The 69174-nt window shown below is 50.9% G+C and overlaps 3 protein-coding genes across 3 annotated transcripts; all 3 read left to right on the top strand.

Moving 5' to 3' along the window:
- Positions 1-27479: 27479 nt before the first annotated feature.
- LOC146356773 (vomeronasal type-2 receptor 26-like) lies at positions 27480-30561 on the top strand. The gene is made up of 3 exons (XM_084830289.1): positions 27480-27665; positions 28183-28309; positions 29657-30561. Exons 1-3 carry the CDS (start codon positions 27480-27482, stop codon positions 30559-30561), a joined length of 1218 nt encoding a protein of 405 aa, XP_084686415.1.
- A 6256-nt stretch (positions 30562-36817) lies between these two features.
- On the top strand, positions 36818-40200 carry LOC146356772 (uncharacterized; the record flags this gene model as incomplete). Its single annotated transcript, XM_084831990.1, has 2 exons — positions 36818-37016; positions 38466-40200. Coding segments are annotated over 2 exons (807 nt in total), but the record flags the coding sequence as incomplete, so codon positions are not given.
- Positions 40201-42611: 2411 nt separating this feature from the next.
- LOC146356771 (uncharacterized) lies at positions 42612-57337 on the top strand. The gene is made up of 6 exons (XM_084831963.1): positions 42612-43566; positions 44144-44270; positions 44520-44623; positions 44811-44937; positions 46843-46935; positions 52897-57337. The coding sequence occupies exons 1-6, from the start codon at positions 42691-42693 to the stop codon at positions 54270-54272; spliced, it is 2703 nt and encodes a 900-aa protein (XP_084688089.1). The 5' UTR covers positions 42612-42690; the 3' UTR covers positions 54273-57337.
- The last annotated feature ends 11837 nt before the right edge of the window (positions 57338-69174 follow it).

The raw sequence follows: 69174 nt of genomic DNA, 5'->3' as shown, positions 1-69174 counted from the left end.
AACTCCCTCCCTAGAGAACTCCACCATGCCCCCTCTTTAATGAGCTTCCGCCACGCATTAAAAACGTGGTTGTTCAGGCAGGCATTTGGGGTGAGTTAGGGTATTTTAAAATAAAGTTTTAAAGTATAATTGTACTGTTTTAAATTGTACCATTGCACATCACCCAGAGTGGCCTGGTGACCGGCCAGATGGGCGATTAAGATATTTAATTAAGAAATACATTATATAAATAAATTTCTTTATTTATTTACAGTATTTGTATACTGCTCCACAGCCAAAGACCTCTGAGCAGTGAATGGCAGACATGATAAAGAACAAAAACACCATGTTAAACACCAGGCAGGTTGGTAAGGAAGGAGGCGCTCCCTCAGGTCTCCTGCTCCCAAGTTGTTTAGGGCTTTGTTCACTAGTGCCAAAACCTGACACTTGGCCTGGTAGCGAATAGGCTGCCAGTGCAGTTCCCTCCGCAGTGGAGCTGCATGCTGAGAAGGGGCAGCTCCGACGACAGCCGAGCGGCTGCGTTCTGCACTGGCTCCACCTTCCGGTCCAGCCTCAAGGGCGGCCCCACATAGAGCGCGTTGCAGTGATCCAGCCTTCAGGTTACTAGCGCCTGGACCGCTGGGGCCAAGCTGTCTGTGTCCGGGAGAGACCGTAGCTGGCGAACCAGCTGAAGCTGGGAAAAGGCACTCCGAGCTGCCACGGCCACTTGGGCCTCCAGCAACTGTGATGGATCTCGGAGTACCCCCAGACGAGGAACCTGATCTTTCAGAGGGAGGGCGACCCCTTCCAGAACAGGCAAGAGGCCCATCTCCTGGACTCGGGAATCACTCACCCACAGGGCTTCCATTGTTGCACAAAATGCTAGTTTCGCCCCCTGGAGGCTAGTCCAATTTGCCCCAAAGAGGAGAGTCAACTGCAGGCTGGGTCCAGCTCCATTTTATTGTTTGCAAACAGTTCGACAGAGGAGCTCACGCTCAAAAGCAGAGTCGACCCTGGGCAACCCCCACACTACAGTTTTATCACCTCAGCTTGCATTTCTTAGCCAGCATGTCACTTTGATTGGTTGCTAGCAGTTTGCTTGGCAACCTTATCTTAGGGTTACTGTCTGCTCATTCCAGGCATGCGCAGCTCTTACAGTACTATGTGCTGCTTAAGACACATACAATGGCTTTTAGGTTACATTTTTACTACAATTCCCCCCTCAAAAGGCTTTTCTCAAATTTATACTCTCTTTGGTCCCGCGGTGGACTGCGCACTTAAAGGCGCAAACTATTATCGCTGTGGCATTGACGGTTTTCTCTAAACAGCAAGTGAGGCCTGGGACGCCTTTGTTCTAGCTACTAGAATGTTGACATCAAAAACACATTTTTTTTGAACTTTTGGAACTCAGTTTTGTTCGGTTCATCAGGAACCCTTGAAACGAGAGTGCCCTCTTTCTGCAGAGCGAAGAGTCGGACACGACTGAACGACTGAACGACAACAACCTGTGGCTTTCTAATTAAGGCGGGCAACAAAGTAAAGTTTCTGACAGGTGATGGGTGTTCATAATAGAGAGCAAAATTAGCTGTATTCTGCTTAAACATAAGCTCACCATGCCTCTTAAACTAATGTTTTTAGTTGTTGTTTTTACTTGAGTGGGGAGTGTTGAGGCAACTAAACTTAAGAAGGAGAGAATAATGTGCATGAGTAAGCGTTAGGAGAAAGCTCTCTCATGAACAGATACTTGAGTCCCTCCAGGGGTTCACTATTCCAGCGGTGACCTTCAGGTGGGTCAGCTTCTGGTGTGACCCTCTCTGGTGCAGGTGATGCCTTTATTCAGTGTGATGAATCCACTTCTTCCCTTTAGCGACTTTTATAGCAGTGGGAGTGGTAAGCAGGATCTGAAACGGACCCTTCTGCTTCTCGGTAGGTGGTTCATCTTTCTAGGACTGGATTAGCACCCAATCGCTGGGATTGAGATAATGCACTGAAGCGTCTAAAGGCCAGGATTGGTGAGGTGTCACAAATCTGTGAAAACAAAACAGACTGCAAGGCAGTAACATAACTTTGAATCTTAAAACTTTTACTTCTAAATTCACATTGAAGCTATCAGCCATAGGTAATATCCAAGGTGGGCACTTATAGAACGTTTAAAGGGTGTCAATTTAATACTTCCCTTGGGGGTGCACCGTACTCGAGTCAAGGTGACTGGCAAGGCCTGTGGCCTTTCAACTTAATTTTTAAACAAATTCTAGTGAGCATTGTTTTTAAGGCGCGGTTCATCTTCTCAACTTGACTTGTGGATTGAGGTTTCCAAGGGGGGTGTAGCTTCTAGTTAGTTTGTTATGCCTGGGCCACTACTTGCGTCACTTGTCCAACAAAATGTGGCCCCTGATTTGATTCACCGCCTTTAGGTAACAAGAGCCTAGGGATTACTTTTTAACAGGATCTTGGCTACTGTCTGTGCGGTGCAGTCAATTGGTTTTATTATTACTAGCAGGTAGCGATAGCCATGAGTCTGGGGCAACTCTGAAAAGTCAATTTGAAATCTCTGAAAAGGACAGTAAGCGCATGGGCGACTTCTCATTTGAGCTGGGGGCTCAAACATCTTTGAATCATTTTTGAGGCACAAAGGGCAGTTAGCCACTGCTCTCAGGTCTTGGTCCAACCTGGAGGAGGTGCTATCTGCCTCGGGCGCACCCAAAATCGGGGTGTTAAAGGGGGATGATCCCTTTGTTAGCTAACCATAATTTTTGAACTTCTCAATGAGCGGCTTCAAGCCTGCATGGATGGCTTTCTTCAGAGGATACTGCCTCGCGCACACAGGGCTCGCTCCCTTTTTAAAGAAGATTTTAACTGGTGTTATGCATTTGCTTGGGCAGGGGTTCTGTCTGCCCACACACATGGATCAACATTCTCTAAAATCTCAGTCCCTTTGGCCTCTGACACAATCTTGATTGCTTGAAGGGCCATTCGATAATTTGAGCCCTGCATTATTGGCAGCTGTACTACAATCTGATTATCACGGAAGAAGATTTTAGCTTGCAGTTTTGTTAACAAGTCCCGCTCCAAGAGGGCAACCAGGTGTGCAGATGAAACTACAGAGGCATGTTCCAGTATGTTGTTTCCAGTCTTCGTGAGGAGGGGCTTACACAGGGGCAATTTAGGTTTTTTTCCTTTAATTTCTTTTATAGTTACATGCTTTCCACTTTCTCTTGCCAGGGGGGCTTCACAGGGATCATAGAAAATGTGGCTCCAGTGTCTACTAGGGCCTCACAGTCCCTGCCACCAACCCTTACTTTTACTTTGGGATTCTCCAGAGCATTTGTTCGTAGGGTGGTGGCCCTTCAGCTGGACTCCCCCCCAACCCCGGAGGACCCTGCCTGCGTTTGGCAGCCTTCAGGGTGAGTCTCTTTTCTCTTCTCTTTCAACTCTGGAAAATCTTTCTTCCAGTGTCTCTTCTCTTGACAATACGCACATTTATTGAGCCCCGGTTGGCCCTTTCCTTTTCCACCCCCCCCCCCCGGTCGCTTCTGTGCTCTCAAGCTGCAGTTTATATCTTCTGCCCATGGTGGCTGCCAGCATTGCCTTTTCCTTTTTTCAGGAATGGCACTCTTTTTATGTGTTCTCATGTGCACCATAGCTCTAAAAATTTTATGATCTGGGGTCTGATAAGGCTAAAGCAGGCGGTGGTATTAAGGCTTGCTTCAATTTAAGAAAAGTCTTTTTTATTTTAATTGTCCACTTCTAGTGGGTAATATTTTTGTTAGAGCTTCATACGGGGGCTTTGCCCCTTTTTATGGCTACTATAGCCTCCCTCTTGTAACAGGCACACTTATCTTTTGGCTTGCCTGTTCTGCAGATCATGTTTCAAATTCTCTGTGCCATGCACCAGTTTTAACTCTTTGTCTTCTCTGCAAGTTAGGCTGTTTGCCATTGCTTCGACAGAGACTCACTTGCTTAGATCTTCTTACTAATCTCAACGACACACGTTTGGGATAAGCTCTCTTTCTTTTTTAAGCTTTTTTTTGGTCTGCTACTTTCTTCTGCCTTGTTTTATACCTTTTTCATATCATTAAAATCTAACACCATGACTGGAAAACATTTGTTTTGTATCGTAGGGCATGGTGGAGCAGATCTAACCATTATACTGCTCCTCTGACTGCATGGTCAGGGCCCATCAAGGTCAAGGGAAGGGCATTCTTCTACATGCAAAGAGTTCCAAGCCACCATTTTTGCATCGGCAACTCCACACTGCATGAGTTTTGGCAGAGTGTCAGGTTTGCCTCTGAGCAAATGGAACGTCAGAACAGTTCAGATTTTGAGAAAGAGCTGGAACACGTGGGGCAAGAACTTTCTCAGGCTTCAGAAACACAGCTGGGCTTAGAGGTATCACAGGAGAGTGGGGGGCTCTTTCCCTTTCACCTCTTAAGTTAAGAGAATTTGCTGCCCCCCTTTTAAAGGGAAACTAACTTTCGTAGTTTCTCTTTGAACTTTTTGAAGGGTGTTTCCTTTGTAGTCTGTGAATCTCTAGCAATTTGTATCTGTATGCTTCATTAGGGTAAATGAAATCAAAGCCTTGGAAATCAAAGCCTTGGAAATCATAGAATCATAGAATAGTAGGGTTGGAAGGGGCTTACAAGGCCATCGAGTCCAACCCCCTGCTCAGTGCAGGAATCCAAATCAGAGCATCCCTGACAGATGGCTGTCCAGCCTCATCTTGAAGGCCTCCAGCGTGGGAGAGCCCACCGCCTCCCTAGGTAATGGGTTCCATTGTCGTATTGCTCTTACAGTCAGGAAGCTTTTCCTGATGTTCAGCCGGAATCTGGCTTCCTGTCACTTGAGCCCATTATTCCGTGTCCTGCACTCTGGGATGATCAAGAAGAGATCCCGGCCTTCCTCTCTGTGACATCCTTTCAAGTCCTTGAAGAGTGCTATCAGATCTCCCCTCAGTCTTCTCTTCTCAAGGCTAAATATACCCAGTTCTTTCAGTCAAATGCAGCTTTTTATCTGAGTGTTGAAATCACAAATCAAACTGTACACTGAGCTGATCACAAACAAACACACAATCTACAACAACGGGAGTTTAAGGCTATGACAAGCCTCACAGTACTTTTTATGGCAAGTCTTTAACTGGCCAAAGTTCCAGTCCGTGTGCAGAGTGCCTCTAACAAAGAAGGCTTTGGGCCATAAAGAAGGGATGTTTTTAACAAAAGCGCTCTGTCTCTTCATCAGTTCGAATGGGGAAGGTCTAACCTTACACCTCTTCTAGATTCCTCCACAGAGCAGTGCTGCTCAGCTTCCCGGCTGTGATGCCTTTCTTGTTTTTTTGCAAATCTCACTCTTTTGTCAGGTCCTCACAGACACCTTCCAGCCTCTCTGCTTGCCAAGGCTAAACCAGCCACGGCGAAGGGGGGTTAGGCAAGTCCCCCTTGGCTCTGCTCTGAGCAGGCTGACAGAGAGAAGCTCACGCAGACCCTGATATTTTAAGAACTTGCTCTGTCTTTGTTTCTTGATTCTGCCACAGTCTTTAAGACGTCAAACAAATCTCTTTCTTCAGAAGTTGCAACTTTTTAAACTGTTTTTGCTTCTTCTCTCTGAGCAATACGACAATGGAACCAATTACCTGGGGAGGCGGTGGGCTCTCCCACACTGGAGGCCTTCAAGACGAGGCTGGACAGCCATTTGTCAGGGACGCTCTGACTTGGATTCCTGCATTGAGCAGGGGGTTGGACTCGATGGCCTTGTAGGCCCCTTCCAACCCTACTATTCTATGATTCTATGATAAAGCAAACCAAACACACAGTTGCAAGATGGGGGATACGTGGCTCAACAAAACGACAAGCAAGAAGGATCTTGGAATTGTTGTCGATCACAAGCTGAATATGAGCCAACAATGTGATGTGGCTGCAAAAAAGGCCAATGCTCTTTTGGGCTGCATGAATAGAAGCATAGCTTCCAAATGCCGGGAAGTACTAGTTCCCCTCTACTCAGCACTGGTTAGGCCTCATCTGGAGTACTGTGTCCAGTTCTGGGCACCACACTTTAAGAAGGATGCAGACAAACTGGAGAGGGTTCAGAGGAGGGGAGATATGATAGCGCTCTTCAAGTACTTGAAAGGTCATCACAGAGAGGAATGCCAGGATCTCTTCTCGATCATCCCAGAATGCAGGGCACGGAAGAATGGGCTCAAGTTACAGGAAGCCAGATTCCGGCTGAGCATCAGGAAAAACTTCCTGACTGTTAGAGCGATACGACAATGGAACCCATGACCTAGGGAGGTGGTGGGCTCTCCCACACTGGAGGCGTTCATGGCGACTCAGATTCCTGCATTGAGCAGGGGGTTGGACTCGATGGCCTTGTAGGCCCCTTCCAACCCTACTATTCTATGATTCTATGATTCTATCAGACATGAATACGGTGGCAGACAAACTGTCTCTGGAGGGCCCCCTCCCTCCCCCGACAACCTCTCCTCCCAACCTAACAGACCGAATAGGACCGGGGGGAGCTCAGGGCACCTTGGGCAGGGTCTCCCAGTCTTCAAGCTCCTTCCGTGGGGCTTGAATCGGGGGGAACAGGGGCTTTGGGCTTCACCTCGGAGCATACCATCATGACTTTACAAAATTGAACTTTATATTCAACCTTTGCTCGCCTTCAGTGGATTTTGGTCGGCACTCGTCCAAATGCTGATAACCTCACTTTCCCTGAGGCAAATCTATCTCACTACTTGATTCAAACAGCACCGGGGTCTCTTGCCCCTGCGGTCCTTTGCCAATAACATATTTACACATTTACACTTCTGTAACTAAGGGGGATTCTTTCCGCACCAATTCAACCAACAATTAATATAGGCGAATTGATCCCACTGTCCATTATTCACCACATTTTTATATACAGCATTTACAAGATTTACTTCAAAGGATCCTATGTCTGGCCAACTAATTCCAAATGCTGGCCAGTCCAGTTGGCAAAAGAAGGTCAATTTACCCTTGGCCATCTTAATTCTAAAATCTCTTTTGAACTTCCTAAAGTTCCTGAGCATGCATCCCAAGGGAGTGGCAGAGCTTTCTAAACGGGAGCTACCCAACCCCATTGTGCCTACCTCTATTTGAAACCATACACGGAGCCTGACAAACCTCCGACGCTCCGAAGGCAACTCAAAGAGAAAGACAGAAGGGAAATCAAATACTTACTCTGCCCAGCACCCTAGTGCCGTCTCTTCAGACCCGTTCAGCCTGGTTGACTCAATCAATGGAGTCCACGCCTTTAACCTCCTGGGTGTCCCGACCCCCGTTCTCTGGTGCCGTGGCAGACCTCAAAGGCGGTCCGGCGCGCCCCACAGGCACCTTCGCCGGTTCTGTCGTTTGACCCCAGGGTGGTCCAAGGGACTCCTGCCGACTCGCCAGATTGTTGCACAAAATGCTAGTGTCGCCCCCTGGAGGCTAGTCCAATTTGCCCCAAAGAGGAGAGTCAACTTCAGGCTGGGTCCAACTCGATTTTATTGTTTGCAAACAGTTCGACAGAGGAGCTCACGCTCAAAGCAGAGTCGGCCCTGGGCAACGCCCGCGCTGCAGTTTTATCACTTAGCTTGCATTCCTCAGCCAGCGTGTCACTGTGATTGGTTGCTAGCAGCAGTTTGCCTGGCTGCCTTATCTTAGGGTTACTGTCTGCTCATTCCAGGCATGCGCAGCTCTTACAGTACTACGTGCTGCTTAAGACACATACAATGGCTTTTAGGTTACATTTTTACTACACCATCTTGTCAGGATTCAGCTTCAGTTTACTGGCCCTCATCCAGCCCACCACTGAGTCTAGGCACTGATCCAGGACTTGTACAGCCACCCCTGATTCAGGTGTCACAGGGAGACAGAGCTGCGTGTCATCAGCATACTGATGGCATTTAGCTCCATATCCCCGAATGACCGCTCCCAGTGGCTTCATATAGATGTCAAACAACACTGGGGACAAGGTGGTGCCCTGCGGCGCCCCACAGCTCAATCGCCAAGGGGCCGAGGAACAGTCACCCAATGTTACTCTCTGAAATCGGCCCCATAGGTAGGACTGGAACCACTGTAGCACAGTGCCTCCGATACCCATCCCGTGGAGTCGGTCCAGGAGGATACCACGGTCGCTGGTATCAAAAGCCGATGAGACATGGAGCAGCATTAACGGGGGTGGGGGTGGGGCTTCACAACATGGAGTGAGAAGCGCTTTGGAGTATTACCTGGATTTTCATGGCGTCGGCTTTGCTCCATCAGGGACACACAAAGCAAGATAAGCGAGTGCAGCGTACCTTCCAAATCTGGTATCCAGGGGTCCCACAGCACTTCAAAGGGACATACTTCCGGGCGGGGTTGTAGCAGCCATATCGAGGGTCAGACTAAGTAGCCTCATGCAGTCTCATGCTTCATGTTCTTGCTGAGCTCTTTCTCCCTTGAATATATTGTTGTAAGCTGATGAGACGCAGGAATTTCTTATCTTGTCAACAAAGGCTAAGGTCAGCATAGAGTTGTATATCTTGTTCTCTGCTGTTCTCTGCTTATCATGGCTACCCTATAACCCAGTTCTTGTATTATAAACAATGGTGCTAGGAGAAGAAATGTTGAGGACTGCAACCCCACACGGGAGGGAGAGGAGGAGCTGTTTCCTATGTGTCACAGTATCTATAAAAACAATGTGCTGATGTAAATTGGGGCTTCTGGCTCTTTGGAAATGATTCCAGCCTTAAGGCCGCGCGTTAAATAAAGAAACTCTTTTTCCTTCACTCCATGGTCTCTCTGACTCTGAGTTCTGCAACAGGGGGTAGAACTGAACATCGTCGGACTGGCAGAGGCCGTGATGGCAAGTCCTGGAAATGTGTTTTGGAAGGGCCAAGCTGGGGGCCAAGCTGGGCATCGGCCGGTGCCAAGGACTGCGGGTTTCGGCACGTGCTGGTGACCTTCCACCTTGCCCAAGCCATCCCAGTGTGACTTAGGCTGATCGAGTGTGCTGCTGGTTCCGCTTTTAGATGCGGATGTGCTCAAACTGGCAGCTTATCCACCGGATCCGAAATCGCGGTGCCCTTACTCGGGCACAGACCCAGAACAGGGAAGCATAGAATCATCCAGCCCCCTGTGCTCGACACCCTGGACAGGGAGAAAATGGCATGAGCCTCGGCTCCAGGGCAGTCGCCTGCCCTCCTGCTGGAAACAATGGCTGAGGAAACACGTTTAAGAAGAAAAAACTTGCGAGGAGAAAAGACAGAGGTAAAAAGCGCCTCCCCCCCACCGCTCCTCTGACCTGGTCAACGTCAGCCCGGCAGGGCCGAGGAAGTGCCGGTCCCCCCCCCCCGATGGACTCTCCCCTGTTCGTGACCACCTTCAGTTGCTCTGCCCACTGAATATTTGGACAGACCCACAGCCTGCCCCATCCACAGAGCTCGGGGAGGCTGACAGTCTGTCGTTAATTCTGCCTTGCGCAGATGGCAGTCCTAGTAAGCAGAGCTCCCCAGGGGGGGGGGGCAAAAAGCAGCGGTTCTTGTTGGACCCCTTTTGCAGACACCCTACAGAGCAGCCCCGGCCTGCCAGAGGAGGCAACGCTGGGCTGCATTTAGCAACCGTCTGATGCTGCAGGAGGCGCCTTCAAGGCTAACTTGCCCAAGACCGACTAATTCGGGTTCCTTGATCCCGGCCCTTTCGAAGGAGATTCGTGGGTGAAGGTCCGGCCAAGCTCGCCTCCCCCACCCCATCCCGACTGGCCCATGTCAAGAGGGTGGAGCCACATCAGCCAGTCCTCGCAAACATGCTTTCTTCCAGCCGTGCACCTGCGCATGGAACTGAGCAGAGTTCAGGACTTGGCAGAGGGGGTGCCGCTTCTTCCCCTGTATAATTACCCAGATCATAGTGATTTATTCGTCTTCTTACCAGAGCCCAAGGGAGTTCCACTCTCAGAAAAAGAGGTCACCCTTGAGTCCACTGCCATAAACATCAGACTCAAGAGCAACGTGAGGAGACGTCTGGCAGCCAGGCGCAAAAGGACAGATGCATAAAACCTCCTGTGCCACTGAGAGCGTGGGAGGAGGCTCGGGGCAGGCGAGGAGGCCTGTGTGGGCATGAGGCTGCCTTCCTGCCATCCCCTTCAGGTGGGAAGCCGTGGCTGGCGGGGCTCCCATCTGTGTTAGGAAATATACGGAAGCCTCAGTCTGGAAAGGAGGCTTTGCTTCTTTTAAATATTATTTTAATTTGCTGAGAGGAGCCAGGTGGAGGCTGTGCCAGGCAAACCCAGAATGATTTTTCTCCTGCTGCAGCTGCTGCCCCAGGCAACCTGTGGGGCGCTCATGACCAAATGCCCCTTGACTTTGGAAAGGGCTGGAATAGACCCACGGAACCATTACAGGCCAGGAGACCTCCTCCTTGGCGGGGTCATCTCCGCAACAGATGCTTTCTTGGAGCCCGACAGTTTCAGCAAGACTCCTGCTATCAGAGGTCTCTCGTAAGTCATTGTGTGTGCGATGGACTTCCTGCTGCTCCACTCAGTGCTGATTTCATGAGCTCCAGTTATCCCGAATTCCCGCGGGCTGTACCTGGTCCCTGGGAAATGGCTGCCCTCTCTTGCCTTCGGGGAGGGGTCAGCGCTAAGGCCCCATTCCGAACACGATCTGCTGGTTCATTTTTCAAGGTGCAGGCACACACCACGGACACGTTAGCCTTTCCGCCCTCTTTTCAGTGTGCAGAAGAAACACCCACTTTCCTTTTAGAGCATGCAAGCAGACTCAGGCTGTGGCCCAGGCACTGAGGGGGGTTTTGATGGCCTTGTAGGCCCCTTCCAACCCTACTATACTATTCTATGATTCCCCCCTCTCTCTCCCCCCCCCCGACTGCCTAACAAGATTGCAATTGCCCGTCTGGAAACCACGTCCTCTGAGGAACGGTTGAAAGAGCGGGAGATGTTTAGCCAGGCGCAGAGAGGATCAAGGGGAGACGTGAGAGTGGGCTCCAAATATCTGAAGGGCGGTCATGCAGGCGCTGGAGCAGAGCTGGTTTCTGTTGCTCCCGGGGGCGGGACTGGAACCAACCGGTGGAAATGGCAGGGAAAGGGATTGCAGCTAAACATGAGGAGAACCTTGCTAAAGGCGAGGGCAGTTGAGCAGTGGAACCATCTCTGCCTCGGGAGGTGGTGAGTTCTCCCTAAGCAGAGGTTGGACGCCCACTTGTCAGGGACGCTGCATTTCTGTCCTGCACTGCAGGTCCTGCATTGAGCAGGGGGCTGAACGAGACGACCCCCAGGATCCCTTCCATGTCTCAACTTCTGTTATTGTTCTTCTCATGATCCCCAACATGGAACTTGCCTTTTTCACAGCAGTGGCACACTAGATTGACATTTTCCTTGAGCGATCCAGCGCATGATCTGGTAGACATTGTTTACTTGGACTTCCAAAGGCTTTGCACAAAGCCCCTCACCAAAGACTCCTGCGCAAACCTAGCAGTCAGGGAATAAGAGGACAGGTCCTCCTATGGATCAGTCGCTGGTTGAAGAACAGAAAGAGGAGAGCGGGAATAAATGGTCAGTGGGGGAGGTGTTGCCCTATACGTCAAAGAGGGCATAGTATCGAGCGGACTAGAACACCTAAAAGGGATAGGCTTTTCCACAAAAGCGCTGTGGATGACAATACCAGGCTCGAAAACTAATTTAGTGCTAGGAACATGCTATCATCCCCCAGACCACAATGCTCAGAGTGAGCTTGAGATACAAAATGAAATCAGGGAGGCCTCCAAACAAGGAAGAGTTGTGATAATGGGCGATGTCAATTACCCCCACATTGACTGGATAAATGCAAGTTCCAGCCATGACAAAGAGGTTAAATGTCTAGATGCCCTAAACGGTTGTGCCCTACAACAGTTGGTCAGAGGGGAGGCGACCTTGGATTTAATCCTAAGTGGCGTCGCCCAGGACCTAGTATGAGAGGTAAATGTTGCTGAACCTATTGGGAACAGCGATCACAGTGCTATCAGATGTAATATATATTTAAGTGGAAAATTGCCCAGCAAGTCCAGCACAGTCACATTTGACTTCAAATGAGGAAACTTCTGTAAAATGAGGGAACTGGTGAAACGGACGCTAAAAGGGGGAGTCAAAAGTATTAAATCCCTTCAAAATGCTTGGAGATGACTCAAAATCACAGTAATAGAAGCCCAGCTAAAATGTATGCCACAGGTTAGGAGAGGCAGCACCAAGTCCGAGAGGTCAGCGGCATGGTTAACGGGCAGCATTAAGACAGCTATTAGAGAAAAGAGAGCTTCTTTCAGAAAATGGAAGTCTTGTCCAAGTGAGGAAAACAAAAAGGGAGCATAAACTCACACAAAGGTGATGCAAAGCAGACAATAAGAGATGCAAAAAAGCATTTTGAAGAGCATATTGCTAACAACATCAAAGCCAACAATAAAGAATTTTTTCAATATATCAGAAGCAGAAAACTAGCTAGGGAGGCAGTTGGACCATTGGATGACAATGGAGTTATAGGAGTACTGAAGGAGGGCAAGGAGATGGCAGAGAAGCTGAATGAATGATTTTCCTCCATCTTCACTGCAGAAGATATAGGACAGATACCAGTGCCTGAACTGATGTTTTCAGGAAGGGAGTCTGAGGAACTGAGGCAAATGGTGGTGACAAAAGATGAAGTTCTCAACCTTACTGATAAATTGAAAGCAAATAAATCACCGGGCCCAGATGGTATCCATCCTAGAGTTCTCAAAGAACTCAAATATGAAAATGCTGATCTTCTAACCAAAATTTGCAACATGTCCCTAAGATCAGCCTCTATACCAGCGGACTGGAAGATGGCCAATGTAGCACCAATTTTCAAAAAGGGATCCAGGGGGGATCCGGGAAATTATAGGGCCGTTAGCTTAACGTCTGTTCCGGGTAAATTGGTTGAAGGCAATAATTAAGGTAAAATTAGTAAACACATAGAAGGACAAGCCCTGCTGAAAAAGAATCAACACGGCCTCCGCAAAGGTAAGTCCTGTCTCACTAACCCTTTAGAGTTCTTTGAGAGTGTCAGTAAACATGTAGACAGGGGTGATCCAGCAGACATTGTTTACTTGGACTTCCAAAAGGCTTTTGACAAAGTCCCGCACCAAAGACTCCAGAGAAAACTTGGCAGCCCGGGAATCAGAGGACAGGTCCTCTTATGGATCAGTAACTGGTTAAAGAAGAGCAGAGAGTAGGAATAAATGGTAAATTCTCCCAGTGGAGGGAAGTAAATAGTGGGGTCCCAGAGGGATCTGTATTAGGACCAATGATTTTCAACCTGTTCATAAATGATCTGGAATTAGCAGTGAGCAGTGAAGTGGCCAAGTTTGCCGAGGACACCAATTTATTTAGGGTGGTTAAAACAAAAGTGGATCGTGAAGAGTTCCAAAAGGATCTCTCCAAACTGGGAGAATGGGCATCTAAGTGGCAAACGCAGTTCAATGTAAGCAAGTGTAAAGTGATGCACGTTGGGGCAAAAAATCCAAACTTCAAGTCTAGCCTGAATTGATCTGAGCTAGCAGTGGCCGACCAGGAAAGAGATCTTGGGGTTGTGGTTGGCAGCTCAATGGAGATGTCAACCCAGTGTGCAGCTGCTGTAAAAAAAAAGCCAAACTCCATGTTATACGTAATTAGAGAAGGGATTGAGAATAAAACTGCCAACATCATACTGCACCTATACAAATCTATGGTGCAGCCACACTGGGAATGCTGTGTCCAGTTCTGGTCACCACACTGAAAAAAAGATACTGTAGAGCTGGAAAAAGTGCAGAAAAGGGCCACTAAAATGATCAAGGGGCTGGAGCTTTTCCCACCCTTTTCTTGACTATGAGTGCTACTCCATTTCTTCTAAGGGATTCTTGCCCACAGTAGTAGATATGATGGTCACCTGAATTAAATTCGCCCATTCCTGTCCATTTTAGTTCGCTGATTCCCAAGATGTCGATGTTCAATCTTGCCATCTCATGTTTGATCACCTCCAGCTTACCTTGATTCGTTGATCTTACATTCCAGGTTCCTAAACAATATTGTTCTTTACAGCATCGGATTTTCTTTTCACCACCAGACACATTCACAGCTGAGTGTCCCTTCAGCTTTGGCCCAGCCGCTTCACTTTTTCTGGCGCTACTTGGAAATTCCCTCTGCTCTTCCCCAGTAGTATATTGGACACCTTCCGACCTGAGGGGCTCATCTTCCGGCGTCACCTCTTTTAGCCTTGTGATACGTTCCATGGGGTTTTCTTGGCAAGAATACTGGAGTGGGTTGCCATTCCCTTCTCCAGTGGACCACATTTTGTCAGAACTCTCCGCCATGACCTGTCCGTCTTGGGTGGCCCTGCACGGCATAGCTTATGGCTTCACTGAGTTATGCAAGCCCTTTCGCCACAACAAGGCAGTGATCCTTGAAGGGGTATATGCAGAGTACATCATGAGAAACGCCGGGCTGGATGGATCACAGGTCGGAATTAAGATTGCCGGGAGAATTATCAACAACCTCAGATACGCAGATGATACCAACCTTATGGCAGAAAGCGAAGAGGATCTCAAGAGCCTCTTGTTGAGGGTGAAAGAGGAGAGTGCAAAAGCTGGTTTGAAACTCAACATTAAAAAAACGAAGATCATGGCATCTGGCCCCATCACTTCCTGGCATATAGAGGGGGAAGAAATGGAACCAGTGACAGATTTTATTTTCTTGGGCTCCAAGGTCACCGCAGATGGTGACTGTAGCCATGAAATTAAAAGACGCTTGCTCCTTGGGAGGAAAGCTATGGCACACCTAGACAGCATAGTAAGAAGCAGAGACATCACCTTGCCGACAAACGTCCGTCTAATCAAAGCTATGGTTTTCCCAGTAGTAATGTATGGCTGTGAGAGCTGGACTATAAGGAAGGCTGAGCGCCGAAGAATTGATGCTTTCGAACTGTGGTGCTGGAGAAGACTCTCACGAGTCCCCTGGACTGCAAGGAGGTCAAATCAGTCCATCCTAAAGGAAATCAATCCTGAGTGCTCACTGGAAGGACAGATACTGAAGCTGAAGCTCAAATCTTTTGGCCATCTAATGCGAAGAGAAAACTCTCTGGAAAAGACCCTGATGCTGGGAAAGACTGAAGGCAAAAGGAGAAGGGGACGGCAAAGGATGAGATGGCTAGATAGCATCACCGATGCTATGAATATGGACTTGAGCACACTCCGGGAGAGAGCGCAGGACAGGAAGGCCTGGCGTGCTATGGTCCAGGGGGTCACGAAGAGTCGGACACGACTGAACGACTGAACAACAAAACTGGTGGCCATCACTACCTCCTGTGGTAGCAAATTCCATAGTTTAACTGTGCGCTGTGTGAAGAAGTCCGGCCTTTTATCTGTCCTGACTCTCCCACCAATCAGCTTCATAGGATGACCCGGATTCTAGTATTTTGAGAGAGGGAGAAAAATGTCTCCCTACTCACATTCTCCACACCACGCATAATTTTGCACACCTCTATCATGTCTCCCCTTACCTCCCTTTTTCCAAGCTAAACAAACCCAGCTGTTGTAACCTTCCCTCATAGGGGAGGGGCTCCAGCCCCTTAATCATGTTAGTTGCCCTTTTCTGCACTTTTTCCAGCTCTACAATATCTTTTTTTAGGTGTGGTGACCAGAACTGTAGACAGTATTCCAAGTGTGGTCGCACCATAGGTTTGTATAGGGGCAGTATGATGTTGGCAGTTTTATTCTCAATTTCTTTTCTAATTATGCCTAACATGGAGTTTGCCTTTTTTACAGCGGCTGCACACTGGGTTGACATCTTCACTGAGCTGCCCACCACAACCCCAAGATCTCTTTCCTGGTCGGTCCCCGCTAGCGCAGATCCCATCAGGCTAGACTTGAAGTTGGGATTTTTTGCCCCAACGTGCATCACTCTTATGTTATATATTAGGCCCTCTCCCTCTTAGGTCTTCCTGCTGCGGAATCCTACTGATCATTGCTCTGTGTTTATAGAAATCAGCTTTCCTGACGCTCCAGGTGCACCTTCGACTGCCCTCAGCGTTGCTGTTCCTGCGAGAGAGACAGCGAGAGCCACGTACCTCATATGCTGCAGTGGCCTCCTTGCACTTCCTTTAGGAGCCTTATCGCGGCCCACTAGAGCTGCTCTCTCCATCCCTGCGACAGGCAGGAGCCCTCACCGGCAGCCCCCCCGGGCCTTGGTCTCCACCCCCACAGCATTCAGCCGGAAGCCCCCCAGTCGAACTCCCCGGTCTTCAGGCTCTTCCCAGTCTCCGTGAGGTGCAGGCCATCTCCCGCCAGCAGCCCGTCATCCAGAGAGTGTGAACCGTGGTCCCAGAAACCAAGTCGCTCCCAGCAACACCTCCCCATGGCCAGTAGCTCACCTGCAGAATCCTCCTTCCCCTTCCCCGCCCTCTGCCTGGGCTGGAGGGGGGATGAGAAGGCCACTGGGCCCACAGCCCTCGAGCGCCCTTGAGAGTCCGGGACGATGTGGTCACGGCTGCGCGAGGCGGTGTCCGCAGTTCCCACAAGGGTGAGCGGGAGCGGATGACTGCCTGTGGACCTGAGCAGCTTGGGCAGGTGTTCATCCGCATCTCCCGCTTGTGCTTGGGGGGCAACCGACCCCCTGAGCCGGTGGGTCTGGCCGGCACACGGCTCTTCTGTTCCTCGCAGGAGGCAGTCACCAGCCATGGCATCCTGCTCTTCCTCCTGGGGAAGGGAGCGATTCCATCCCATCAGTTCCATAGGCGCCAGCGTCTTGCTGCCTGTCCTGCGAGGTCTGCTGTGGATCTCCCCCGGGGGCTCAGAGCCGCCCCGTCTTCAAGAGCCGCGGAGGGGCTCCTCAGTGCCAGCAGCGCAGAGCGCCTTCCGGATCTCTTCCTCCGGGCTGGCCCCGTCATCCCTGCAGGTCGCTCCCCCCTTCGCTCGCCCTGCTCCTCTTTCAGCGGCTCCCCACGCTTGTCCTTCCAGCGCTTCCTGCTTCTGTCTACGAGCGCTTCATGCGCTCTTATACACTCGAGTTCAGCCGCTCGCTCTTCCAGGCCCCCCGCCTTGTCTTCTAGTAATGCAACCGGCTTGCACCGGTTGCAAATGTACGCCATGATAGCTGCAGATCAGGAGCCCGGCTCAGACCTTGAGTGCAGAGGTATCTGCTCTGAGAGAAAGACAGGTTTCAGTCTGCAAAGTGGAGAGTCTCCGCAAAAATGTGTGCAGAGCTCAGCAAAAGGAATTTCGGACAATGGTGATCCCTCCTGATTGGTCATTTACAAGAGCACAGGCTAGCTTTGACATATACAAAGTTGGGGCAAAAGGGCAGCTTTTAGAAGGTAGAGGAAGGCTGAAATAGCAAGGAAGGCTGGAAGGAAAGGAGAATCAGAAAGAGAAAGAAAATCAGAGAGCTGCGTGGAAGACACTGAATGCTTGGAAAAGCAGAGAACTGTAACAGCAAGGTACTGCTAGGAAGAATGTAGCTCAAATAGGGACCCTGTCTAGCTAAAAAAATTAGCTGGATGCACTTACCCTGCTTATTTTCTCGCCCTTTTGCTCTTATGGGTTTGTTTGTGTGTTTGTGTTGCAACCATTCAGATGTTGAAACCTCTTTCCTAATAATAAGACTTCCTCTTTAAGCAACAATTTTGTTGTGGTTTCCTTTCCTGTTGGATTATTCACACCATGCCTAAGAGCCAACTGCACACTACCTAAAGGTATTTTCGAGAGACCCTGAGTGTTTTACGGCTGTTTGGTGGAGGCAGCTGGGGACATCCTCACACAGGACAGGGCATAGCTGGTCCTGCGACAACGTTCTATGCCTCATACATGTCTTTAAATGGTTGGACAAACTATGAAGATAGGGATGTAAACATGGATAGTATGGGGCTAAGAATAAAAATAGCTTTGTAGATACGACATGATTTCAATACCTGAAAGCGCAATATAAATGCTAAGAATTGTAGAGCAGAAGTGAAGTTAACCTCCCCCCCTCCCTCAAGACTCATAGAATAGCAGGGTTGGAAGGGGCCTACGAGTCCAACCCCTGCTCAGTGCAGGAATCCAAGTCAGACCATCCCTGACAAATGGCCGTCCAGCCTCGTCTTGAACGCCTCCAGTGTGGGAGAGCCCACCGCCTCCCTAGGGAAATGGTCCCATTGTCATGTTGCCCTGACAGTCAGGAAGTTTTTCTGGAGGTTCAGCCGGAATCTGACTTCCTGTTGCTTGTGTCCATTCTTCCATGTCCTGCATTCTGGGAGGGCTCATGTAATTGAGTTTTAATAGAAGCATTATAGCTTCCAAATCCTGGGAAGTACTAGTTCCCCTCTACTCAGCACTGGTTAGGCCTCACCTGGAGTACTGTGTCCAGTTCTGGGCACCACACTTGAAGAAGGATGCAGACAAGCTGGAGAGGGTTCAGAGGAGGGCAACAAAGATGATCAGGGGACTGGAAACAAAGCCCTGTAAGGAGAGACTGAAAGAACTGGGCATGTTTAGCCTTGAGAAGAGAAGACTGAGGGGAGATAGGATAGTGCTAAGTCCTTGAAAGGTTGTCACAGAGAGGAAGGCCAGGATCTCTTCTCGGTCATCCCAGAGTGCAGGACACGGAATCATGGGCTCAAGTGACAGGAAGCCAGATTCCGGCTGAACATCAGGAAAAACTTCCTGACTGTGAGAGCAAGATGACAATGGAACCCATGACCTAGGGAGGTGGTGGGCTCTCCCACACTGGAGGCATTCAAGACGAGGCTGGACAGCCATCTGTCAGGGATGCTCTGACTTGGATTCCTGCCTTGAGCAGGGGGTTGGACTCGATGACCTTGTAGGCCCCTTCCAACCCCACTATTCTATGATTCTATGCGTTTTTCTTGTTCTGTTGTTATGGCAGCACAGAAATTCTAGGATGCAGGCTGAGGCAGGAGCTAAAGGTAGGCATTGGCCCACTTGGCACGACTGTGCCTGGGGAAATAAGCCACCGTGGCTTATTTCCCCCATTCATGTGCCAGTCACAGGTCGGGGGATTCACATAATTACCCTCATCAGCACAGCCAGGGTGGCTTGTTGCTGTGGTTATGGAGACAGGACAGCCCAGATGTTTCGGATGGCTTGTTATCCACAGCAACAAGCCACCCTGGCTGGGTTTGCCTAACACAACAAGCTGAGCTGAGAAGGGTGGTCTGCTAATCCCCCCGGGCCGACCAGCAGCTGCAGGCTGGGTCACAAGTCACCATGGCTTGTTGAGCACCCTGCGATTGTGCGAAGCAGGTCAGTGACTTGCAACCCCCTGGGATGTGGCCCACGACAGACATCTCAGAGCAGAAATCTCAGATGCAGCGCAAATTACGTCAGGAGGAGCTAGAAGAGACGGCAACTCTGGTGAGGTCATGACAACCACCACCACCACCCCGGAAAAGGTTTCTTCACTGAGTTACTCCCTAACTTAGAGGCGGATTGTTCTATTTTAACACAGCCACATCCAGGCACAGCCCCCACCTTCTCTTAAGAATCAAAGACCAGCAAAGCAGCCCTCCCCAACCTGGCGCCTTCCAGATGTTTTGTACTTCAGCTTTGGCCAAAGGCCAGGAATGCTGGGAGTTGTAGTCCGAAGCAGCTGGAGGGCACCAGGTTGAGCAAGGCTGCCTTAGAGCAATGCCCAGCCGTTGAATGGACCTGACTCCTCCCCCCCGGTGGGTCACTATTTCTCTCTCGGGTCCAAGGGTTGCACATGCCTAATTCCAGCACTGGAACACTCAGCTGCCCCGGATGTTTTTTAACTGATCGTGGCTCTTGTCCCCGGAAGTCGGCTACCTTCTGTTGCCCACAGAACCACACCAGCCGTGAAGTGGGGATTGGCTATCGTGCTTCTGCCTTTGGATCGGGATCACTGGTAGCATGAGGAAAGTTCTAGAGACGTAACACAGAGATATAGTTGTCAAAGAAGCAACAATTGGATATTTTTGTTTCGTTATATGACATTTTCTTCTTTTTTCTATTTTAGAGCAGACACAGAATACTGGAAGATCCTGTCCTTCTTGTTCGCTGTTCAGGAGATCAACCAGAATCCCAGGTTCTTACCCAACATCACCCTGGGCTACAACATACATGACGACTATTTTGAAGCAAGAATGACCTCTGACGCTTTGCTAGACCTGCTCTCTCCTGGCCAGGCAAATGTTCCCAACTACAACTGTGGAAGATGGAATCCCCCGTTGGCTGTTCTGGAAGGGGCCGACTCTGACGTCTCCATCCAGATTTCAACTGTGTTGGGCATCTACAAAATCCCACAGGTGAAGAGGGGTGTTTGCAGGCTGAATCTCATTCTCCTTTGAGTTTCTCTGCAGAATGATCAAAATACTTTCCAGAGAACTTCAATGTTAACTTCTCTCCCCCTGAAAATAGGAGGCATGGGGAATGATCTGGATTCACAGTGAGGTGCAAAAGGTTAATGCCCCCCTATCCCCACACCAGGGACGCAATCAGTACTGGGGGGGGGTACTCTGGGTATTTGTGAAAGAAAAGTCCTGCATCAAGGGCAAATCATGTGATTAACTATCCTGGGCTCTGTTTCTTTGCTGGGAAAATAGGGTGAACAGTTGGGAAATTCCTTCAATCATGGAGATGCAGGAGATCACAGAATCATAGAACAGTAGGGTTGGAAGGAGCCTACAAGTCCATCGAGTCCAACCCCCTGCTCAAGGCAGGAATCCAAGTCAGAGCATCCCAGAGCATCCCAAGCAATCCAAGTCAGGGAAAATTCTGGAGCAGATTATCAAGCAATCCACCTGGAAGCACCTTGAAAACAATGCAGTGATTACTCGAAGCCAACATGGATTTGTCAAAAACAAGTCCTGCCAGATGAATCTGATCTCATTTTTGGATCAAGTCACCTCCCTTGTGGACCGTGGGAATGCTGTAGACATCATACACCTCGACTTCAGCAAAGCTTTCGACAAAGCGCCCCATGACATCCTGATGAGCAAACTCGCTCAAAGTGGGCTAGATGAAACAACGATCATGTGGATCCACAGTTGGCTACAGAATCGGACTCAAAGAGTGCTTATGAATGGGACCTTCTCCAACTGGGGAGAGGTAACGAGTGGGGTACCGCAGGGCTCAGTCCTGGGCCCAGTGCTCTTCAACATTTGTATGAATGACTTGGAGGAGGAGGTGCAGGGAATGCTGATCAAATTTGCAGATGACACAAAATTGGGTGGGAAAGCGAATACTTGGGAAGACAGAAACAAAATGCAATGTGATCTGGATAGACTGGAGCGCTGGGCAGAAAACAACAGAATGACATTTAATAGGGACAAATGCCAAGTTCTGCACCTAGGAAAAAGAAACCAAAGGCATAGTTACAAGATGGGGGATACGTGGCTCAACCACACTACAAGCGAGAAGGATCTTGGAATTGTTGTCGATCACAAGCTGAATATGAGCCAATGATGTGATGTGGCTGCAAAAAAGGCAAATGCCATTTTGGGCTGCATTAATAGAAGCATCGCTTCCAAAACCTGGGAAGTACTAGTTCCCCTCTACTCAGCACTGGTTAGGCCTCATCTGGAGTACTGTGTCCAGTTCTGGGCGCCACACCTTAAGAAGGATGCAGACAAGCTGGAGAGGGTTCAGAGGAGGGCACCAAAGATGATCAGGGGACTGGAAACAAAGCCCTATGAGGAGAGACTGAAAGAACAGGGCATGTTTAGCCTTGAGAAGACTGAGGGGAGATAGGACAGCGCTATTCAGGTCCTTGAAATGTTGTCACAGAGAGGAAGGCCAGGATCTCTTCTTGATCATCCCAGGGTGCAAGACACGGAATACTGGGCTCAAGTTACAGGAAGCCAGATTCCGGCTGAACATCAGGAAAAACCTCCTGACTGTTACAGCAATACGACAATGGAACCAATTACCTGGGGAGGCGGTGGGCTCTCCCACACTGGAGGCGTTCAAGACGAGGCTGGACAGCCATCTGTCGGGGATGTTCTGACTTGGATTGCTGCATTTAGCAGGGGGTTGGACTCGATGGTCTTGTAGGCCCCTTCCAACCCTACTGTTCTATGATTCTACAATTTAGTTGGGAAGTAAAACAAACTAACATTCTCTTCCGTCCTTTATCAGGTCAATTTTGGTTTTGTTTCTCACGTTCTGAGTGATCAAACTCAGTTCCCGTTTTTCTACCCGACGGTCCCCAAAGAAGGAACCCAGTACCCGGGGATTGTCAGACTGCTCCTGCATTTCAGGTGGACAATGACAGGTCTCATCGCTCCAGACACCGACAACGGAGAGAGATGTGTGAAGACCTTGACGCCGGAGCTCAGCAGGAACGGTGTCTGCGTTGGTTTCACGCAAACCATCCCAGAAGTGAATAATAACAAAGTGGTGATCCGTTATCCTGCATTCCACAAGTGGAGACAAGTCAATGCTTTTGTTTATTGTGCAGAGACGAGTTCCTTCTTAAATGGATTACACATTATGCAAAAAGTAATTAAAAGTTTGATGAAACCTGTTGTAGGGAAAGTCTGGATCACAACCGCTTTGTGGGACATCACCTTGGAGTTGATTCACGAAGTATCTTTCCAACACATCCATGGTCTTTTTTCCTTCTTCATCCAGACAAAGAGACGGACAAAATACACTGATTTTCGATTCCTTTTCTCTCCTATCAAAAAGTTTGGGGTGAGGGCATTTAGGTGCTCATACGCGAAGCGTGCGTGGTCTGTGAAAGGCTGGACAAGATGCAGGCAGAAGGAGGACCTGGAGTTCCTGCCCCAGGAGGACCTGGAGAGGTTCCTGTCCCTAGACAACCACGTCATTTACAGCGCCATCCAGGCTGTGGCCCGAGCCTTGGATGCCGCTTCTTCGTCCAGCTCCCAGAGGAGGGCGGTGGAGGGGGGAGGCAGGCTGGACGTGCAGAGGCTGCAGCCATGGCAGGTACTCCCTTTCCCGTCTCGGATAGCTGTGCTGACTGTGACGGTCCGTTGTCCGGTTCCAGCCTGAGTGCCTTGGATTTAGAACCCAAGAATATCAGCAAATGAGGGGAGATGCTGGATTTAACAGAGCCCCTCACTGGCCGACCCCTCTGTGCTGCCTGGGCCCACTCCTCGTGCCCCCCGCCCCAGAGGAGGACCCCACCCACCTACCCACACTCTGCCCGGGAGCTCCCTTGGGCTGGGAGAACAGCAGTGCCTCTCTCCGAGCCCTCTGGCCGCCTGACTGGGCGACTACTTGGGCGCCTCCCGGGCTCCGCTGGGGCGTGTCCCTCCCTCCCTCCCCCGTCTGCAGTGCTGGGGAGGCATGGGGAGCCCTAATCGTTCTGGTGACAATTACGCTAGTGCCAAGCTGCACTTGCCCCCATTATTTCTCCACTATGTGCAGAACTGTTTTGCATAGAATCATAGAATAGCAGGGTTGGAAGGGCCCTATAAGACCATCAAGTCCCACCCCCTGCTCAATGCATGTTTTTATAGATAATAATTTTGTGGTGGGAGCATTTTTTAAACTTAACTTGTACAATTCCATCATCCCTGAGGCAAGAAATTCAGATTTTTCTCCATAGCACATTCTGAACATATAATATTTACAGCACAATCTCCTCTTACCCAGTTTTTTTCTTCGCCCCAGTTGTAACTTCTCACTTGTCATGTTGTTGAACCACGTATCCCCCATCTTGTAACTGTGCATTTGGGTTCTTTTTCCTAGGTGCAGAACTTGGCATTTCTCCCTATTAAATGTCATTCTGTTGTTTTCTGCCCAGCGCTCCAGTCTATCCAGATCACTTTGAATTTTGTTTCTGTCTTCCAAAGTATTACCTATCCCGCCCAGTTTTGTGTCATCTGCAAATTTGATCAGCATTCCCTGCACCTCCTCCTCCAAGTCATTCATAAACATATTGAAGAGCACTGGGCCCAGGACTGAGCCCTGCGGGACCCCACTCATTACCTCTCCCCAGTTGGAGAAGGTCCCATTGATAAGCACTCTTTGAGTCCAATTCTGTAGCCAACTGTGGATCCACCGGATCGTTGTTTTATCTAGCCCACTTTGAGCAACTTTGCTCATCAGGAGATCATGGGGCACTTCCAGTCCTCTGGTACAGAGGCTGATCTTAGGGACATGTTGCTTATTTTGATTAGAAGATCAGCAATTTCATATCTGAGTTCTTCATGAACTCTAGGATTGGTACCATCTGGGGCTGGTGGTTTATGTACTTTCAATTTATCAATAAGGTTGAGAACTCCATCTTTTGTCACCACCATTTGCCTCAGTTCCTCAGACTCCCTTCCCGAAAACATCAGTTTTCAACCTATATCTTCTGCAGTGAAGACAGATGAGAAGAATTCATTCAGCTTCTCTGCGGTCTCCTTGTCCTCCTTCAGAGCCCGCCCCTTCTGGGGCTCCAGTCCGCTCGACACTATGCCCTCTTCGATGTACAGGGCAACACCCTCCTCAGCACACCCTTCCCTGTCCAAGTTAAAAACTTCACATCGCCACCTTGAGAGGGTTTCACCCTTAAAGGCAGCCTAAACATTATTATGTTTATTTATTAGATTTATTGGTCACCCAGCCACGCTGGGCAATGTACAACAAAACAGTTAAAACAATGAAATTCTACATTAAAAACATCATAAAGAATACTCTAACCCACCCTGAACGCCTGCCTGAACCACCACGTTTTTAATGCGTGGCAGAAGCTCATTAAAGAGGGGGCATGGCGGAGTTCCCTAGGGAGGGAGTTCCGCAGAGTGGGGGCCATCACAGAGAAGGCCCTCTCCCTCGTCCTCACCAGCCTAGCTGTCCTGGCTGATGGGACAGAGAGAAGGCCATCCGAGGCTGATCTTGTTAAGCGGCCTGTCTGGCGTTGCTGGAGGCGCTCCTTGAGAGTAGTGAGCCTGAAGCCTGGTATAGGGTTTTAAAGGTCAAAACCAAGACCTAGAATTTGGCCCGGAAAACAACTGGGAACCAGTGCAACTCCTTCAGCACTGGAGTGATGTGATCACACCAGCAGCTGCCTGTAATCAAGCGAGCCGCCGCGTTCTGTACGAGCTGCAGCTTCCGAACTGTCTTCAAGGGTAACCCCATGTAGAGCGCATTACAGTAGTCTAAACGAGAGGAGACCAGAGCATGTACTACCGATGGGAGCAGATAGTCGGGAAGGAAGGGGCACAGCTGCCGTATCAGATGGAGTTGATACAGCGCTGTCTGGCTCACAGCTGACACCTGAGCCTCCATGGACAGCTGGGAGTCCAAAATGACCCCCAGGCTGCGGACCTGGTCTTTCAAGGGCAGCTGTACCCCATTCAACACCAGGTCGACATCCCCCAGCCTCCTCTTGTCTCCCACCAAGAGTACCTCGGTCTTGTCAGGGTTCAGCTTCAGCTTATTCCTCCCCATACAGCCACTCACTGTCTCCAGACATTTGGACAGGGCTTCTATGGCCAACCCTGGTGAAGATTTGAATGAGAGGTAGAGCTGCATGTCATCCGCATATTGGTGACACCGCACCCCAAGTCTCCTGATAGCCCCCAGTGGCTTCACATAGATGTTAAATGGCATCGGGGAGAGGATGGAACCCTGTGGCACCCCACAAGTGAGCAGCCACGGGTCCGAAACCTCCTCTCCCAGTGCTACCCTCTGGCACCTGCCGGAGAGGAAGGACCGGAACCACCGCAATACGGTGTCTCCAATGCCCAACCCCTCCAGGCGGTCCAGGAGGATACCATGGTCATAGGAAAGATGTAGTATTTGCCCTTTATTAAAATAAAACTAAGAAGAAAGATTAAATGTATTTTAGGAGCCGGACAGCTCCATGAAAACGTAAAGCCAGTATAAGGCTGCAGTGAAAAAGGCAAACTCCACGTTAGGCATCATTAGGAAAGAAATTGAGGATAGAACTGCCAATATCATACTGCCCTGATACGTACCTATGCTAGGGTCCAAAATTATGCATGGTCCTCCTCTCCATTTTATCCTCACAACAACCCTGTGAGGTAGGTCAGGCAGCGAGTCACCCAAAATCACCCAGTGAGCGTCATGGCCGAGTGGGGACTAGGACCAGGATCTTCTGACTCCCAGTCCAGCACTCTCACCACAGCGCCATTCTGGCTCTCGCGCAGTAGAAGGCTCCCCCGCGCCCAAGTTTCCACCACTTGGTTTTCTTTGGTAGAGCCTTTAGCTAGTGTTCTCTGATATCAAAGTACAGCCGACATTCCGAAAATATATACCATACCACCCAATAGCCAAAGTTCTCTGGGTAGTTTACGAAGATTAAAAACCATAAAAATACAATACTGTGACAAAAAATAAAAACGATTCGTATACAACATGTAAGCGTGCACACGCGCACACACAGACATATATACATACATGCATACAATTTTAATAACCAAGAATAAGAAACCCCAGGGCCAGTAAAAACAAAACAAAACCCATTCGTGTGTTGTCAAATGCCTGGGAGTAGTCAGGTCTTAACCTGGCAGCAAAGAAATGACAGTGTCGGCACCAGGTGGGCCTCGGTGAGGAGCATGTTCCACAATTGGGGGCCACCACTGAGAAGGCCCTCTGCCTTGTTGCTACTCTCCAAGCCTCCCTCAGAGGAGGACCTCAGATGACGGTCACAGGGTATGAGTAGGTTCATTCCATGAGAGGCACTCAAAGCTTTATTATTGCTGTACATTGTTGCACAAATGTTTTGTGTGAGCTCAGTAGTGGGGGCAGACTAGGGCTGGATGGCTAGCCCTGGGGCCCATCATGGGCTTGATCCGACCTGGAGAACATCACCATAGGAAATCTTTATTTGTACGGTTGTGTGACTCCCCCGCCCCTGCCCCCACTGTTCTCATGACCTTAAAGTCACTTCATCCTCTGTGGAATGGGGGTTGCCACATGAAATAGGAGAACGTGGGTCCGCAGGAGAGCTTTTGTGCGGCTGTGTGATTTCACCATCCCCTCCTTTGAATGCAAGATCTTAACGTTCATGTGCCCCAGTTTTCCCCTTCTGTGATACGGCCTGCTGGCTGTTGGGGACCCAAAAGACAGCTCCGCCTCCTCTGAACCCCTTGGTCGTGCCTTGGCGGACCCTCTGGTCTCCGCCTCTGCTGACCCAGCCCTCCACCCGCTGCCCACCAGCCTCAGTGGGCACCAGCTGCCACTGTGGAGGATGCAGCCTTAGTTACGTAACCGACAATTTGCTGGCTTCTAAAGGTGCCCCAAACGTGCCCCATGGGGTGGCCGGCCTCCCTTTCCCCGAGGTTCAGGCCAAGCCCAGGGTATAGAATTCTCCCCAGGAGACAAAACGTCAAATGGGTTTAGCTGCCCATCTCTAAAGGAGACAGAGGAAGGAAATCGGGTCCCTTGTGAAGGTCAAGGGATGCACTCAGCCACTTGCTTCTGGAACCAGTCCTGAACCGTGGGAAATGGGCAGAACCGAGGCATCGACCGTGGTTGCTTGTCTCCTCCATGCCGGTGTTCCCTCTGCCGTTCCAGCTTCACCCTTTCCTGAGAAACCCCCAGTTCTACAACCGTTCCATGGATGGCGTGTATCTGGACGAGAACGGGGACCCGGCAGCCGACTTTGACATCGTGAACTGGGTGGTGTTTCCCAATAGGTCCGTCGTCAGGGTGAAATTCGGGAGCATGGAAAGACGGGGACCCCCAGGCCTCACCGTCGCCCTCGATCAGGACGCCATTGTGTGGCCCAAGTGGCTCAGCCAGGTGGGGAGAGTCGTCCCCTTCATTCCACAGGCTTCTTCACACCTTCAGCGCACATCACAGGCCCTGGGTCAGGCCTGTCTGTGGGAGCGCGGGGGAGATGGGGAGAGCACGCGGGCTGTGCCGCCTCACCGCGCCTCGTGGCGCCTGGGCCACCTCAGGTGGGGAGCGGCGAGTCGTGGCGCCCAGTTTCCTCCTCCTCTTGCGACTCAGCCAGCAGAGCGCCGCCTGCACTGTGGCGAAGCAGCGGAGGCTTAGAAACAGCCGTGAAAAATAACGACTTTAGACTCGACACAACACAAGGGAAGCAACGGAGGAAGGGGAGGAAGGGGAGGCCCTGGCGGAGTGAACGGGGGGGGGGGCAGCGTGGAGTTCTTCCAGCTGCACGTGCTTGTGCTCCGCCGCAGGCTTCAGGTTAACCCCTAGAGGTCCTGCTGGGTCCTTCTCAGCTCGATCTCCATTTCTGCTGATCAATGCATCCTGACGCATTGTCCTTGTTGGTCCGTGTCTCTGTGTTCAGCCCCTGCCGCATTCCCGGTGCGTGGAGAGCTGTCGCCCTGGATTCAAGAAGGTGGCTCAGGAAGGAAGGCCCGTTTGCTGCTACGACTGCGCTCCCTGTGCGGAAGGGACCATCTCCACCCAGGAAGGTGGGTGACTCCAGAGGAGAAGGCAGCCCTGAGGAGGAGGGCAAAGATCCACCCAGATGTGGCCTCTGAAGGTTTCCTTAAAGGCATTTCTGGAGTTGGATCTTGCAAAGTCCACAATTTATTTCACAAAGCAAGCCACATGGGGGTGGATGGGGACGCAGTGGATGGGTAGGGATTCGCACCATCACCCGCACTTGACATAGTGTGCAAGCCCTCCATGGCCGAGATTGTTATGTTCGCCCCACTTCTTGGCACGACGAGAACTCCCAGGGGTGGAGCGCTCGCCAGGGTTGGGTTTCCTTTGGAAGGAGGTCAGTGGAGGCTTAGTCGCATGTTGAAATATTTGCCTTTATTCACAAGCATACATAAAAACTTAAGAAGAGCCCTGCTGGATCAGACCAAGGTCCTATCTCGCCTGGCATTCTTTTCCCCCTGTGGCCAACCAGTTGCCTCAATGGGAGGCTCACATGTAGGACACGAGAGCAACAGCACCCTCCCGCCCATGTTCCCCAGCATACTGCCTCTGATACTGGAGGCAGTACAGAGCCATCAGGACTGGAGCCATCGACAGTCCTCTCCTCCCCCATGAATTTGCCCAATCCCCTCGTAAAACTGTCCTAGTTGGCGGCCATCTCTGCATCTTGTGGTAGCAAACTCCACAGTTTAATTATGCATCCTTTGTAGAAGTCCTCCCTTTCTCTGCCTTGAATCTTCCACCACTCCGCTTCATTGCATGACCCTGGTTGAGCAGAGCTTGAGCATAGGTGGAGGCACAGCTTAAATCATGCTGGATATGGATGATGGGAGTTGTAGTCCAAGACATCCAGAGGGCACCAGGAAGGCTGGCTTGAACACTCAAATGGGCAGCCAACATCCACTGCTCCCACATCAGTCTCCCGAGAGAGAGAGAGAGAGAGAGAGAGAGAGCAGCAGCAGCACAACTTTAAGATGCTTGGAGAGCTCAAATTCTATCTCTTCCTCTGTCTCACCAAACTGTCTCCTTTACATCGGAGATAACACAGGGGATCCCGCCAGAGGGAGGGAGATTGGAGGCCAAGCCCTGCCCCCTGAGGAATTCATGGAGGTTGCACATGCCAGATGGGGAACCTCTGCAGGTCAGATAAGGCCCCCGGGTTCCCCATCCCTGGGTTGAAGTCATGTTGAAACACATGAGACACCAACTGTGGCTTGTTCACGTGGGAGAACGAGGAGGCCCAGCAGGCCGGTCTGTGTCCTGCGTGAAGTGAATCTGTGCTGTGAATCACCCAGAGGTGATTGCTTGGGCGCAGTGTAACGGGACAGAGATGGCTAAAGATGCAAGGAAGATGCCACTCCTGTTCTTTCCAGATGCGGACCACTGCACCAAGTGTCCGGACAATCAGCATCCAAACACAGACCGAGATGGATGTATGCCCAAGGTTGCAACCTTCCTGTCCTATGAAGAGCATCTGGGGATCATCCTGGCTTCCTTGGCCCTATTCCTGTCCTCAACCACGGGATTTGTACTGGGAACCTTTATTAAATTCCTAGAAACTCCACTAGTCAAAGCCAACAACCAGGACCTCTCCTACATTCTCCTCGTCTCCCTCCTGCTTTCCTTCTTGTCCTCCTTCCTCTTCATTGGGAGGCCAAGGAAAGCCACCTGCCTTCTTCAACAAACAGCCTTCAGCATCATCTTCTCCGTTTCCGTCTCTTCTCTCTTGGCCAAAACGATCACTGTGGTGCTGGCCTTCCTGGCCACAAAGCCAGGGAACAGGGCGAGGGGGTGGCTGGGGAAGAGTCTGGCCAACTCCATCGTCCTTTCCTGTTCTGGTGTCCAAGTTGTCATCTGTGCCATCTGGCTGGGCCTCTCTCCCCCGTTCCCTGACTCCGACATGCACTCCCAGCCTGGAGAGATCGTCCTGCAATGCAACGAAGGGTCTGTCGCCATGTTCTATGCCGCCCTTGGCTACATGGGCTTCCTGGCTGCCATCTGCTTCACGGTGGCTTTCCTAGCCCGGAAGCTGCCCGGGGCCTTCAATGAGGCCAAGCTGATCACCTTCAGCATGCTGGTCTTCTGCAGCGTGTGGGTGTCCTTTGTGCCCACCTACCTGAGCACGAAGGGGAAATACATGGTGGCCGTGCAGGTCTTCTCCATCTTGGCCTCCAGTGCTGGGTTGCTGGGCTGCATCTTTCTCCCCAAGTGCTACATCATTGTACTGAGGCCTCATCTGAATACAAAAGAGCATCTCATGATGAAAATAAAAGTCTAAATCTGATTCATGTTGTTACGAAACACCCTTTATTCCGGGGAAAAAATTATATGGTACTCTGCGCTTGGAAAGAGAGGCTTCACTCCGTCTTGGGAAGGCACCATAGAAGCCTTTTGCCCATTTTAATCTTGCTAGCAATGGTTCTGGTTTAACTGTTTTACTCGGGCTCTCGGCACTGCCTGCGAGGTTTTCCCATTGTGAAATGCGTTGTGGGTTCCTTTCAGGGCCGAAAGGCAGTATAAAAAATGTCTGTGGATAAATAAATGAAGACATAAGTAAACCTTAGACACCAGGCCATGCACTCAAGGCAGAACTCTTTCTATGTGACCAGGGGCGTCCCTGCCTCCAGAAGCCGGCCCTTGAAGAGGTGCCAGGCAAATGCTTTCAGCAGCCTCTTTCTGTTTACCTTCCTGCGAAAGCCAGGAGGCGGCAGAATTGTCAGCCAGTTGACTCCCAAACGGACACCCAGGCAACCATTTCACAGCTCCATCTCAGTTCTGACAAACCACGGGAGAGAGGGTTTTGCCGCTGTTTGATTCTTAATGGTTAAACTGAGGCTGGGGGCAGCTGCGGCCTCCAAGCACCCCAGTGGCCAGGGCTCTTTGGCCCATAGGAGCCTTGCGTGTCTCCCACAACAGCAGCCTTGTGGCATCACACACTCTCCCCCCCGGGGGAAAAAGGGACCAGCCTCCCTCCATGTTCGACCGGCGTCTCCCCCTCTCAGGCATGCTGGGAAGACGTATGTGACAAAGAGCACATACGGCCAGCAGTAGCCTTTGGCGTGTAAAAACGGACCTGGCCTCTCCGCCCGGCGAGTCAGCCTGAAGGAGTGCGAGTGGGCGCCTGGCCAGGCGTCGCCTCCTGATGACCAGGCAGATCGCAGTTGCCCAGATTTCCTCGCGGGACTGACTTCCTTTGCTCTCTCAGAGACGTAACTCAGATCTCTGAAGTTTACGAGAAAGGGTTCACCGACTGCTTGGCATGTAACCCGCCCAGCGATAGCATTGGGGTCTTTTTGCTTTCCTCCGTTTTCCTCCCCCTTTTCACTGCCAGTATGAAAGCGTCTGCCGCCCTCCATTCTCTGCCACTTGCTCGCTGAGACTTGTGCCACTGCTCGGGCAACGGAACACGTGTTTGCGCCAGAGCTCGCCTGTGTCTGGTTGGTTCACTGGACCATCAGCTGGCCAGCGAACCAAGCCGAGGGGCCTTTCGCCCCTCTTCCCACACCCTTCGCCCCCCCTTTGTGGCAGGCCCACTGCTGCCAGGCCCCTCTCCCCCGGCTGGGGACCCCAGTGCTGTGGCTGTGTCTCGCATGCCAGCCTGGGAGGCTTGCTGCAGGATGGACTCCACAGCCAGCGTGGCACCCGGGCTCGGCCTCCAGGAGGGGTCACTGCGCCACCAGCCCCTCCCCCGAAGGTTGAAGAACACTTCAAATGTTGAAGAGCACTGGGCCCAGGACTGAGCCCTGCGGTACCCCACTCGTTACCTCTCCCCAGCTTGAGAAGGTCCCATTCATAAGCACTCTTTGAGTCCCATTCTGTAGCCAACTGTGGATCCACCGGATTGTTGTTTCATCTAGCCCACTTTGAGCTAGTTTGCTCATCAGGATGTCATGGGGCACTTTGTCGAAAGCTTTGCTGAAGTCGAGGTATATGATGTCCACAGCATTCCCACGGTCTACAAGGGAGGTTACGTGATCAAAATATGAGATCAGATTTGTCTGGCAGGACTTGTTTTTGACAAATCCATGTTGGCTTCAAGTCATCACTGCATTGTTTTCAAAGTGCTTACAGATGGATTGCTTTATGATGTGCTCCAGAATTTTGCCAGGGATTGATGTCAGACTGACTGGTCTGTAGAAGAGAGGGACAACGTTAGCCCTCCTCCAGTCATCTGGCACTTCCCCCGTCCTCCATGATTTCTCAAAGAGAATAGACAGCGGTTCTGAGAGTTCTTCTGCCAGTTCCTTTATGACTCTAGGATGCAGTTCATCTGGCCCTGGAGATTTGAACTCATTCAAAGTAATGTGGTTTTCCTTGACCATATGCCTGTTGATCTCAAGCTGCAATCCTGCCCCTTCAGCCTGTAGTTCGCCTTTTCCAGGGGGGTCATAGACCCTCTTTTGGGAGAAGACTGAGCCAAAGTAGGAATTCAGCACCTCTGCCTTTTCTTTGTCATCTGTTACCGTTTTGCCATCCTTATTTAATAGCTGAACCACCATTTCTTTCCTCTGCCTTTTACTCTGCACGTAGCTGAAGAAAGCCTTTTTGTTGTTTTTAACATCCCTTGCTAACCTCAGCTCATTCTCAGCTTTAGCCTTCCTGACGCCATCCCTGCAATTCTGTGCTATCTGCCTGTACCCTTCCTTGGTTACTTGGCCTTCTTTCCACTTCCTATATGTGTCCTTTTTTGTTTTCAGGTCATCCCTAAGCTTTTTGTGAAGCCACATTGGCTTCTTCTGTTGTCTTCCACCTTTTCTTCTTGTTGGAATTGCTTGTGATTGTGCCTTGAGAATTTCCTTTTTTAAAAGCTCCCACCCATCTTGGACTCCTTTTCTCACTAGCATAGCTTGCCATGGGACCTTGCTGATCATTGTTCTGAGTTTATGAAAATCAGCTTTCCTAAAATCTAGGGTACGCGTTTGACTACACTCGGCTTTTGCTTCCCTTAGAACCAAGAACTCAAGTACAACATGGTCGCTTTCCCCCAGAGTTCCTGTAACTGCTACTTTCTCCACTAAGTCATCTCTGTTGGTTAGGATCAAGTCAAGGATAGCCGATCCTCTAGTTCCTTCCTCTACTTTCTGTAGGAGGAAGTTATCCGCCACACAAGTCAGGAATTTCCTGGAGGGGCCATGTTTTGCAGAATTTGTCGCCCAACAAATATCGGGGAAATTGAAGTCCCCCATTGCTACTACATCATGCTTCCTTGAAACATTGGCTATTTGCTTTTCAAAAGTTTCATCCTTGTCTTCTCCTTGGTTGGGTGGCCGGTAGTAGACTCCGACCACCAGGTTCCTTTTATGCTTTGCTCCATTTATTTTGATCCAGATGCTCTTGATGGGGCTACCAAGCTCCTCCTCCTGCATTTCTGTGCAGAGTATTTTTCACATACAGTGCAACCCCACCTCCCTTTCTGTTCCTCCTGTTCTTTTTGAACAAGTGATATCCTTCCATTGCTGTGTTCCAGTCATGAGAGTCATCCCACCAAGTCTCAGTTATACCTATCAAGTCATAATTTCCCTCTTGTATTAAGAGTTCAAGGTCGTTCTGTTTGTTTCCCATACCCTGGGCATTAGTATATAGACATCGAAGACCATGTGCTTCATAGTCTGGCTTTCTTCCTACATGTGCCTGAAGACTATTATTGGGCGCTATCAGAGCTGTTCTCTCCGGTGCAGTGCATGCGCCTATGTCCATTGTTACCCCCAACATTACATCTCCCTTCCCTGTAGGATTCAGTTTAAAGCCCTCCTGATGAAGTTCTTCATGCTGTGGCCAAACACATTCTTCCCATCCTTTGTGAGGTGCAACCCATCCCTAGCCAACAGCCCCTCTTCCAGGAAGTATAGCCCGTGGTCCCAGAATCCAAATCTCTCTCGTCGGCACCACCTTCGTAGCCAGTCATTCACCCGGAGTATTTTTCGTTCCCTTTCTATCCCTCTTCTAACTACTGGAAGGATGGATGAGAAAACTATCTGGGCCCCAAAGTTTTTGAGTTTCCTTCCCAAAGCTTCAAAGTCTGACGTGATCTCTTCGTAGCTCCGCCTGGCGGTATCATTTGTTCCCACGTGGATGAGAAGAAAGGGATACCTGTCAGTGGGCTTTATGAGTGCAGGCAACCTTTCAGTCACATCTCTAATCTGTCCTCTCGGGAGACAGCATACCTGGCGAGTCCACGGGTCTTCGCGACATACTTGGGTCTCGATCCCACGCAGCAAGGAGTCTCCCACTACTACCACCCTTCTCTTCTTCTTCTTGTAGGCCTGGGTTTCATCGCCTCTGTTGGACTGACCTTCAGCCTCTTGCTCGCTCTCATGCAGGTTCCCCTGTGATTCTTCCTCTGCAGGCTGTCCTCCAGTCTCATCCGCAAGTACCTGGAATCGGTTCCACAGCTCCACTGCTTCCACTGGTGCAGAGCGGCGTCTAGTTCTTCTTCTCCTGTCACCCTTTTCCAAGGAGTATCCTCTACTCCATTTTTCATCACCTCAGCATTTCCCACTGCCTCCTCTTGCTGTTGCTCTTCAAGCTTCTGGTCTGCCCTTTGCTGCTGTAGTTCCCCCATTCTGTCCAAGAACTCTTCGTGTTCTCTTATTCCCCGGAGGGTCGACAGTCGCCGCTCCAGTCCACTTACTTTTTCCTCCAGCAGCGTGATCAACTTGCACTTGTCGCAGGTGTAGGCCATGTTGTTCTCCTGCAAGATAACAAAGATTGCACACACCTTGCAGGTCACCACCACTGGAGAGTCTTGTCCTTCCATAGCCTCTTTTCCCTTTTTGTGTCTAGCTTTGTGATTGTTCTATACTAGCCTGTGCCTGCTCCTCTGCTCAGTAGAGGTTAAAAGCAGGGTCCCACTGGTGTGAAAGTGTGTGTTACAAGACAAATAAATGGAAAAAAGTTAATTAAAATAAAAAATAAAAATAATTAAAAAAAATGTTAGGGGCCTCCCCCTTGCCCTCCCCTGCCGAACTCCCCTGGCCAACTCCTGTTTGCTCCCCCTGTTCGCTCGCTCTCTGGGAGCTTGCCTGCTTCTGTAGTCCCTGGACCAGCTGGAGCAGCTTGCTCTGCTCTGCTCTGCTCAGCTGGGAGGCGGGAAACAACAGGGGTCCCTGTTTTTCCTTCTCATGGGAATGGTTTGTGACTGTGCCTTCTCAGGATCTCCCTTGCTTCTGGAGCTCATTTTTCCTTCTAGCCACAGGATCTGAACCAACTTTTCTCTGACCTTCTAAAAATTGGTGTTCCTAAAATCCAAGTCGCGCATCCAGCTAAGCTCAGTTTTCACAGCGCTCTCTGTCATGAATTCCAAGACGACATGGACACTTTCCCCTAAGGTTCCTGCCACATCCACTTCATCTACCATTTCTTTCCAGTCAAAAATGTATTGGATGTTCAGAGTTGGATTGCAGAGTTAGGCTTCCAGCAGATGTCAGGAGAGTTGAAATCCCCCATAATTACTAGTTCTTGCCTCTGTGGGAGTTTTGTTATCTGTTCCAGGAAAGCACCGTCCATGTCTTCTGGCTGGGTGGTAAACTCCCACACTGCAATCCTTCTTGTTCCTCTCTCCCTCAAGTCTGTACCCAAAGGCTTCCAACAGAGCTTCCATGCTCAGCATCATGGGTTTCTTCACAGGTGGATATATTCCTGGCATGTAGCACACGGATGCAATGAATATGAACTTGAGCACGCTCCGGGAGAGAGCGCAGGACAGGAAGGCCTGGCGTGCTATGGTCCATGGGGTCACGAAGAGTCGGACACGACTGAACGACTGAACAACAACAAGCACTCTTCCCTCTCCCTTCCTGCTGGGCCTATTCCTTTTGAACAGGGTCTCTCCTTCAGTGGCACTATTCCAATCATGAGTTCCATCCCATCAAGTCTCAGTAATGCCTATTAGATTATACATTAGTATTTCAAGTTCATCCTGTTTGGTTCCCATCCATAGGTCTTAGTGGGATCCACCTCCCGTGCCTTGTCTCCTCTCAGTCCTGCGTGTTCTTCTCCATAAAGAACTACTAGGCCTCCATAAAACGTGGCCTAGTAGTCCTGAGCTCTGGGCTTTTCCACCCCACCTGTTTAAAGGCCTCTCAGTCAGGTTTGTGAGGCTCCTGCCAAGACCGTTCTCCCCTTCCCTGCGAGGTGGACCCCATCGTGTGCAAGGAGTCCTTTACACTGGCATCGTAGGCCACGGTCCGCCAGACCAGCCTTTCCCCAGGGCACCATCTGCCTTGCCGGCTGTTCGCTTTCAGTATCCTTTCCCCTGTACTGGTGCCCTGGCCTTTGACAGGAAGGGCTGCCCAAAACTCCACTTGTGCCCCAAATCAATCACTTTCCTACTCCCAGAGCCTCGCAGCCATTGGAAATCCAATCAGTTCTTTTTCCCAGTTAAATGTCATTCTGTTGTTTTCTGCCCTGCGCTCCAGCCTATCAAGATCCCTTTGAATTCCGTTTCTGTCTTCCAGGGTATTAGCTATCCCACCCAATTCTGTGTCCTCTGCAGGGCTAGGTGATGAAAATAGGAAAGAATTCCCTGATCTGCCACAGGAGGGGCGGGAGCCTTCAGACTGGGTGTTTTGAAATCGCTAAACAAATGCTATAGTCGGGAAGTGCCAGAAGTAATTTCGCTCTTTCTGTCCTCTGCAACAGGGCTTCCCATTCCCAGATCTGATCTCATCTCCTGGCAGGAAGAAGTGGGTGACCCCCTTGTCCAGGGCTCTGAGGGAGGGGAGAGATCAGCAGGTGGGTGCTTGGCTGTGGTTGGACCCTTTCTCCATAGGCCTACCAGATGTGTTTTCCTAGCAGATGTTTCTCCTGGCTAAATGTCACCCTCTTGAGAGATCTGTCAGAGAAACAGTCTGGGAACATGTGGAGGGACTCAGTCAACTGGGAAAAGGCTAGCTGGTGTCTAAAGAGTGGGAGAAAATCTATTCAACACCAGTCTCGAAAGACAGTATTTATAAAGTAATATATTTTATTATTACTTTATATCCTGCCTTTTTTTCCTCTTGCAAAGAATCCAAGGTGGCGTTCATGGTTCTCCTCCTCTCCATTTTATCCTCACAAAACCCCTGTGAGGTTGGTCAGGCGGAGAGTCAGCGACTGGCCCAAGTCACCCAGTGGGCTTCCTGGCCGAGTGGGGAGTAGAGTCCCAGGCCAGCCCTCTAACCCCTACTCCCCATGGCTGTCAGTCTTCAGCCTGTGCAATCAGGATATGGAGAAGCTGCTTGGAGGGGGAGGCCTCGCCCCTGTCCTCTGAGCCATGCCCTTCAGTGATAAAGGCAGCCAGGTTGGGCTTAGGATCTCAGAGGTGCTTCGTCCTTCCTCTCCGGAGCGCATGGTCCCCACTCTTCCGAAGGAGGCGGAGGTGCAGTCTTTGTTCAAGGAATCTAGCCTGCGGCCTCAGGTTTCTCGTAGTTATCACCCGATTCATAAACTGCTGGGGGGGGGGGAAGGTATGGGAGAGGGTGGCGGCCCCTCGACTCCCGGTGGTCTTGGGGGACACTGACTGTTGGATCCACATTTTCATGGTGGTGGATGAGTCACACTGGGAAATTCAGATTTCACAACATTGGTTCTTCGGGCTATCAGCGGCTTTCCATACCATCAGCCATGGATCCAAGTTCGGTGCACCCTATCTTGCCGCCCAAGGCACACCCAAACTCTCACACGAATTCTGGCGAGTGGGGGTGCATGCTGGGAAGATGGGCTGCTGCAAATGCCACAGCAGGAAAGCGGCTGGCAGGGCTCTTGGGGGCCCCCACTGGAGGAGGAGGCCGGCCCTCGTGGCGGGGGGGACAGCAGCACAGTTCACTCCTCCTCCCGCTCCACCCCGATGTGCCCGCCTGAGGCCATTAATTGGGGCCAGCCCCGATCGCATCCTTCAGCGGGTCGGGTCGTTTTGTGCCGCTGCATGATTTAATTGTGAATTTTTATTCTGTTGAAGATGGTTTTTACCTCTTGCTCTGAGCCATCTAGCGTGGATTACGTCCTCTAGACAGTCCGCCAACATTGGTAGAAATGAGTCTCTGCACACCACTCTAGTTACCGGTTCTGTTCAGCATTAGAGCCAATTTATTGTATTTAGAAGAGATTGCCACTCCACTCAGTATTTTTCCTCTGTTAATCAAAACAGCAAACCACCGGCTTTGTTCCTTGAAGTGAGGAAACATTCTCTCTTCATTTTTTCAGCTGAATGTGGAAAGAGCTTCAATCAGGGCTCCCACCTTAAACAACATCGGAGACTTCGCTCAGGGGACAAGCTGTATAAATGCTCACTGTGTGGAAAGAGCTTTAGCTGGAGCTCCGACCTTAAACGGCATCAAAGAATTCACACGGGGCAGAAGCCTTATGAATGCTCGGTGTGTGGAAAGAGCTTCCGTCAGAGATCCCAACTCAGGTCTCATCAAAGAATTCACACAGGGGAGAAGCCCTATCAGTGCTCAGCGTGTGGCAAGAGCTTCAGTCGGAGCTCCGACCTTAACTCACATCAAAGAATTCACACAGGGGAGAAGCCCTATCAGTGCTTAGAGTGTGGAAAGTGTTTCAGTTGGAGCTCCCACCTTAAACACCATCAAAGAACTCACACAGGGCAGAAGCCGTACAAATGTTCAGAGTGTGGAAAGAGCTTCAGTCAGAGCTCCCAGCTTGAACAGCATCAAAGAATTCACACAGGGGAGAAGCCGTACAAATGCTCAGAGTGTGGAAAGAGCTTTAGTCAGAGCTCCCACCTTAAACACCATCAAACAATTCACACAGGGAAAAGCCCTCTAAAGGTGTCTGGAAAGTGTTCATTCTGAGCACGACCCTTAAGCAACACAAAAGAATTCACACAGTTGAGATGCCCTATAAATACTCGAGCGCAGATAGGGTGTCAATCAGGGCTCCCAACTTAACTTTCAGTACTTCCAAGAATTCACAGAAGGGAGAAGACCTCTAAATGCTCTGTGTAGAAAGCGCTTTGTTCAATGCAAATGCATGGAATTGCGAGACTGAACGCCCAGGAGGAATCCAGTAAATCCTCATAGTTCCTGAAACGCGGGAAGATCCTCTCCTGGTGCGCTGTTCGTTTCAAAAGCTTCAGCCCCAGGAGAGAGCATGGAAATAATTAGCAGCCAAGAGCATTCGCAGAAGGGGCCGGGTGCATCAGGGCTCGAAACGGGGCATGGACATCCACCCGGGTGGCCGCGTGTGGGCAAGGAACATCAGGTGGAGGCGCCTGCCTGGGCAGCCTCCTGTCCTGACCGGCTCCCACCTGCTCACCTGTCAGCATGGCCTCCCGCTGCTTGTGCCAGTCCAAAATGGGCCACGGGTAGATCTGTGGGAACAGTGCCTGATCAAGCCGGGCGACTCCTCCATATTCAAGTGTAATATAGTTTTCTAAAAACATTTTTATGTTGCTGTGGCTGTTTTTTTTTATCATCGCAAGGTTTTATTGTTTCAAATCGTTGTGCACCGTGTTGATGGCTTTTTAGGCAATAACGTGGTATATAAATGTTAATAACTTAGAATACATATTTGGGCTGTTTGCGTCTTGAAATCTGCGTTGACATCTCAGTTTTGGTCTCGGCATTCCTTTGGTTTCGGGCCGGAATGGCTTCGTCGAGCGATGCGATCCCCCCTTTGCGTCGAATGGGTCCGCGGTCGGGATTCGCCCCGCGCCCCTGCCTGGCCTGGGAGCGCGGGGCCGCCCGCATGCCCGGCCGCCCCGGCCCGGCCGCGCGCCCTGCTCCCGCCTCCCAGCAGCCCGCCGCAGAGGACGGAGCGGCGGCCCGCGGGAGGCTGGTGCGCCCCGCCGGCGGGCCCCTGCCCGCGCTGCCCGCCGGCTCCTCCCGGGCCCTGCGGGGCGGGCTCGGCCGCGTGCCCTCGGCCCCCCTCGCCGGCCCTGCTCTGAGCCGGCCGGCCCGGGCCGCGCCCCGCGTGGCCGTGACGGGCGCGCGGGCCCCTTCGTCCAGCAGCGCCAGGAGGCCCGCGCCGCCTCGGCCTTGCGCCCAGCCGCTCCAGCGCGGCCAGGGGGCAGCCGGCCTCCGCGCGACGACCCCGCGGCAGCAGCTTCCGCCGCAGGGCCGCGAGGCGGGCGCCCGCGCGTCACCCCAGCCCCCGCGCGCGCCCCTCCGGCCGCGCCGCACGAGCGCGGCAGCTGCCTCTGCGGGGGAGCCGCTCCGCCGCGGCCGCCGCTCGCCGGCAAGGCGCCGCCGCCACAGGCTGGGGCGCGCCCCCCGCGAGCGCCCCGCGCCCCTGGCCCGCGCAGTGCCCGGCCCGCGCGGCGCGGCGCGGGCACGGCCGGGGCTGGCGGCGCTGGAAGCGGAGCGGGAGCCCAGTCTCCCGGAGCCGGCCGAGCTCGGGGGGCGCGGCAGGGCCCGCGAGCCCCCGAGCCCGACGCGGAGCGGCAGCGCGCTCGGCTGGCGCGGCCTGTTGCTCGGCCCGGCTCGCCGCCCCCGCGGGAGCGGGCGCTGCCGCGGGCCGACGCCAGCGGGCGCGAGCGCGCTGTGTCTGCGGCGGGGCGGCCTTCCCCGCCGCGCGAGCGCGCTTTGTCCCCAGCCGCGGCCACCGGCTGGGCCACTTGTCGCAGGTGTGGGCCGTGTTGTTCTCCGGCAGGAAAACAGACATTGCACACACCTTGCAGGTCACCACCACTGGAAGAAGAGCCTTCAGGGTGGTGGCCCCATTTCTGTGGAACTGCCTGCCCCTGGAGGTCAGGCAGGTGCCAATGCTGTGCTGCTTTGTTTTTGAAGGAATAGTTTTGATGTGTTTTATTTTTATCTTTACCAGTTCGTCTTTTACTTTTCAGTGCTCTGGAAACTGTTTAGATATCGAATGGTATATAAATGTTGTAAATAAATAAATGCATTTGTGTTTTTCTTTTAGCACAGACCCTACACCCAGTGGTGTGGGAAAGGCACTCAGCACATGCTCAGAGTTTCTCCATAACTTAGCCCTAGTTTTGAGGACAGGCTCCTTGGCTGACTCCTGGTGAAGACCGGGCACAGATTAAGTTATGGGGAGGAGGAGGAGACAGAGTTTGTGCATAACAAGGAGATGGAGGAGACATGCACAAAAGAGAAGGTGTCCTTGCATGAGCAGACACCTGCGGATGGGAGGAGGAGGAGGGATTGGTGTAGGAATGGGGGAAAAGATGCTGGAAATGCCCAGTAGTGGGAGAAAAGCGTTCTGGATAGGCTCAGGGGTCCTCTGTGTTTTATTACCTTTGGTGGAAGATAAATACATTCTCCTAATTCAAAAGCTACATGCGTGTATATAGATACACACACATACATACAAGTATATATATATATATATATATAAATTGGGGCAGTGCATTGAATTTGGACAAAGTTTGAAGCCCAAGCAGAATCGAGCAGAATAAGCCAAAACAACATGTTTTGGTTCGGTTTCGCAGGATGCTGCGGGAGGAGGGAGGGAGGGAGCGTGGCTGAGGAGCTGCCAGGCCCCCCCGCTAATCCCAGGGCACATTTTGCCAGGGGCTCCGCTCGCTGAGCGTTGGGGGAGGGCAAGGAGGGGGCCGCCCTTCCTGTGCCAGCCTGCTTCAGCACGAAGACGCCTTGCACTGGATTCCAGGCGCCGTCCTTCCCTCACCAGGCTTTTCGCCTTACGCCCCGTTGCAGGGTTCTTCCTCAGTGACGCCTCCGGGCTGCATGTGGCTTTTGGGTCAATGGTCGGCCAGGAGCACAGGAGGCGACCCGGCCCTCTCCTGGAGACCCTCAACATGTGCGTGGTCCAACCTGGCCCACCACCTTGTCAGCATCCTCGTGCTGCCACTGCCGAATCACGCCTGCCAGAGCTGGCCAGGCTTGGCAGTGGCGTGCAGTCCGGGGGATGCAGAGACCACCTTGGAATCAGAATCGCAGGGTTGGAAGGGGCCTGCAAGGCCATCGAGTCCAACCCCCTTCAATGCAGGAGTCCAAGTCAGAGCATCCCCAACAGGTGGCTGTCCAGCCTCGTCTTGAAGGCCTCCAGCGTGGGAGAGCCCACCGCCTCCCCAGGTCATTGGTTCCATTGTCGTACTGCTCTAACAGTCAGGAATTTTCTCCTGATGTTCAGCCGGAATCCGGCTTCCTGTCACTTGAGCCCATTATTCCGCGTCCTGCACTCTGGGATGATGGAGAAGAGATCCTGGCCTTCCTCTCTGTGGCAGCCTTTCAAGTCCTCGAAGAGCGCTATCGTGTCTCCCCTCGGTCTCCTCTTCTCAAGGCTAAACCTGCCCGGTTCTTTCCGTCTCTCCTCGCAGGGCTTTGTTTCCAGCCCCCTGGTCATCCCCGTTGCCCTCCTCTGAACCCCCTCCAGCTTGTCTGCGTCCTTCTTCAAGTGCGGTGCCCAGAACGGGACACAGTCCTCCAGACGAGGCCTGACCAGTGCGGAGTAGGGGGGGACTAGCACTTCCCGGGGTTTGGAAGCGATGCGGCTATTAATGCAGCCCAAAAGAGCCCGGGGCGGCCGGGCGCGGGCGGGCGGAGGGAGGGCCGCGAGCCGGGGCCCGGCCGGCGGCGGAGCCCGAGCGGCGCGGCCCTCTGCCGGGGAGCCGCGCCGAGGGCCGGGCCGGGCCGGGGCGCCCGGCTTCCCCGGGCCCGGGGGCGGCGGGGCGCGGCGGGGCGGGCCTGCGGGCGCGCAGCCGGGGAGGCGGAGCGCCGCTTCCGGAGAGGCCCGCGGCGAGGAAGGGCTGGCGAGGAAGGGCTGGGGGCCTCCGCGCTTCCGGCCCCGCCTGGGTTTCCCGCGCCGCCCCGCCGCCCCGCCGCCTTCCCTCGCCCCCCCTCGCCAGCGGCCTGGGCGACGGCCCGCAGCCGTTGCGGGACGTGACCGCGCCCTCCCCGTCTCCAGGCGTCGGGGCCTCCGCGCCCCCAGGGAGGCCGCGATGGAGCCGGGAGTGAAGACGGGACAGCCGGGCTCCGCCGGGCCCGGCGCAGGGGGGGCCCCCCGCGCCGGCCGGGACGGGGGCCGCGGGGCGCGCCGGGGAGGGCCCGGGCCGGGCAGCCGGGGCGGCGGCGGCGCCCGGCGGGAGGAGGCGCGCCGGCGCTTCCGGGGCTGCGGCTACCGGGCGGCCGCGGGGCCGCGGGAGGCCTGCGGCCGCCTCCACCGCCTGTGCCGCCGCTGGCTGGAGCCGGGGCGGCGGCCCAAGCGGCAGATCGTGGACCTGCTGGTGCTGGAGCAGCTGCTGGCCGTCCTGCCCGCGGAGGCGGCGCGCTGGGCGCGCGAGTGCCGGCCGGAGAGCAGCTGCCAGGCGGTGGCCCTGGCCGAGGGCTTCCTGCTGGGCCGGGCCGAGGAGCGGCGGCGGCAGGTGGGGGGACCCTGGCTCTGGGAGCCCCCGGGGCAGAGACCCTAAAAATCCCGCCCCCCCCCCGCCGTGTCCCATCCTACACTCCACTGGGCGATGGTGCTGAACGTGTGGATCTGGCTCTCCCCGGGGGGTATCACTAGATATCACAGCGGAAGGGGGTTGGGGGGTTCCAGGGAAGGAACTGTCCTCCACACAGCGGTACAGGCCCCCCACCAGAGCAGAGATTAGCATTTGGAGGCACCAGAACTGCTGTGCAAGCAGTGGAAACTCCCGAGCACCAGGGAACACCCGGGGGCTTCTCCCTCTCCTCCCGGTTGGTGTCAGGAGGGGCTTTGGGGCGCCCTGTTCTGGTGCTCTCCGAACGCCAGGGTTGCCTTACTGGCCCCAGTCCGGAGGTCCTTGTGCGCCGCCGGCCAGACCCAGCCGTGTGAGCTGCGGTTCTTGGGAGGCAGAATAAGAGCGGCAGGAGGCCCGACGCCAGCAGACGGGAGACGCTGCCCTCGGCCTCTGCCCGGCTCAGCCCTTACGCAATGGCGTGAACGCAGTTCCCTCCCTGGGCTCCTCCCTCCTCTTCCAGGCGCAGGGGATGTTGGCCCAGGTGGCCACGGACGTTGCTGAAGCAGCAGAGGGTCCGTCGGGCCCCACGCAGAGGCCGCTGCTCACGGAGATCCTGCAGGAGGGGGACGGAGGTGCCAGCTCTCCAGGTAAGGATCAGCGGAGCGCATTTCAGCATATGCCTGATATTCCCGGCTGCTTTTAAGCACCCCTTAACCCTGTATGGGCTGGAGAAACCTTTGAAAAAGAGATTTGTTTCAGTAAATTGAGCCTTTATATGAATTAAGTTATGGCGAGCAACGAGGTGGAGAAAGCTTGATTTTACTCAAGGAACTAAAATACAAATGCCCACAAAGCATAAAGTATTTTCTCTCTTTCTTTCATTGTCTTTTTCTTAGGAAACGGAGCAACACTCCGAAGTAGTGAGGGGACACTGGAGGCTCCTGCTCGGCCTTCTCAGCGTTGTGTCAGAGTGGAAAGACGTTCTGGGCAGCTGGAACAGGTATGGGAGGCCTGGGTGCCTCGGCCCCCTGCACGTCTCCCTGGGCCGGAAAGGATCGCCCATCACAGGTGGCTGCCAGGAAGGCCTTGAATGTCCCCCACGGGCCCTGGATCCCGCAGGGGGGCCTCCAACCGCCCCCCCTTCCTGCCTCTCCGGCATCATTGCCCAGGAAACTCTTCTCTTCCAGGCTCCGGTGACCTTTGAGGAGGTGGCCGTGCGCTTCTCGGCGGAGGAGGGGGCTCTGCTGGACCCAGGCCAGAGGGCTCTGCACAGGGAAGTCATGGCGGAGAACCACAGGACTCTGGCCTCCCTGGGTAAGGCCCCCTCTTTCCCTCAGCCGACACATCCTGGAATCCTAGCATTGGAAGGGGGCTCAGAGGCCATCCAGACCAACCCCCTGCTCGGTGCACCCTCTGGTCTGCAGGGTGCAGCTCCTTGTGCAGCCAGTCAGGCTTCTTGCAATGTCCCCCATTTCTCCTTCTCATGGGCATGGTTTGCGATTGTGCCTTCTCCGGATCTCCCATCCCTGCTGAGCTCTTTTTTCTTTCAGCATTTCCAACGTGGGATCCCTCGCCAAGTTTTCTCTGAGCTTCTTGACATTGGCTTCCCTGAAATCCTAGTGTGCATTCAGCTAAACTCAGTTTCCACTGATCTCTCCATCACAAATCCCCCAATGACACGGTCACTTTCCCCCAAGGTTCCCTCCACGTCCACTTCACCTGCCATTTCTTCCCTGTCAAAAAGCGTATGGGATGTTCCGTTCTTTGCAGGGTTAGGCTTCCGGCAGACGCCAGGAGAGCTGAAATCCCCCATGGCTGTTACAGCTCTTCTCTGTGGAAGCTTTATCTTCCGTTCCAGGGAAGCGCCATCCATGTCTTCCAGCGGGTCCTGAACTCCCACGCCGCAACCCCTCCTCTTCCTCCCTCCCCGTCTTCCCCGAGGGCTTCCATGCTGCGCATCCTGGGTTTCCTCAGAGGTGGGACATTCCTGGCACGTGGTGCCCCTCCCCCGGGCCCATTTCGTTTGAGAAGCGGCGCTGTTCCCGTCAGGAGTCTCGCCCCCAAGCCTCAGTGATGCCTCTCCGCTTGCGCTTAGCCTCTCGCATCTGGAGGTGATGCTCGCCCGGGTCATTCCGCATCTTCCCTGCTTTCCTACACAGGCATCGGTGGGATCCACCTCCAGGGCTTGTCTCCTCGCAGGCCTGCGTGTCCTTCTCCATAGAAGGTGGCCCAGTAGTCCTGCGCTCTGGGCTTTTCCACCCCGCCCGTGAGTTTAAAGACCCCTTGATTGGGGTCGTGAGGCTCCTGCCAAGACCGCTCTCCCCAGTCCCTGCGAGGTGCACCCCCTCGTGCCCAAGGGCCCCTTCGTGCTGGCATCGTAGGCCACGGTCCGCCAGACCAGCCCTTTTCCCAGGGCACCATCTGCCTTGCCGGCTGTTTGCTTTCAGTATCCTTCCTCTGCACTGGCGCCCTGGCCTTTGACAGAAAGGGCTGCCGAAAACTCCTCTTGCCCCCCCAGTCCTTCCCTGTCCTACCCCCAGGCTCGCAATCTCTGGAGATCCAGTCAGCGTTTCTTCCACGCTCCAGGAAGACAACGCAGTTCCGAAGATGACATGTCCGGTGTGCGTGGGGTGCCAGGGAGGGCTCCCATGGCGGGCCAGTATGCCTGGGGTCCAGCGGAAGCCCACAAGGCCAGGCCCATAAGACCATAGACGGATTGCTCACATGCTGATGTCCTTCTCTTTGAGCTGGCCAGGCTATGGCATCCCTTCAACCCTGGCCTGGCCGCCTCTGTATATCCTTACTTGGCGCGGTGGAAGGGCCGGCGCTGACCAGGAGACTCAGGCTACCCCGGGCGAGAGCAGGGCATCCAGAGAGGGAGCTTCCCTCCAGGCTGGGGCTGCCCTCCCCCTCGTGTGGCCGCTGGCACCTGCTCCGTGGCTGCCTCTCCAGCAGAGTTGCAAAGCAGAGTCCAAAGGCAGCAGGCGCGTTCTGCCGGCACACTGGTGCTCCTTGGTCAGAGCAGGACCCTCTGGCTACAGCCCCTCTGGCCGCCCCATGTGGAGGAGCTGCAGGATCCGGCCAGCCTCCCGTTGCCCTCAGTGGGGCTGGGGAGGACAGGGAGGAGGGGCAGGCTTCAGACTGCGTGGTTCCAAAGCCCTAAACAACTACTACTGGAAGTGCCGGAAGTAATTTCCCTCTTTCTCTCCTCTGCAACAGGCCTTCCGGTTCCCAGATCTGACCTCCTCTCCTGGCAGGAAGCAGCGGATGATCCACTTGTCCAGGGCTCTGAGGAAGGGGGGAGATCAGCAGGTGGGTGCTGGTCATCTCTGGCTGGGCTCTTTCTCCATAGGCCTGTCCAGCTTTGTGTTCCCCCAGCAGATGGTTCTCCTGGCTAAATGTCACCCTCCTGGGAGATCTCTCAGAACATCAGCCTGGGAATAGGTGGAGGGACTTGACCAGCTGGGAAAAGGCTAATTCGTGTCAAAAGGGAGGTGGGGAACATCAGTTGAATAGAAGTCCTGTGCCGTCATTTTATTTTATGTTATATTATTTATTATGACATATCCCGCCTTTTTTCCTCTTGCAAAGAGCCCAAGTTGGCTTTCCCGGTCCTCCTCCTCCTCTCCATTTTATCCCCACAACACCCCTTTGAGGTAGGTCAGGCGGAGAGTCAGCGACTGGCCCAAGTCACCCAGTGGGCTTCCTGGCCGAGTGGGGAGTAGAGTCCCAGGCCAGCCCTCTAACCCCTACTCCCCATGGCTCTCATTCTTCAGCCTGTGCAATCAGGATATGGAGAAGCTGCTTGGAGGGGGAGGCCTCGCCCGTCCTCTGAGCCGTGCCCTTCGTGGGTGATAAAGGCAGCCAGGTTGTGCTTAGGATTTCAGAGGTGCTTCGTCCTTCCTCTCTGGAGCGCGTGGTCCCCACTCTTCCGAAGGAGGCGGAGGTGCAGTCTTTGTTGAAGGAATCTAGCCTCTGGCCTCGGCTTTCTCGTACTTATCACTCGATTCATAAACTGCGGGGGGGGGGGCAAGGCGTGGGAGCGGTGGCGGCCCCTCAACTCCGGGTGGTCTTGAAGGACACTGACTGTTGGATCCACATTTTCTTGGTGGTGGATGACTTACACTGGGAACTCCAGAGTTTCACCATATTCGTTCTTTGGGATACATCACTGGTTTTCAATACCATCGACCATGATATCCAAGTTCAACCCAACCTATGTTGCTGGTCGAGGCACAGAGGTGTCCCCAGCCTGCCGCTACCTTCCTTCCTGGCTGTGGGAACCTCACTGAAACTCTCACAGGAATTTGGGTGACCAGGGCCCCACGCTGGGAGAACGAGCGGCTGCTCCAGAGGGCCCTGCCAGCCATTCCCTTGGCTGCTGCAAATGCCATAGTGGAACAGTAGCTGTTGGAGGAGGCCCCTTTCCTGGTTTGTTTGGGGGGCACTGTAAAGGAAGGCAGCGGGCAACGTGGCTTTCCCCAAACCATGTTCTGGTCTGCCTCCACCACCCTCCTCACCATTACACATGGGACTTGGAGGGGCCCTCCCAGGTGACTTGGCCCTGGGCACAAGAAATAGGGACTACACCGGCTCCCCTTATACCTTGAGCTCAGACAGACCCCAAACTGGTAACGCCAGTCAGAATTACTCTGGATTCAGCTGTCAAGGGCTCCTTGGAGGCCTCTCTCAGTCTAATCCAGTAGCCAAGTCCAGACACAGACAACGGGATTCCTTTCAAAGCTTTATTCTTCTTTTACAACTTAACAACTATACCGATTGCAACTAGATCTGAGCAGCACAGTACCTATGCCCTAAGTTGAAACAGTTGGTCCCCGTTTGAAAGGGAATTACTGGCAGACCCCTGAACTTAAGGACTAGGGAGAGTCCCTCCCCTTTTCCCTTGGATCCTCTGGGCGCAGCCGTTGTTTGCGCGCCAACCGGGCACTACGCCTCCTTTCCGCGCCCTCCATCTGGCGCCGCTCTCTGCGTCTGCGTCGCGCATCCACCCAGTCTGCTATCTGTGCTCGGTCACTCCCTGGACTGCTTTCTAATCTAGGAATGCTGGTGGGAGGAATCTCCGTCAGCTGTGGGCCCTGGGAAAGAGGAGCGCGCTCCTCTCCCAGGAGCGACTGCTCTTCCTCAGAATCAGAACTACTCTGGGATTCTATGGGCTCAGTGTCCACCCTGACATCAGCACCGACCCCAAAGGAAAATAGCGGCACAGATCTTTCAGGTTGATATTTTATTTACAAGTGAGGGATGCAAGTGAGGTTACAGAGAATTCTAAAATACAACAAACAGTTGGAAACCCAGAACAGACAAAATAAAAACACACTGGCTGGGTTCACATGGAACACTAAACCTATCTATTAGTTTTCTCATCCATCCTTCCAGTAGTTAGAAGAGGGATAGAAAGGGAACGAAAAATACTCCGGGTGAATGACTGGCTACGAAGGTGGTGCCGACGAGAGAGATTTGGATTCTGGGACCACGGGCTATACTTCCTGGAAGATGGGCTGTTGGCTAGGGATGGGTTGCACCTCACAAAGGCTGGGAAGAATGTGTTTGGCCACAGCATGAAGAACTTCATCAGGAGGGCTTTAAACTGAATCCTACGGGGAAGGGAGATGTAATGTTGGGGGTAACAATGGACGTAGGCGCATGCACTGCAATGGAGAGAACAGCGCTGATAGCGCCCAATAATAGTCTTCAGACACATGTAGGAAGAAAGCCAGACTATGAAGCACATGGTCTTCGATGTCTATATACTAATGCCCAGAGTATGGGAAACAAACAGAACGAACTTGAACTCTTAATACAGGAGGGAAATTATGACTTGATAGGTATAACTGAGACTTGGTGGGATGACTCTCATGACTGGAATACAGCAGTTGAAGGATATAACTTGTTCAAAAAGAACAGGAGGAACAGAAAGGGAGGCGGGGTTGCACTGTATGTGAAAAATACATATCTCTGCACAGAAATACAGGAGGAGGAGCTTGGTAGCCCCATCGAGAGCATCTGGGTTGAAATAAATGGAGCAAAGAATAAAAGGAACCTGGTGGTCGGAGTCTACTACCGGCCACCCAATCAAGGAGAAGCCAAGGATGAAACTTTTGAAAAGCAAATAGCCAATGTTTTAAGGAAGCATGATGTAGTAGTAATGGGGGACTTCAATTTCCCCGATATTTGTTGGGAGACAAATTCTGCAAAACATGGCCCCTCCAGGAAATTCCTGACTTGTGTGGCGGATAACTTCCTCCTACAGAAAGTAGAGGAAGGAACTAGAGGATCGGCTATCCTTGACTTGATCCTAACCAACAGAGATGACTTAGTGGATAAAGTAGCAGTTACAGGAACTCTGGGGGAAAGCGACCATGTTGTACTTGAGTTCTTGGTTCTAAGGGAAGCAAAAGCCGAGTGTACTCAAACGCGTACCCTGGATTTTAGGAAAGCTGATTTTAATAAACTCAGCACAATGATCAGTAAGGTCCCATGGCAAGCAATGCTAGCGAGAAAAGGAGTCCAAGATGGGTGGGAACTTTTAAAAAAGGAAATTCTCAAGGCACAATCACAAACAATTCCAACAAGAAGAAAAGGTGGAAGACAACAGAAGAAGCCAATGTGGCTTCACAAAAAGCTTAGGGATGACCTGAAAACAAAAAAGGACACATATAGGAAGTGGAAAGAAGGCCAAGTAACAAAGGAAGAGTACAGGCAGGTAGCACAGAATTGCAGGGATGGCGTCAGGAAGGCTAAAGCGGAGAACGAGGTGAGGTTAGCGAGGGATGCTAAAAACAACAAAAAGGCTTTCTTCAGCTACGTGCATAGTAAAAGGCAGAGGAAAGAAATGGTTGTTCAGCTATTAAATAAGGATGGCAAAATGATAACAGATGACAAAGAAAAGGCAGAGGTGCTCAATTCCTACTTTGGCTCAGTCTTCTCCCAAAAGAGGGTCTATGACCCCCCTGGCAAAGGCGAAGTACAGGCTGAAGGGGCAGGATTGCAGCTTGAGATCGACAGGCATATGGTCAAGGAACACCTCATTACTTTGAATGAGTTCAAATCTCCAGGGCCAGATGAACTGCATCCTAGAGTCATAAAGGAACTGGCAGAAGAGCTCTCAGAACCGCTGTCTATTCTCTTTGAGAAATCATGGAGGACCGGGGAAGTGCCAGATGACTGGAGGAGGGCTAACGTTGTCCCTATCTTCAAAAAGGGTAAAAAGGAGGAACCTGGGAACTACAGACCAGTCAGTCTGACATCAATCCCTGGGAAAATTCTGGAGCAGATCATAAAGCAATCCATCTGGAAGCACCTTGACAACAATGCAGTGATTACTCGAAGCCAACATGGATTTGTCAAAAACAAGTCCTGCCAGACAAATCTGATCTCATTTTTTGATCAAGTCACCTCCCTTGTAGACCGTGGGAATGCTGTAGACATCATATACCTCGACTTCAGCAAAGCTTTCGAAAAAGTGCCCCATGATATCCTGATGAGCAAACTAGCTCGAAGTGGGCTAGATGAAACAACGATCATGTGGATCCACAGTTGGCTACAGAATCGGACTCAAAGAGTGCTTATCAATGGGACCTTCTCAAGCTGGGGAGAGGTAACGAGTGGGGTACCGCAGGGCTCAGTCCTGGGCCCAGTGCTCTTCAATATTTTTATTAATGACTTGGAGGAGGAGGTGCAGGGAATGCTGATCAAATTTGCAGATGACACAAAATTGGGAGGGATAGCTAATACTTTGGAAGACAGAAACAAAATTCAAAGTGATCTGGATAGACTGGAGTGCTGGGCAGAAAACAACAGAATGGCATTTAATAGGGACAAATGCCAAGTTCTGCACCTAGGAAAAAGAAACCAAATGCACAGTTACAAGATGGGGGATACGTGGCTCAACCACACTACGAGCGAGAAGGATCTTGGAATTGTCGTCGATCACAAGCTGAATATGAGCCAACAATGTGATGTGGCTGCAAAAAAGGCAAATGCCATTTTGGGCTGCATTCATAGAAGCATCGCTTCCAAATCCCGGGAAGTACTAGTTCCCCTCTACTCAGCACTGGTTAGGCCTCATCTGGAGTACTGTGTCCAGTTCTGGGCACCACACTTTAAGAAGGATGCAGACAAGCTGGAGAGGGTTCAAAGGAGGGCAACAAAGATGATCAGGGGACTGGAAACAAAGCCCTATGAAGAGAGACTGAAAGAACTGGGCATGTTTAGCCTTGAGAAGAGAAGACTGAGGGGAGATATGATAGCGCTCTTCAAGTACTTGAAAGGTTGTCACAGAGAAGAAGGCCAGGATCTCTTCTTGATTATCCCAGAGTGCAGGACACGGAATAATGGGCTCAAGTTACAGGAAGCCAGATTCCGACTGAACATCAGGAAAAACTTCCTGAGTGTCAGAGCAATACGGCAATGGAACCAATTACCTGGGGAGGTGGTGGGCTCTCCCACACTGGAGGCCTTCAAGACGAGGCTGGACAGCCATTTGTCAGGGATGCTCTGACTTGGATTCCTGCATTGAGCAGGGGGTTGGACTCGATGGCCTTGTAGGCCCCTTCCAACCCTACTATTCTATGATTCTATGATTCTATGATCTCTCCACTCGAGGCACAGAGTTGTCCCCAGCCTGCCACTGCCTTCCTTTCCAGCTGTGGGAACCTCACCCAAACTCACCGGAATTTGGACAAGCAGGGACCCACGCTGGCAGAATGAGTGGCTGCTCCAGAGAGCACTGCCAGCCGTTCCCTTGCTGCTGCAAATGCCACAGTGGGAGAGTGGCTGGCAGGGCTCTCTAGAGCACCCACTGGAGGAGAAGGCTGGCCCTCCTGGTGAGGGCAGGGGACAGTGGCACAATTCACCCCTCCTCCTACTCCACCAGCTGATGTAATGGGATGGCCAGCCCTGATTGTATATTTCGGTGAGTTGGGCTATTGAAACCTATGGGTTACAATTTTCTTGTACCACTTCCTGGTTTAATTATGAAATTTTATTTTATTGTAGTTTACATTTTTACCTATTAGTCTGTTCCATCTGGAATGGATTAAGTCCTCATAGGCAGTCTATCAGTATCGGTATAAATAAGATAAAATCTCTGTATGCCACTCTAGTTATCAGTTCTATTCAGCATTAGAGTCAATTTATTATATTTAGAAGGATCTGCCACTCCACTCGGTATTGTTTCGTCTGTTAATGAAAACCGCAAACCACTGTCTTTGTACCCTGAATTGAGGGAATATTCTCTTTTCATTTTTTCAGTGGAATGTGGAAAGAACTTCAGTCGGGGCTCCCACCTTACACAACATCGAAGAGTGCACTCGGGAGAGAAGCCAAATAAATGCTCAGAGTGTGGAAAGAGCTTCCACTGGAGCTCCCACTTTAAACTGCATCAAAGAATTCACACAGGGGAGAAGCCCTATAAATGCTCAGAGTGTGGAAAGAGTTTCCGCTGGAGCTCCCACTTTAAACAACATCAAAGAATTCACACAGGGGAGAAGCCCTATAAATGCTCAGAGTGTGGAAAGAGCTTCCGCTGGAGCTCCTGCCTTAAACTGCATCAAAGAATTCACACAGGGGAGAAGCCCTTTAAATGCTCAGTGTGTGGAAATAGCTTCAGTAGGGGCTTTCTTCTCAATTCACATCAAAGAATTCACACAGGAGAGAAGCCCTATAAATGCTCAGAGTGTGGAAAGAGCTTCAGTCATGGCCAAATCCTTAAACATCATCGAAGAATTCACACAGGACAGAAGCCCTCTCAATGCTCAGAGTGTGGAAAGAGCTTCAGTCGGAGCTCTGACCTTAACTCACATCGAAGAATTCACACAGGACAGAAGCCCTATCAATGCTCAGAGTGTGGAAAGAGCTTCAGTCGGAGCTCCAAACTTAAGTCACATCAAAGACTGCACACAGGGGAGAAGCCCTATAAATGCTCCGAGTGCGGAAAGAGTTTTAGGTGGAGCTGTAGCCTCCGGTATCATCAAAGAATTCACACTAGGGAGAAGCCCTCTCAATGCTCAGAGTGTGGAAAGAGCTTCAGTCGGAGCTCCCAACTTAAGTCACATCAAAGAATTCACACAGTGGAGAAGCCCTTTAAATGCTCACAGTGTGGAAAGTTCTTCAGTCAGAGCTCTCAGCTTAATCGACATCAAAGAATTCACACAGGGGAGAAGCCCTTTAAATGCTCAGAGTGTGGAAAGAGCTTCAGCTGGAGCTCCAGCCTTAAACAACATCAAAGAACGCACACAGGAGAGAAGCCCTTTAAATGCTCACAGTGTGGAAAGTGCTTCAGTCAGAGCTCTCAGCTTAATCGACATCAAAGAATTCACACAGGGGAGAAGCCCTTTAAATGCTCAGAGTGTGGAAAGAGCTTCAGCTGGAACTCCCAACTTAAGTCACATCAAAGAATTCACACAGGGGAGAAGCCCTTTAAATGCTCACAGTGTGGAAAGTGCTTCAGTCAGAGCTCTCAGCTTAATCGACATCAAAGAATTCACACAGGGGAGAATACCTTTAAATGCTCACAGTGTGGAAAGAGTTTCAGTCAGAGCTCTGAACTTAAGTCACATCAGCCGTCTTGTTTGTTCCGGGTGGGGGAGCCATTTTTAAAATGTCAACTCCCTGTATTTCAGAAATAGATGGTGCGTGATCTATTTCCAAAAATATTTCCAGAAATACAAGGAGTTGCCATTTTAAAAATGGCTCCCCTGTCCCTGGCAGAACAAGACTACTCACGGCACAGGTCCAGGGGACCCAGGTAAGTTGCTGGGAGGATTTCTGGTTGGTGATTGTGGTATGATCAGCTCATGTCCTCGCAGTTATCAGTGCAGTCAAAGAAGCATGAAACAATTCAGGATTCTATCACTATCCTTCAAGGTCTGTGGACTCGATGAATATTTGTCTTCGAAAGATGGAGTCGAAAGTTAACGCACTTGAAGACTGGGTTACTGCTCACGAAACTGCTATGGATGCCTCTCATAATTTCTGACTGCTTGAATTTCTCAACTGGAGGCCTTTGCTCGGAGAGCTAACCTCCGTTTTCTTGGCTTTAATGATCTGCCTACAGATCTCCGTCTTGCTGAGTTCATGGATAAATTTATTTGTGAGTTATTGGCTTTGCCTTCTGATTTTCCACTTGATAGTGAGCGTACTTATCGTGTTCCCGGTTATTGTTAAATTTTTACATGCCTCCACGAAAAATGATCTTATGCATTTAGCAAGAGTGGGGTGGGCTTTGGTAGGGGCCAGCAAATGACAAGATTATGCTCTTTCCACATTAAAGAAATTGCTGATAGAAGAAGACAATTTACCGAGGCGAGAAATCTAGCAAAGCAAATTAACTTGCAATATCATATCAAATATTCTGCCACATTTTGCATTTTTATTGAAGGCCAGATGAAGAAGTTTTTAAGTTCTGATGCGGCAGAATCATTTCTCACTGGCATTAAAATCAAAATGAGGGATCCGACTTCTTCAGTTTCTTGAGTTGAAATCCAGCCGTTTTCTATCTTTTTTTTTACTGTTCCTCTGGCAGTATTCACTGCCAAGCTTTGTTTGGGTTATAGTTGATAAGTCTGGGTGGCATGCCAGATCAAATGCATTATATACTACTGCTCCCCCTTTCTCTCTTTTTTCCTCTTCTATACGTGTAACATGTACATAATTCCTGTTTTTGAGTGTGTTAATTTACATATTTTGAGTAGATACAGGTTATATGTAACTACTATGTTAAATTTAGCTTAAAGTTATGTAGGTACATACGTGTGTCTATGCGTGTGTATGTATATGTATACACATATGCATTTGTGTTTGTGTGTACACATATGAATACCTCTCTAGATATAATATTAGTTAAAATGTCCAATTGGTTTTTAATTTTTTTTAAATTATTATTATTATTACTATTTCTTGTTTTTACATTTGTAACATTTGTAACTTTGCTCTGCGTATGTATTTAATATGTGGAAGGAGCCAAGCTGAGCATTGCGCTTACACGTCGGTCCAAACAGAAGGCAAACATTTTTTATTTGTTTTTAAGTTTGTTTCTCTTTTGGTTTGTTAGGGGTGGGTTTTGGCACTTTTTTATGGTAGGTGGACACAAATTGGATTATTTGAGTTTTATTTTTATTTTGGCTTTTTATTTTCAATTTTTGTTCATATTTTGGAATAATTTAAAAAATTTTCTCAGTTTCTACATAACAAGAATTACTTTGATGAAGTTTGAAATGCTCAGTCCTAAACATAAATTAAGGATGTATTTGTTATACCAATTATGGTATATAAATTTAGTCATTGTTTGTAAATCTAGAAAGATGTGTTTGGGTAGAAGGGCAAACAATTTGCTTTTGTTTTTTCAATGTTTAATGCGACTTCATGGAACATCAAGGGGCTGCGAAATGTAAAGAAACAGAATCATAGAATCAGAACAGAAGGTTTGGAAGGGGCCTGTAAGACCGTCGAGTCCAACCCGCTGCTCAGTGCAGGAGTCCAAGTCAGAGCATGGATGGCAAAACGATAACAGATGACAAAGAAAAGGCAGAGGTGCTCAATTCCTACTTTGGCTCAGTCTTCTCCAAAAGACGGTCTATGACCGCCCCCCCCCCCCCCCAGCAAAGGCGAAGTGCAGGCTGAAGGGGCAGGATTGCAGCTTGAGATGGATAGGCATATGGTCAAGGAACACCTAATTATTTTGAATGAGTTCACATCTCCAGGGCCAGATGAACGGCATCCTAGAGTCATAAAGGAACTGGCAGAAGAACTCTCAGTATCGCTGTCTATTCTCTTTGAGAAATCATGGAGGACGGGGGAAGTGCCAGATGACTGGAGGAGGGCTAATGTTGTCCCTCTCTTCAAAAAGGGTAAAAAGGAGGAACCTGGGAACTACAGACCAGTCAGTCTGACATCAATCCCTGGGAAAATTCTGGAGCAGATGATGAAGCAATCTATCTGGAAGCACCTTGACAACAATGCCGTGATTACTCGAAGCCAACATGGATTTGTCAAAAACAAGTCCTGCCAGACAAATCTGATCTCATTTTTTGATCAAGTCACCTCCCTTGTAGACCGTGGGAATGCTGTAGACATCATATACCTCGACTTCAGCAAAGCTTTCGACAAAGTGCCCCATGATCTCCTGATGAGCAAACTAGCTCGAAGTGGGCTAGATGAAACAACGATCCGGTGGATCCACAGTTGGCTACAGAATCGGACTCAAAGAGTGCTTATCAATGGGACCTTCTCAAGCTGGGGAGAGGTAACGAGTGGGGTACCGCAGGGCTCAGTCCTGGGCCCAGTGCTCTTCAATATTTTTATGAATGACTTGGAGGAGGAGGTTCAGAGAATGCTGATCCAATTTGCAGATGACACAAAATTGGGCAGGATAGCTAATACTTTGGAAGACAGAAACAAAATTCAAAGTGATCTGGATAGACTGGAGCACTGGGCAGAAAACAACAGAATGACATTTCATAGGGATAAATGCCAAGTTCTGCACCTAGGAAAAAGAAACCAAATGCACAGTTACAAGATGGGGGATACGTGGCTCAACCACAGTACAAGCGAGAAGGATCTTGGCATTGTTGTCGATCACAAGCTGAATATGAGCCAACAATGTGATGTGGCTGCAAAAAGGCCAATGCTCTTTTGGGCTGCATTCATAGAAGCATCGCTTCCAAATCCCAGGAAGTACTAGTTCCCCTCTACTCAGCACTGGTTAGGCCTCATCTGGAGTACTGTGTCCAGTTCTGGGCACCACACTTTAAGAAGGATGGAGACAAACTGGAGAGGATTCAGAGGAGGCAACAAAGATGATCAGGGGACTGGAAACAAAGCCCTATGAAGACAGACTGAAAGAACTGGGCATGTTTAGCCTTGAGAAGAGAAGTCTGGGGGGAGATATGACAGCACTCTTCAAGTACTTGAAAGGTTGTCACAGAGAAGAAGGCCAGGATCTCTTCTTGATCATCCCAGAGTGCAGGACATGGAATAATGGACTCTAGTTACAGGAAGCCAGATTCTGGCTGAACATCAGGAAAAACTTCCTGACTGTAAGAGCAATACGACAATGGAACCAATTCCCTGGGGAGGTGATAGGCTCTCCCACACTAGAGGCGTTCAAGATGAAGCTGGACAGCCATCTGTCGGGGATGCTCTGACTTGGATTCCTGCATTGAGCAGGGGGTTGGACTTGATGGCCTTGTAGGCCTCTTCCAACACTACTATGATTCTATATGATTCAAAGCATCCCTGGCAGTTGGCTGTCCAGAAAGAAAAGAGTTCTTATGAAGTTAAAAGAGCTTAATGCTGACATGGCCTTCTTACAAGAAACTCTTTTGATGGCTGCAGATTGGCAGATGTTGCAAAAGGACTGGGTTGAGGAGGCCTTTGTCACAGCCACTTCAATATGATGTAGAGGGTATTTTAATCTATAAGTGACTTTCTATCTCAGTTCAACAGGTGACTTTTGATATTGAGGGCGTTTTTGATCTTGGTAGGAAGGTATATGGGCAAAGTAATTGTTATGGTCAGTGTATATGAGCCAAATATTGATTCTCTGGCTATGTTTCATGATTGTTTTGCTAAACTGGTTGATATTACCTATGATTATTTGATTGTGGGTGGGGACTTCAGCGAGCTCTTAGATCCTTTGCTGGATAGGAGTACACCTCCTCCTAAGACCCAGTCTGCAGTGAGACCGGCACTCCAGGCTTACATGATGGAATATGGTTGAATTGCTGCTTGGAGAATTACACATCCTGCCGACATCTCCCACACTGGAGGCCTTCAAGACGAGGCTGGACAGGCATTTGTCGGGGATGCTCTGACTTGGATTCCTGCATTGAGCAGGGGGTTGGACTCGATGGCCTTGTAGGCCCCTTCCAACCCTACTATTCTGTGATTCTATGACAGAGTATAGTTTTGTTTCACCAGTTCACCATAATTGCTTTAGATTAAACTATTTTTTTATTTCTACAACTTGAGTATGTCAAATCAAAGACTGCAAGATTGATACATTGGTAGTGTCAGATCATACCCTGCATGTTTGGAACTGCAATTTTCCGATACTCCTAGGGCCCCCAGTCTTTGGTGTTTTAATCTTTCCCTTCTTAATGACAAGACGTTTAAAACCTAGATGTTAGCTGAACTAACAGAGTATTTCAATACTACTGAGGGTACAGCAGGTTCGTGTGCCATTGCATGGAAGGCTACTAAAGCTTTTATAAGGGGCCGAATTATCTCTTATGCTTCCTATCAAAAAAGCTTTAAAAAACCCCTCAACTGACACAAATAAGAAGCTGAAATCTCATAACGTAGTTGCCTCTTCCCCCACAGCACAACTTTATCTAGAGCTACAGAATACTAAGTGTGAGTTGAACAACATCCTTTCACAACTGGCGCAATTTGCTCTGGCATGTGTTGCCCCGGCCATGGGCGTTTAACTCTTAGGTTAGAGGTGCCAAGATAGTGATAAATCAGATTCAAAGGTTTACTTACAAGGAGACTTTATTGCGTAACTTACAGCACACAGGCGTACCCAATGGTTGGATCAGACAGCTTCTCTGAAACCCGAGCCATGGGGCACCGTGGGTCATACTCTACAGGTTAGCAACAAGGCAGCATAACAGCGGCACGCACCCTGAGCCTCCATTCCCAGCACAAATTAACAGCACTTGGTTCTCAAGCACAGCCACCTGTAAACAAACCCTGCTTCTCAGGCACATCAGTGATAAGACATTCTCATTAGCAAGGAATGTTCTGAGAAGGCTGTTACCGGCCTTTTGATTCATCTGCACATGCTCAGAGGCTTACTAGCAAGGGCATTGCACCAATAATGAACTTCAGCAAGCATTATAGATCTCTAGGCCCCTCTAACACCACGAATGACTTGGCTACGTTCCTGGGGCCAATACGTTCCACCTCTAGATGATCAAAGGCTGGTAACAGTCTGCCTTGCCACTTGATCACTAGGGGGTTGGCATCTACTTAAATGTATACTTTAAAATGCAACAGCCATATGAGCAAGCACTCAAAGCTTTTGATACCATTGACCACGGTATCCTCCTGGACCGCCTGGAGAGGATGGGCATTGGAGACACCGTATTGCGGTGGTTCCAGTCCTTCCTGTCCGGCAGGTACCAGAGGGTAGCACTGGGAGAGGAGGTGTCAGACCCATGGCCCCTCACATCTGGGGTGCCACAGGGTTCCATCCTCTCCCCGATGCCATTTAACATCTATGTGAAGCCGCTGGGGGCTATCAGGAGGTTTGGGGTACGGTGTCATCAATATGCGGATGACACGCAGCTCTACCTCTCGTTCAAATTTTCACCAGGGTTGGCTGTAGAATCCCTGTCCAAATGTCTGGAGACGGTGAGTGGCTGGATGGGGAGGAATAAGCTGAACCCTGACAAGACCGAGGTACTTTTGGTGGGAGACAAGAGGAGGCTGGGGGATGTCGACCTGGTGTTGAGTGGGGTACGGCTACTCTTGAAAGACCAGGACTGCAGCCTGGGGGTCATTTTGGACTCCCAGCTGTCCATGGAGGCTCAGGTGTCAGCCGTGAGCCGGACAGCGCTGTATCAACTCCAACTGATAAGGCAGCTGCTCCCATCGGTAGTACATGCCCTGGTCTCCTCTCGTTTAGACTATTGTAATGCACTCTACGTGGGGTTACCCTTGAAGACAGTTCGGAAGCTGCAGCTTGTACAGAACGCGGCATCTCGCCTGATTACAGGCAGCCGCCGGCGAGATCATATCACTCCAGTGCTGAAGGAGTTGCGCTGGTTACCAGTTGTTTTCCAGGCCAAATTCAAGGTCTTGGTTTTGACCTTTAAAACCCTATATGGTTCTGGCCCAGCCTATCTTAAGGAGCGCCTCCAGCAACGCCAGACAGGCCGCTTAACAGGATCAGCCTCGGATGGCCTTCTCTCTGTCCCATCAGCCAGGACAGCTAGGCTGGTGAGGACGAGGGAGAGGGCCTTCTCTGTGGCGGCCCCCACTCTGTGGAACTCCCTCCCTAGGGAACTCCGCCATGCCCCCTCTTTAATGAGCTTCTGCCACGCATTAAAAACGTGGTGGTTCAGGCAGGCGTTCAGGGTGGGTTAGAGTATTCTTTATGATGTTTTTAATGTAGAATTTCATTGTTTTAACTGTTTTGTTGTACATTGCCCAGCGTGGCTGGGTGACCAATAAATCTAATAAATAAACATAATAATGTTTAGGCTGCCTTTAAGGGTGAAACCCTCTCAAGGTGGCAATGTGAAGTTTTTAACTTGGACAGGGAAGGGTGTGCTGAGGAGGGTGTTGCCCTGTACATCGAAGAGGGCATAGTGTCGAGCGGACTGGAGCACCAGAAGGGGCGGGCTCTGAAGGAGGACAAGGAGACCGCAGAGAAGCTGAATGAATTCTTCTCATCTGTCTTCACTGCAGAAGATATAGGGCAGAACTGATGTTTTCAGGAAGGGAGTCTGAGGAACTGAGGCAAATGGAGGTGACAAAAGATGGAGTTCTCAACCTTATTGATAAATTGAAAGTACATAAACCACCAGCCCCAGATGGTACCAATCCTAGAGTTCATGAAGAACTCAGATATGAAATTGCTACTGTAATTGTAGACTACTGTAATGCGCTCTACGTGGGGTTACCCTTGAAGATGGTTCGGAAGCTGCAGCTCGTACAGAATGCGGTGGCTCGCCTGATTAAAGGCAGCCGCCGGCGAGATCACATCACTCCAGTGCTGAAGGAGTTGCACTGGTTACCAGTTGTTTTCCTGGCAAAATTCAAGGTGTTGGTTTTGAGCTTTAAAACCCTATATGGTTCCAGCCCAGCCTATCTTAAGGAGCGCCTCCAGCAACACCAGACAGGCCGCTTAACAGGATCAGCCTCGGATGGCCTCTCTGTCCCATCAGCCAGGACAGCTAGACTGGTGGGGATGAGGGAGAGGGCCTTTTCTGTGGTGGCCCCCACTGTGGAGCTCCCTCCCTAGGGAACTCTGCCATGCTCACTCTTTAATGAGCTTCTGCTGTGCATTAAAAACGTGGTTGTTCAGGCAGGCATTTGGGGTGGGTTAGGGTATTTTAGAAAACGTTTTTATTGTAGAATTTTATTGTTTTAAACTGTTTTATTATATGCTGTACATCGCCCAGAGTGGCTGGGTGACCAGCCAGATGGGTGATTAATAAATTTAGTAATAAATAAATAAAATAAAACTATAAAGCAGCCAATGACAAAATTATTGCAACCACTCACTCCCCCCCCCCCCCCGATCTCTTGAAACCTGTCTGAAATCGGGTCGAAGGAGAGTCCCTCTTCTAGGTGATGTATCTTCTTACTTTGCACATACAGAGCTCTGACGCTGTGATATAGCCCAGAGGTGGGCTATTACTTTTGTGAAGAGAAATCTGTATCTCTGACCTGCCTGTCTTGCAGATCGTGTTTCAAACTTTCTACATAAAACTCTCTGTGCCATGCACCAGCCTTAACTTCACTTGTCTTCTCTGCAAGTTAGGCTGTTTGCCTTTGTCTCAACAGAAACTCACTTAAACTTTTCTGCTTTACACTAGTCCTAATGACGCACATTTGGGATAGGCTCTTTTTCACCTTCCAGAAAGCTCTTATATTATTGTGGCTACTCCACCCGCAGGTAATAAGCTCCAGGCATAAGCAGCTGCTTCTAATTCATCCTGGGGGCACCCACTTAATTCACCCTGGGGGCCACGCTTTTTCTCTACAAATGTTCTTCCTCCTTCCTCCTCCTGCCTTTTCTGCCACTTTCTCCTCTCTGTCTTTTTCTACTCGTCTCTGTCCCTCTCTACTTGTCTTTGTCTTTGCCCCTGCAAACCATTGGGAACCACACTCAGTATCATTTAGACTTGCAACTGACAGTAAAAAGTTTACAAATATCACAAGAGTATTTAACAAATCATAAAATGCACACAATAAACCTTCATTGAAATCTAACACCATGACTGGAAAACATTTCTTGCATGGTGAGGCATGATGGAGCAGATCTGGCAATCATACTGCTCCTCCAGGCTCCATGGTCAGGGCCCATCAAGATCAAGGGACGGGCATACCCACACACGCAAAGAGTGCTAAGCTACCATTTTTGCATCAGCAACTCCACGCTGCACGAGTTCTGGCAGAGGGAAGTCTAAACATTGATTAATACCTTTGGTGAATTGTCCAGCTATTCTATTAATTGGTCAAAGTCAGTCATAATGCCAGTTGAACATAGAATATACTCTAATGTATTAGCCAATTCCCCTTCATGGATCACTGCCTTGTGGTGGTGAAGGGGCTTGCGTAATGCAGTGAAGCCATAAGCTATGCCGTGCAGGGCCACCCAAGACGGCCAGGTCATGGCAGAGAGTTCTGACAAAATGTGGTCCGCTGGAGAAGGAAATGGCAACCCACTCCAGTATTCTTGCCAAGAAAACCCCATGGAACGTATCACAAGGCTGAAAGATATGACGCCGGAAGATGAGCCCCTCAGGTCGGAAGGTGTCCAATATACTATTGGGGAAGAGCAGAGGGTATTTCCAAGGAGCGCCAGAAAGAGTGAAGCGGCTGGGCCAAAGCCGAAAGGACACTCAGCTGTGGATGTGTCTGGTGGTGAAAAGAAAATCTGATGCTATAAAGAACAATATTCTTTAGGAACCTGGAATGTCAGATCAATGCATCAAGGTAAGCTGGAGGTGGTCAAACATGAGATGGCAAGATTGAACATCGACACCTTGGGAATGAGCGAACTCAAATGGACAGGCATGGGCGAATTTAATTCAGGTGACCATCATATCTACTACTGTGGGCAAGAATCCCTTAGAAGAAATGGAGTAGCACTCATAGTCAACAAAAGGGTGGGAAAAGCAGTACTGGGGTACAATCTTAAAAATGATAGAATGATCTCAGTACGAATCCAAGGCAAACCATTCAACACCACAGTAATTCAAGTCTATGCCCCAACCACTGATGCCGAAGAAGCTGAGGTTGATCGGTTCTATGCAGACCTACAACACCTTCTAGAACTCACACCAAAAAAAGATGTCCTCTTCATCATAGGGGATTGGAATGCTAAAGTAGGAAATCAAGAAATCACCGGGATAACAGGCAGGCATGGCCTTGGTGTACAAAATGAAGCAGGACAAAGGCTAATAGAGTTTTGCCAAGAGAACACGCTGATCATAGCAAACACTCTTTTCCAACAGCACAAGAGGCGACTCTACACATGGACATCACCAGATGGTCAATATCGAAATCAGATTGATTATGTCCTTTGCAGTCAAAGATGGAGAAGCTCTATACAGTCAGTAAAAACAAGACCTGGAGCTGACTGTGGCTCAGATCATGAGCTTCTTGTTGCAAAATTTCAGCTTAAATTGATCTCTTCAAGAAAATTGGAGATCTCAAGGGAACGTTTTGTGCAAAGACGGGCATGATAAAGGACAAAGAAGGCAGGAACCTAACAGAAGCAGATGAGATTAAGAAGAGGTGGCAAGAATACACAGAAGAGCTATACAGCAAAGATCTTAATGTCCCCGATAGCCATGATAGTGCAGTCACTGAACTTGAGCCGGACATCCTCGAGAGTGAAGTCAAGTGGGCCTTAGGAAGCATTAGTAACAACAAAGCTAGCGGAGATGACAATATTCCAGCTGCGCTATTTAAAGTCCTAAAAGATGATGCTGTTAAAGTGCTGCATTCAATATGCCAACAAATTTGGAACACTCAACAATGGCCGCAAGATTGGAAAAGGTCAGTTTACATTCCAGTTCCAAAGAAGGGCAACGCCAAAGAGTGTTCAAACTACCGCACAATTGCGCTCATTTCACATGCCAGCAAGGTGATGCTCAAAATCCTACAAGCTAGGCTTCAGCAGTATGTGAACCGAGAACTACCGGAAGTACAAGCTGGGTTTCGAGGAGGCAGAGGAACTAGAGATCAAATCGCCAACATTCGCTGGATCATGGAGAAAGCAAGAGAATTCCAGAAAAACGTCTATTTCTGCTTCATTGACTACGCTAAAGCCTTTGATTGTGTGGATCACAACAAACTGTGGCAAATTCTTAAAGTGATGGGAGTACCAGACCACCTTACCTGTCTCCTGAGAAACCTGTACGAGGGTCAAGAAGCAACAGTAAGAACCAGACATGGAACAACCGAGTGGTTCAAAATTGGGAAAGGAGTACGACAAGGCTGCATATTGTCACCCTGCTTATTTAACTTATATGCAGAGTACATCATGAGAAATGCCGGGTTGGATGAATCACAGGTCGGAATTAAGATTGCTGGGAGAATTATCAACAACCTCCGATATGCAGATGATACCACCCTAATGGCAGAAAGCGAAGAGGATCTCAAGAGCCTCTTGTGGAGGGTGAAAGAGGAGAGTGCCAAAGCTGGTTTGAAACTCAACATTAAAAAAACTAAGATCATGGCATCTGGCCCCATCACTTCCTGGCATATGGAAGGGGAAGAAATGGAAGCAGTGACAGATTTTACTTTCTTGGGCTCCAAGATCACCGCAGACGGTGACTGTAGCCATGAAATTAAAAGACGCTTGCTCCTTGGGAGCAAAGCTATGGCAAACCTAGACAGCATAGTAAGAAGCAGAGACATCACCTTGCTGACAAAGGTCCGTCTAATCAAAGCTATGGTTTTCCCAGTAGTAATGTATGGCTGTGAGAGCTGGACTATAAGGAAGGCTGAGCGCCGAAGAATTGATGCTTTCGAACTGTGGTGCTGGAGAAGACTCTTACGAGTCCCCTGGACTGCAAGGAGGTCAAATCAGTCCATCCTAAAGGAAATCAACCCTGAGTGCTCATTGGAAGGACAGATACTGAAGCTGAAGCTCAACTAATTTGGCCACCTAATGCGAAGAGAAAACTCTCTGGAAAAGGCCCTGATGCTGGGAAAGACTGAAGGCAAAAGGAGAAGGGGACAGCAGAGGATGAGATGGCTAGATAGCATCACCGATGCAATGAATATGAACTTGAGCACACTCCGGGAGAGTGCGCAGGACAGGAAGGCCTGGCGTGCTATGGTCCATGGGGTCACGAAGAGTCGGACACGACTGAACGACTGAACAACAATTAGCCAATTGGCGATTTCAACGGTGCCCAGAGTTTATTACTTATTTGGGAATAATTATTCCTAGAGATACCTCAAATGATTAGTTTAAAGTTAAACAAGTTGATTAATGATATTTCACGAGATATAGATGGATGGGCATCTTTAAAGTTGAGTTTATGGGGTAAGGTGAATACAGTTAAGATGAATTGTTGTTGTCTGAGGGTCTCCCCAGAGCAGGTGGGGAGACCCTCGCTCTGGGAGCCCCCGGGGCAGGGACCTTGACATCCCCACCCGTATTGCCAAGGAAGGGATGGCCCTCCCCTCCAGCGGAGCACCACACAGCACAGTGATTCTGAGTGTGGATCTGGCCCTTCCGTGGGGAGGGCAGATCACAAGGCAGCTGAGGGGCCTGGGAGGTTCCATGGGAGGAGGTCAGGGATCCTTCTCCAGCCAGCAGAGAAGGAACACCCGGGGGCTTCTCCCTCTCCTCCCGGTTGGTGTTAGGAGGGGCTTTGGGGCGCCCTGTTCTAGTGCTCTCCGAACACCAGGGTTGACTTACTGGCCCCAGTCCGGAGATCCTTGTGTGCCCACCAGCCAGACCCAGCCGTGTGAGCGGCAGTTCTTGGGCGGCAGAATAAGAGCAGCAGGAGGCCTGGACGCCCGGAGCCAGCTGCCCTGCCCTCGGCCTCTGCCTGGCTCAGCCCTTACGCAATGGCGTGACATTGTTCATAGAATAGTAGGGTTGGAAGGGGCCTACAAGGCCATAGAGTCCAACCCCCAGTTCCCTCCCTGGGCTCCTCCCTCCTCTTCCAGGTGCAGGGGATGGTAGCCCACGTGGCCGCGGATGTTTCTGAACCAGTGAAGGCTTCATCGGGAGCAAAAGAGAGGCTGCGGTTCAGGCGGATCCTGCCTGAGGGGGACCGAGGTGCCGCCTCTCTGGGTAAGGATCAACGGGGCATGTTTCAATACGGTCTCCCTCCGCCACTTACTCCTGACATCCATGGGCTGCTGTTAAATTCCACCTGAGCCATGTGGGGAGGAGAAACATCTCCCTAACATACAAAAAAAGGTGATTGCTTTAATAGATCGAATCATTATATATGTTGAATTATAAACACAAACCATGTGGAGAAAGATTGATTTCACACTAGGAACTAAAATGCAAAATGCCTCTGAAGTGTAAAGTATTTTCCCACCTTCTTTGTCTTCCTCTCAGGAGACGGGGCGGCACCCAGAGATGGTGAGAGGACCCTGGAGGCTCCTTCTCAGCCTTCTCCTCTTTGTGGAGCACTGGAAAGAGCTTCTGGGCAGCCGGAACAGGTACGGGAGGCCTGGGTGCCTTGGCCCCCTGCACGTCTCCCTGGGCAAGAAAGGATCGTCCATCCAGGTGGCTGCCAAGAAGGCCTTGAATGTCCCCCAGGGAGCCCTGGATCACGCAGGGGGGCCTCCAACCACCCCCCTTCCTGCCTCTCCTGCATCACCTGCTCAGATAAACCCTTCCTTTTCCAGGCTCCGGTGACCTTTGAGGAGGTGGCCGTGCGCTTCTCGGCGGAGGAGGGGGCTCTGCTGGACCCAGGCCAGAGGGCTCTGCACAGGGAAGTCACGGCGGAGAACTACAGGACTCTGGCCTCCCTGGGTAAGGCCCCCTCTTTCCCTCAGCCGACACATCCTGGAATCCTAGCATTGGAAGGGAGCTCAGAGGCCATCTAGACCAACCTCCCAGTCAGTGCAGTCTCCTTGTGCAGCCTGCCAGGTTTCTTGGAATGTCCCCCATTTTTCCTTCTTATGGAATTAGTTTGCAATTGTGCCTTCAGTATTTCCATTTTCAGGATCCTCTTCCCTCTTGAGCTCTTTTTTCCTTCAAGATTTCTAGCCATGGTATCCCTCCCAACTTTTCTCTTACCTTCTTGAAATTGGCTTTCCTAAAGTCCAAACTGCACACTAAGCTTAATTTTCACAGCCCTCTCTGTCATGGATTCCAAGATTTCATGGTTACTTTCACCGAAGGTTCCTGCCACTTCCGCTTCATTTACCATGTCTTCCCTGTCGGTCAGGATTAAATCCAGGACACCAGATCACCTTTTCCCTCTGTCCATCTTCCGAGAGATGAAATTGTCAGCAAGACAAGACAAAAACATGTTTTATTATTTTATTTATTTCATTTCTGTACTGCCCAATAGCCAAAACATATTAGATGTTCCACTCTTTGCAGAGTTAGACTTCCAGCAGATGTCAGAGTAGATGAATTCCCCCATGACTACAATTGCTTGCCTCTGTAAAAGGTTTGTCATCTGTTCCAGGAAAAACTAGTCCATGTCCTCGGGCTGGCTGGTAGTAAATGGCCACACCAACATCCCTTCCTCCCTCTATCTTTTTACAAAGGCTTCCAACAGGGCTCCAGTTCTCAAGATCCCCCGTTTCTCAGAATCATGGATTGCCTCACAGATGGCTACATTCCTGACCTGTAACGCTCCTCCCCCTCCCCTCCTGCTGGACCTATTCCTTTTGAACAAGGTCTATCCTTCGGTGGCTGTATTCCAACCATGAGTCTCATCTGACCAAGTCTCAGTGAAGCCGCTCAGATCATTCTTACTGTCGTGCATTAGGAAGTCAAGTTCATCCTGTTCTGTTCCCATCCTCTGTGATTTAGCATATAGACACTGCTGGGATCTGCCTCCCGTCTTATCTCTTCTTTTGTCCTTTGCGTCCTTCCCTGTAATACTTGGCTCAGTACTAGGCCTGGGCTTTCGCCACCCCAACCCCTGAGTTCGTTTAAAGGCCTGAGTGCCCTTCTCAGTGGTGTCTGGGGTGCAGGGTGGTGTCCCATCTTCAGGCGGGAGGTCAGTCTCAATGGGAAGGTCTGTTGTGGCTTCCCCCATCCTGCTCAGAAGGGGGTCTCCCACCACTATCGCACATCTGCTCCTCCTCGTGCTGGTGATGGAATTCCTCCCATCCCTGTGGGCCCGAGTGCCTTCCTGAGTGTCTGTTGCAGTGCAGGGCGACGTCTCGTCTTCAGGCTGTCTGGGGCCGTTCTCCATGGGAAGAGCCTGGCATCCGTTGCGGAGTTGCAGTGGCACAGAGCATCTCCTGATTCCCCTGGTCCTGCGTGTGAACTTCTTCCCTCCCGTTCCTCTTGCCCTTTGCTTTCTTCCTCTTCCTTGGAAGCCTCCCTAGGCATTCCAGGTGACTTCGGTTTCCATGGACTCCCCTGCAACTTCTCCCACTAAATTCCCGTGCAAAACTCCTGTTGGCTTCAGGGGTGTAGTCCTGGGGGGTCTCTGACCCTGTACTGTTTTTGGGCCCGGGTTGCAGCCAGGTCCCACCCACTTGCATCGCTGGCCCTGGGCCCTGCTTCTGTTCTGCCGCCTTGGAGCCACTGCAGCTGCTCCCTCACCGGCTTGTGGGGCTTGCTCCTGCCTGCCCAGTCACCGATCAGATCAGCTGAGCTTGTCCTGCGACTTGCCTGGGCAGTGG

The sequence above is a fragment of the Heloderma suspectum genome, chromosome 2, assembly GCF_057233095.1.
Source record: "Heloderma suspectum isolate Gila_16-S chromosome 2, 16-S_ref, whole genome shotgun sequence".
Taxonomy (NCBI): Eukaryota; Metazoa; Chordata; class Lepidosauria; order Squamata; family Helodermatidae; genus Heloderma; species Heloderma suspectum.
This window is presented reverse-complemented; position numbering and strand designations above follow the sequence as displayed.

What these genes read in the sequence shown, in the direction of transcription:
- LOC146356771 (XM_084831963.1), top strand. Translation starts at nt 42,691, where the DNA reads ATGCGGCTATTAATGCAGCCCAAAAGAGCCCGGGGCGGCCGGGCGCGG. An exon ending in CCGAGGAGCGGCGGCGGCAG is followed by an intron (nt 43,567 to 44,143) that starts GTGGGGGGACCC and finishes CTCCTCTTCCAG; the next exon opens with GCGCAGGGGATGTTGGCCCA. An exon ending in CGGAGGTGCCAGCTCTCCAG is followed by an intron (nt 44,271 to 44,519) that starts GTAAGGATCAGC and finishes TCTTTTTCTTAG; the next exon opens with GAAACGGAGCAACACTCCGA.
- LOC146356773 (XM_084830289.1), top strand. Translation starts at nt 27,480, where the DNA reads ATGGATGGCGTGTATCTGGACGAGAACGGGGACCCGGCAGCCGACTTT. An exon ending in GGCCCAAGTGGCTCAGCCAG is followed by an intron (nt 27,666 to 28,182) that starts GTGGGGAGAGTC and finishes CTCTGTGTTCAG; the next exon opens with CCCCTGCCGCATTCCCGGTG. An exon ending in GACCATCTCCACCCAGGAAG is followed by an intron (nt 28,310 to 29,656) that starts GTGGGTGACTCC and finishes TGTTCTTTCCAG; the next exon opens with ATGCGGACCACTGCACCAAG.